At 39.3% G+C, this 72,089-nt stretch overlaps 1 protein-coding gene across 6 annotated transcripts; it reads right to left on the reverse strand.

Annotated features, from left to right (window-relative positions):
• Positions 1-41,818: 41,818 nt before the first annotated feature.
• On the reverse strand, positions 41,819-52,221 carry LOC148033282 (pollen-specific LRR extensin-like protein). Of its 6 annotated transcripts, none has more exons than XM_087681182.1 (6): positions 52,057-52,173; positions 51,739-51,980; positions 51,379-51,493; positions 43,327-43,457; positions 42,730-43,115; positions 41,819-42,630 (listed from the first exon to the last, which is right to left on the reverse strand). In XM_087681182.1, exons 2-6 carry the CDS (start codon positions 51,777-51,779, stop codon positions 42,320-42,322), a joined length of 984 nt encoding a protein of 327 aa, XP_087537308.1. In that variant the 5' UTR covers positions 51,780-51,980; positions 52,057-52,173; the 3' UTR covers positions 41,819-42,319. The 6 variants fall into 6 exon arrangements, with proteins under 6 accessions (XP_087537308.1, XP_087537306.1, XP_087537302.1 ...); XM_087681180.1 differs by having other exon boundaries at positions 41,819-42,633; XM_087681176.1 differs by having other exon boundaries at positions 41,819-43,115; positions 52,057-52,172.
• Between the last annotated feature and the right edge of the window lie 19,868 nt (positions 52,222-72,089).

A 72,089-nucleotide genomic window follows, 5' to 3' on the forward strand; every position in this document is an offset into this window, starting at 1 on the left:
CACAATATATATCAAGGGTGACAATATGCTTTGATGAAAATAAGAGCTATAGCAGAAGGAGCAAGAGAGAGAGAGAGAGAGAGAGAGAGAGAGAGAGAGAGAGAGAGAGAGAGAGAGAGAGAGTGTGTGTGTGTGTGTGTGTGTGTGTGTGTGTGTGTGTGTGAACTCCAATAGTCACAATGTGTGACTGGCCTTCCCTTATTCAATAGTCATTGAAACAATAAAGAATAGGTGGCAATGATGGGTGCCCGCCACACATGTAGTGTACAAGTGTATGATCATGGTATGTGCAGTAAATATAGGGCGGCATAGGCACAGGTGCCTTTATCCCCAACCTCCCACTTAAAGGTGAATTTGCCTCTAGTGAGGAGATAATAAGAAAAAAGTGATAAAGTATAAATGTATATAAAGCAAATCCTTTCACTGAGATACTTTTAGTGAGTAGATCTACAAGATTCTCATCAATTGAGATCTTGACAAGCTCAATAGACTTATCCTCTACCACTTTTGTGATGAAGTGATAGCACATCTCAATGTTATGTGTCTTTGCATGGAAGACTAGATTCTTGTCCAACTGAATAGCACTCATAGAATTTGAATGCAATGTAGGAGTAATAGAAATACCAAGCTTGCCACCTAGATGGCCTAACCATAGGGCCTTCTTACAAGCCTCAATGTTGTTGTAACATACTCTGCCTCACTAGTAGATAAGGCCATGCATTTGTGCACCCTGGACATACAAGAAACAACATATGCAGCAAAGGTGAAGACCACCATAGCATATGATCATATCTACAATGCCTTTCATGTACCTCATGATACCTTTCACGATATCCCAATGCCATCGATCAGGTGTAGCCATGAAGCATGCCACAAATCACACTACAAATGTTATGTAAGGATGAGTGGCTATTATGATATGCATCAAACTACCCATTGTGGACACATAAGGGATCTTGGTCATCTCGGCCTTCTACTCATGTGACTGGGGACAATTTGCTTGAATGACCTTCACATGGGAAGGTAAAGGACAACCAAAAGGCTTAACATCTTACATATGAAATCACTCAAACACCTTGTGTATGTATGCTTGTTGTGATAAGTAAAGGATCCCCTTAGAACGATCATGTGTGATGTGCATCCCAAGAATATGTGAGCCTTACCCCATATTCTTTATCTCAAAGATCTTCTTGAGCTAAGTCTTCAAAGCATCTAGCTTATCACGAACTCTCTAGCAATCAATATATCATCAATATAAAGTACCAAGGTAAGAAGGCTGCCATCACGAGACTTCTTTGCATAAAGACATGAATCCATATCACCTGTGGGTGTAAGACTATGATCGCATAAATGCATGAAACTTATGATACCATTCCCTAGGTTCTTGCTTAAGACCATAAAGGCTCTTTCTCAACTTGTACACTAGGTGTTCCATGTCCTTTTCTTGAAAGCCCTTAGGCTGCTACATATAAATCTCATCATACAAGTCCCTACATAAGAAAGACGTCTTAACATCCATCTAATGGAGACCTAGATCTAAATGAGCAACCAAGGCCAGCACCAAACTTAGGATAGTCATCTTGACTATAGGAGAAAAGACCTCATCAAAGTTAACATTTTGCTCCTACTTAAAACCCTTAGCAACCAATTTGGCCTTATATGCTGGCTTGGGGCATCTATGAGTACTCTTCAACGTGTACACCCACTTACATAGCAACGCATGTTTCCCATTGGGGGCAAAGGAACCAAATCCATGTATGATTTTTTTGCAATGAGTCATACTCTGACTGCATTTTGAGAGAGAGAGAGTGACTATCACATCTGCATATGACCTCCTCATAGCTAGAATCTGTCGCCATAACATCGTCCATAGAGGGCTCAAATTGATTAGGCTAACACCTATCTCTAGTAGACCGTCTCAAAATAGCCTGTGGGACCTATACATCCTATCCAAAATCATGATCATGGGCCATGGGAATATTAGCTATCTATCTAGTTGTATAGTAATAGGAGGTCCCTCCTGAAATATCACCTTGTGTATCTCAACTACATGCTCATGTTGCTTATGCATCTTCTCCTCATAGAAAATAACATCATGGCTATGGATTACCTTCCTAGCCTACAAATCCCATAGGCCATAGCCTATATCCCCATAACCAAGAAAGATGCATTTCTCTGATTTAGGATCCAACTTATTGCATTTGTCCTTAGAAACATGACAAAAAGCTTCATATCCAAAGACACACAAATGAACATATGATGAAGGTTTTCCATACCATACCTCCTATGCAACCTAACAACCAATAGTAGTGCATGGGGATCTGTTTATCAAGTGTATGGTAATAGTAATTACCTTAATCCAAAAATGCTACCATATGCCTGCCTGATTGAGCATTCTATGAACTCTCTCCTAAATCACCATGTTCATGCACTCTCTGCAACACCATTCTAGGGTAGGATGTAAGGGGCAGTCAACTAACACTTAATACCCCACTCATCGCAAAGCTACTAAAATTATTTAGAGACATATTCACCCCCATTATTCGACCTTAGGCATTTTAATCTGTACACATACTGGTTTTCAATAAGAGCAAGTCAATGCTGAAAGGTATCTAATACATCCAATTTCTACTATGTGGAATCTATCGAGATCTTATGTGAATAATCATCAATGAAAGTCACAAAATACTTCACATCACCTAGTCATACTGATAGGATATGGGACCACATACATCAAAATGAACAAGAGCTATAGGCTCACCCATGCATGTAATGCCAAAATTATTATGAGATATACATATCTACATGCCATAAAGATAATGATCACATGAATCAAAACATTTGTAGTTAAGGGACAAAAGATACTGCAAATAAGAAAGTATTTTCATTCCTTTTAAGGACATGTTTCTAAGGTGATGATTCCATAAATATACATATGGTGTGTCAGACAACCAAACCATGGTTAGCAGATCCATATACAAATAAAGGATAGAGGGTGTCAGCCTTGGTACCTCAAGTAAAAACAAGATTTCCATAGTAATCTTCTAGATATATAATAGCATGTGTCATCCAATTATCCAAGAGATAGAAGGCTTTTGGTTAAAGCAAGTACATGATGTACATTATGTAGAGTAAAGGAGTTGCATCTAGAAAACTGCAACTATACATCCCCAATGCCAATAATATCCAATGCCAAGTCATTTTCTAGTCTCATAGGGTGTGTCATGTTGTGATAGGAATGAAAGCAATCCCTATGCAAGATAACATGGAAAGAAGCTCCCGAATCAAGTAGTCAACACTAAGAAAAAGTAGATGAGGCATTAGCCAACTGACTAGTGTCAAGGGAAGAATTTGCAAAGATGTAATCATCATTTGGCTACACTATATATGTATGACCCTACTTCTTATAGTAACGACATGTCAAAGAGAACTTACAACCATAAGACTTATTGTAAGATGGCCTACATGACTAAGACCTCTGTGAGTCTCCCAAGGCGGTCATTACTACTTGTATCATCATGTTTATCCTTAATAGTCTCCCAAGGCGGTCATTACTAAGACCTCTGTGAGTCTCCTAAGGCTGTCATTACTACTTTTATCATCATGTTTATCCTTAATAGTCAATGCATGACAAGTACAAGGTGCATCTACATTCTTTCTATTTATCTCCTATGTGAGTAAGGCGCTCTCAACATTTTGGAGTTTCAAACCATCCTTAGTCATATTAGCACAGGTGGCAGTATGAGAAGTATCCCATGAATCAAGAAATGCCCTATGAAATCAACTAGATGGAAATCAAATGAAACTCATTCAAATGCATGAACATGCTAATCCCTTCCTTCATGTGAAGGTCCGTGAGCTATTTCCACTAATACATCTATGAAGTAGAACTTTGCTTGTCATAAAGATTGTATATCTTTTCCCAGAACTACCAAGCATTATCCTCAAGTCCCACAACATTGAAATAAACCAATTCTTCAAATAATGACAATATAAGAGTGGATTTACATAGCTCATCCAAGTATCTTGATCAATGCATTCAAGCTTTACACTCTTGGTTTTCAATGGTCAACCTACTTCTTTTTACCAATATATGCTATGCCTACATCTTCTAATAGGTAGAATTTGTGCCATCAAGCTTTTCAATGTTGAAAATAGCACTATCATTCAAAGAACTAGCATAATAACAACATATCAAATGAAAAACCAAGAGAATGGGCTACTATAAGTGATTGCAATTCAATCCCCCAAAACTCAACCAAAACAAGGGTAAAAACAAGAGGGAATACCAAAGTATAGAACTCCAAGACAAAGCTGAAATTGTAATTCCAACAATACTGAAATAAAGATAGCAATATATGTCAATCCAATTGTGGATAAATATCCAAGAAATAAAGCTCCCACTACTAGGGATATCCGAGTAGCAACCAGTATACAAAGAATGTAACTAGCAATGACTACGTATAGACCATAAGTACACCAAAGACTATCACGAACTCAAAGTGTCAATAAACCATACATCTCATAAGAATGTACATCACTAACAAACTATTGATGACAAAGGCAAGTACCAGTGTCCAAAGCATATAGAATCAAATTAGCCCAAAGAAGAAGTAACTGCATCCAATAGTATCCATGAGAGCATATGCATGGACCAAGAGTCCCACTGTGTCAGAGAACCAAGCTCTGCCAGGTAAGTACAAATGTCTCCCACTAGAAATGAGTTTGAAATACATAGTGAGAAAGTAAAGCTTAAGTCATATATATCAAAGCATTTGGAAAGCACAAGTACATCACAAATACATCCAGGAGCATAGGTGTCCAATGAAGCTTTAATACCGGTAAGTGAGTAAGCACAGAAGCTCAAAGCAATTAACCAAAGCCCAAGTACATCAAATGTAGCTCAAAACCATGTGTCAAAGCATGTCCTAACCATATCCAAGCTCATGTATCAATGCTAGGTATCACCATAGACATATAGCATACCCAAAATACCATGTAGATATAATAAGCATTTAAAGCATGAAGTTCACTATTGTATACTTGCTATCCAAACTGTTATGACAATAGTAAACCTTTGCAAAACTGAGCTAATCACACTACAAACAATCCAAATAGCATCTAAAAGCATAACCATTCCATCCAAGCATCAAAATAGTATCATTAAGATATTAAATTATGAGATTGCACGTTATAGAGCATGTAAGATACCACATGAGTTCAAAAAAAATGGTATTTTATCTAGTGAAATTTACATGATTATATTTTACTAATGGGATTTTTTATCTACAACTTGGAAAAAAATATACAAGTTTAGTAAAGTAAAAGGGGTTATTATATAGACTTATAGCATGTTAAAAAAAGAGTATTTCTTAATATCCTTTGAACACACATTATACAAATGATTTCTTACAGGTGCATCCCTCGAGCATTAAATATGCATAATGTAGCTCATTGTTTGTTATCCAAACCAGAACTATTCTATTCAAAGTGAAATAAATAACTAAAACTATATAAAATCAACTCTATGAGTGCTCAAATTTGTAGCTCTGGTCACACTCTTCATTTTTAGCTATAGAACACTTGAAAGTGATATCGTATGCAAAAGTTATGGCCAAAATACGAAAGTGTTGTCAAGCTAGGATAACTATCTCTATGACTTCTATACCCTACTTTGTATCCACTCAAAATGGATATAATGGCTACTCTCAGCTCAATAAGCACTCAACAAGTCTCAACTAAGCCTTAAGTATCTCCTCGACAAGTCAGGAACAAGGTAGAACAAGGTGGGAGAAGGGATGAATCAATATATACATCAAAAGGAAGAAAATATGGCTGTCATGAAACCTTGAGCTAAAGCTTTGAATCTAGGTTGAAGCAAAGGATAAAAAAGCTGCTCAAATGGTTGACTCTGATAACAATTGAAAGGTAGAGCTCTAGTGGAAGCATGTAAGCATAAGCAAGAGCAAAGCAAGAGCTATGGCAGATAGAGTAAGACAGTGAGAGAGAGACACTGTATGTGGGAACTCCAACAATCACAATGTGTGATCAGCCGAGGATCAGCCTTTCCTTATTCAATAGTCACGAAAAGAATAAATAATAAGTGACAATGACGGGCATCCACCACCTGTAGTGTATAGGTGTGCAGTCACGGTATGTCTAGTAAATACAAAGCAGCGTAGGTATAGGCACCTTTATCCCGAACAAGAAATACATAGAGTATGATTCAAAGAGAATAAGAAAAGAGAAGATTGAATCAATTTGAGAACAAAGAAAATCTGATTGAAGCTATCACAAATCTCTTTGATTCATACTATGCATGACAAAGCAAGTCTAATACATGCACTCATTGTACAAGTTCAATATCTTGTGTTGGGATGATGCCCAAAACCTCTAAGAAGAGAACTCACCTGAAGGATAATATAATGCTTTACATAGGCTTTATGCAACCATGAAAAGCTTCAAATCTCATATCCAAACCAAGAAATCATATAGCATATAGTAGCTAGCATCACAATCAGGCATGATACCAAGTGATAGTAGTAAGCAAAGAAACCTATGAAGTCCTTGTATGGACCTTAACTCAAGAATTCAATATTATTTTTAATGTTATATGCAATACAAAAAACCCTCCTTTATGTTGCCCCAAAATTACCCTAAAGACTTGGCTCTTCGTATACTTTAAGCATCTACATATTGTACACAAGCATATGCATCTTGAGATCAAAGATTCATGTTAAAAGTTTAGGATAGCACTATTTAGCCTAAATACTCTATTGTAATTTGTTCCTTATAGCCCATGCCCTAATCAATACGATGAAGTTCTAGGAGTGTTCGTCCCTCTTTCTCTCCACCAAAAGTTTCAGTTTGCATGCCCTCTTTCCCTTCATCTCTCCAATTTTGATGTATGCCCTCTTGAATAGTTTGCATTTTTTTCTCATGGCCCTCTTCTCTGCTCTTTCTCCACTTTCCCTTGTCCACATAAGTCCCCTAAGCTACCACTTAATCCCATACATAAGGTCACATGTGTTCAAACTCTTGATCACTCACTTACGGGACTTTCCCTTCTCCTGAGTCTCTCCATTACTTAATACTAATTCATTGAATCAAGACTCTGCAATGTCTTCAACTCTCATGTTATATGTTCTGTCAAGTCCTATGTTCAAACCCGTAAGTGCATGAAGTTATGACTTCTCATATACCTTCATAGTATGGACATAAAATCATATGGCATCACATATTGCTATTGTTGGAATTTTACATCTAATGTTCTTATACTTTGTCATTAGACAAGAGACCAAATGTTTTATTTTCAAAATTTTAATGCATGTGCTTTTATGTTGAGCTACATTATTTATGTAATTGATTACTTTATTGAAAGTGAAGAGGTTTCTTTATTTATTTCTGTGGATCATAGGCTTTAAGGCTTGCACTAGGCTTTTCAAGAATATAAGATGCATCTTTAAAAATCAAAGCTATACACTTTTTCATACTTATTCAAATTTCATTGTATTTCCAAAAATGAAGAGTTAGGGTATTTCCATAAATGAAGAAACACAACAAGAAATGTGAAAGCATAACCCAAATACATGCAAGTCATTTAGAAAAAACTAATCATTTAGTTGTTAATTGTGTCAAATTTTGTAGATGCCACAATGTGTGGACCTTTTTATTTTCATTCTAGAGAAAATTATATATAGCTAATGAAAACAAAGTGAGAATATCACCTTGCACTATGGTAATTTTAGAAAGTCTTCCATGTGCAAATTGTGCATTTAACAAATTATGAAAGTAGACATAGATTGAAATCTTTGCTCATATAAAACAACATTTTCAATTATTCAATATCTATATGATAAATAGATTAATGTTGTGTAAAAGACCGAATTCATCATTACATCTTCACTTTTGAAAATATGTGGTGTCTTTCGTATTTCAATTTTTGGAACCCTAAACCATCTATTTGAAGGTTAAGCACTCATAAGACAAACTATCTTAAGCAAGAACATCATTTAGGTAGCTATTTTTGGAACCCTAAACCATTGATTTGAAGGTCAAGCACTCACAAGATAAATCATCCTAAGTGAGAATATCATTTAGGGAGCTGTCAACCCTAATAAAAGGATGAACAATATAGATTTTTGAAGACATCCTACCCCTCCAAATGGCCATATAACATAGGAAAAGCATTAACAAAATATGATAAGAGATGCCAAGCTAGAAAGGGACATTACAAAGCAACTTCGTTCCAACAACCATTTGAAAGCCTTCACCTAACCCCTCTTTGAAGACACACTCATCACCCCTCCGAGTTATTGTTTGACCCCTTGTCACAACTTTTCTTGTCTTTTATGTGATAATAACATCCTTGACATACATGTGATAATAACTCCCAACATATGTTTAATAGCACATGTTTGGTTATGAAACATGTAAAAGTCAATTACTATTTCATGCATGACTATATTGTGGATCAAGTATGATCATTTACATTATCAAATTTTTATGAGTTGACACATAATTTCTATCAAGTCATCCATAATTTTCAATGTAATAATCATCACATAGACATTGACATGTAAACATGACATCACGCACACACATGTGTGTGCATACATGCATGCACCCATGCATGTATATAGTCCACACACACACATGTGTGGTGGTGTGTGGTGTGTGTGGACTATATACATGTTTGCATGCACTCATGCATGTATATAGTCCACACCACACACACACACACACATGTGTGTATATATACACATACATACATAAATATCATTATTAAAAATTCGCATGTGATGGTTTATACCAGCAAATTTCATATGCATAGATATTCAAAAGTGAAATGTGCCACTTTAGCTAGGTTTTCCATATGTGAAAACAAAGCCCTTCACATGTGATAATATAGACTTCAACATTATATATGTCTCACTTATGCATGGAAAGCTAAGATCAATTATTTTGGACATGGCATTCTTAGAAATTGATGTTTGATGCTTTGCAATCACCAAGTTCATACATATTGACACTTTAAAACAATGTGTGCCACTTTGCCCAGGTTTCTCATGTGGCATTACATGTTTAATTGTGAAAGTGATGGATGTATTTCATAGGTGACATTAATAGAAATTAGCATGTGATAGTTTATAATATCAACATCCATACATCTTGATTACTTGGAAATAACATGTGCCACTTTTCCAAGGTTTGTCATATTACATTACATGTTTAAACTTATATGAAAGCTAGAGATCAATTACTATTTCTAACATGACATCATTAGAAATTGGCATGTGCACCAAAGTCCATATATGTTGATATGTCAAAATAACATGTGCCACTTTACTAGGTTTTACATGTGATACTAATGCCCTTAATATGTGATAATAGAATCCTCAATGTTAGATGTATGAATTACAAAAAAGTTAATTACTATTTTATCCATGAGATAAATAGACATTGGCATGTGATAGTTTATATCACCAAAGTTCATGTATATTCATATTGTAAAGTGGTATATGCCACTTTACTTAGGTTTATGCTATAATAATGTACACATTTTAGTTGTGATGAGAGAGGCCTCAACATTACATGTTAACATTATCGGAAAGATAGAGATTAATCACTCTTTCATATGTGTTGTCTTTCAAAACTTCCATGTAACTTAAAGGAATTCTTGAACTCTCAAGTTACATTGTCTTAACTCAAGCCATAAGGAGGACCAATGTGTAACAAGATAAAGCATAGTAAATAAGGAGTCCTTGGTAATATCACCTCCACTCTCCCCTTTGTTAAAGGTTCAAGCTTCCCATCACACACACACACACACACACACATTTTGATTGCAATTTCAATGAGAAAGAAAGATTCAAAAACTATAGTTCAATGCCATTCCCCTAATCTTGTGACATTTATTTGTAGCTTGAAAGTTTACAACACATCTAGAGAATTATCAAGATTTACATGTTGAAATAACCTGGAGGAAACTTGAAAGATATATTTAGCTTGACAATAGATGTATCAACATGTATATGAAATGGTGGTTGTTTTGTAGAAGCACATCTCTTAGTGTTTGATAGGTTGGAACTTTGAGATAAAGTCTTATGGAATGCCTCGCTCACAATTTATAATTACCATGGATTTGATAAAGAATCGTTCAGTCCTTGCCATGAATGCAAATGGAAGGTCCTCTTGTTGATAACATTGCTTATATTTCTTATATAAAAGATTTTGGTTAATACATGTGCTAAAAAGTGTATCGAGAGTTATATAGTAACATAACTAAAAGGATATAGAGAATGGATCTTCATGGTGCCAACTCAATAGTGGGTATGGTATACCAAATGTAGTTTGTGCACAAAAGCATAGGATGTGCTTAATGGGCTATGAATTTTTGTGGGATGCTACCTCAAAAATACAATCTCATGGATGCACTCACTGCAAGTGTGGCCTTGCTTAGGAAGTTAAGTTTGAAGTAAATTTGGCAAGTGTAGTTAGATGGAATAGCTCTTTATTCTTTCATTCTTGTTTGCAACTTCAATGGTTGTGGTAGTATAGAAGAACTAAATACTAACCAATAAATAATAGCCAAAATGGGATGAAGGAGAGCTTTATGTTGGGGTAAATACATATGTTGTTCTCTTCCAAAAGCAAGAGGGGTGTTTAACTAGCTAACAGTTCACAATCCAGTTTGGTACACTTCACTAATTGCATCATACTCTAAACACATTCATAACAAGGGCCCAATGTTGGGCTATTTTAGATAGATACAATTTGAATGTGTGTCAATAGATGTTGTTACATGGAACATTTGCTTGAAAGCTTTGTTGCACTGTAGGAGCCATCGAGACATGCCATGAAATACATGACAAGTTCAAGAAATTCAGTCTAGAAATTGATATTTTAATTTGGGTAACATGATCATAGATGTATATGAAAATAATGGCTTGATAGAAGAAGCTTGCAATGTTTGATAAGCTCTCTTCCCAAGATATGGTGCCATGGATGACAATAGTTAAGACCTACAATGAAAGTGCCATGAGGGCAAGCTCATTCAACTATCATTTGAACACATGCAAGAATAGGTTGTGAGAAAAAAATTTGTTATGTTTAACTATGTGCTTGTTGTGTGTGGCCAAGCTAGCTTGATCCCTTTAGGTGAGATTATTTTGACAAATAATACTAGCGTTCCATGTGCACTTCGCGCACGCGGAATGCTAGGCCGCTTCGTGGCAGCTTCGCGAAGCTGCCGCGAAGCGGCATGCGAAGTTGTCGTGCTATTGCACGACAACTTCGCTCAATAATCCATTTCTCCTCTTTCTCCGTCCTATTTCCCCTCTTCATTTCCAATATGATCTCTCTCTCTCTCTCTCTCTCTCTCTCTCTCTCTCTCTCTCTCTCTCTCTCTCTCTCTCTCTCTCTCTCCCCAATTCTCTCAAAGCACACTCTCTCTCTATCTCACACACACACACACCAAACTTAAAACTAAAAGTAGTTTAAAACCAATGTAACACAAAATGCCAGACATAGAAACAATCTCTTCCATGCACCATACTTACAAACATTCCTCTCGACATCAATGTAAGCGATCATATGCTTGCACACACAATAATTAGAAACAACAACATAATACTGAAACGGGTCATAATTGAGACAAAGACCAAGTACCACAAAAGACCAAGACCAAGTACCACAAAAAGAATTTCTATAGGAGACCTAGTGAAAACGAAGCCACAAAGGCCAAGTATAAGACACGCAAGTGTTTTTAAAAACCATAGGCAAATGGCCGATGCCAACAAAAAAAGACAATGTCTCGAAGATGCCTAATAGAAACAAAGCTTCCTCTTCTTTGAGTAATCATTAACAAAATCTTCCTCGTTGGGCAAAACATGAGAAGGCGAAGCCGGGAATGATCCCATAGTTTCCATTGGTAATCGTATGGGCAATGCAACGGTCCTACCACCTACATTGGAACAAAAATCACAATATAAGTACGTGGAACAACAACCTTACACTAAAACGGGTCATAATTGAGACAAAGACTAAGCACCACAAAAAGAATTTCTATAAGAGACCTAGTCAAAATGAAGCCACAAAGGCTAAGCATAAGGTACTGTGAGGTGCCCGCGCCCATCGGCTTCCAAGGCACTCTTTTAGCGGTCTATCGAGAAACAAATCTAAGTGTCGCTGCCCGGCACTCCCAGGGAATGTTCTGAGTTTTGTCGCCTAGGGTTTCCCGAATCCGCCTTGCAACGGAACGTTCATGACTGAACCCACTAGGATCGACCTGAAATTCGGGTTCCTAGTTGTCAAGGTCTCCTATTAGCATTCTAGCATCGGGTTTTGGACATCCTACTTTACGCAGAGATACCCAATCTGAAGCAAACCCATGCCACACTTGGTTCAAAGAGAATGGGAAACGAGAGGGATGCGCTGCTCAACCTCTCTGCCCATAGGGCATAATCCCATTCTGGTCCCCTAAAATGGCATGAATCGGGTTCTAACCTATCAACACCTAAAGGTCGAATGACAATAAAAACTTATGAGAAGCCTCCCAGTTCTCTGGGACCACCCTACCGTAGGACGGACCCGTCGGGGGTTTCGCCCACCCGCTTCCCTTAATAGCTTTAGTTTTCTAATTAGGTCCTACAACATTTATGTGTGACACTTAAAATCAGCTTCATTAATTAAGCCTTTTAGGGAACAGGGTTCGTTCGCATAACTTATAGCACAGACACGAAAACAAAGCAAAGCAATCTATTGACAAACAAGTTCAAGCAAGTTCCTTAACTTATCTTCAAGTTAATATTTGTCTCCCGCCCATACAGGAGAAATTATGTATCACTTCTGTCCATCCAAACTATACACATTAACCTAGTAATTAATATAACTCATAAGTCTCGTTCACGTTGTAATTTACGTGAAGGGTGACTACGGTTCTTTTCAATCCGAGAAAAATATCGGATTTATGACTCTCAATTTTTCTAAATAAAAATATTTTAAATTAAATAAAAATTATTAATATTAGTTAGTTTTTACCTTCGTTAGTCTTTAGTTAGTAATCTTACTAACTTATTAATTGACTAACTAACTTTTGAACTAACCAACTAACTTTTATTGTGCAGAGATATTACAGGCACCGACGTGTTTCCAAGTACCATAGGCAAATGGCCGATGCCAACAAAAAAAGACAATGTCTCCAAGATGCCTAATGGAAAGAAAGCTTCCTTTTCTTTGAGGAATCATTAACAAAATCATCCTCCTAGCAAAATATGTGAAGGTGAAGCAGGGAATGATCCCATGGTTTCCATTGGTAATCACATGGGCGATGCAACAACCCTACCTCTCTCTTTACCACCTACATTGGAACAAAAACTACAATATAAGTACATGGAACAACTAACAAAGATCATTCCATCCCAACAATAATAATACCTAGTCGAACATTTGTGAACCACTCCGTAGGTACTGACAAACATTGATGCAATGTCACAAAACAACCCAAATCCTTGAACCCATACTTGAACCAATGCATCGGTATCTTATCAGTATGAGAGCATTGAAATCCCTTCTTATGGTCAACCTCGTACATATGCACCCGAAAACATTGCGTGTATCCACAATGTACAACTTATGATATCATTAGGAGCTACAGTGAGTAATGTGTATTGTAGCTTTTTTTGATAGTCAGAAGCTGGGTAATAGTGCCACTCTAGGGTAGGTATCTGTAAAAGTTAAATGAATAGTGAAATATGAAAAAATTATACTTCCAAGAGAGTATATGCCAACCAAACAGGGCATAGAGAGCAATTCACACATATGCAAAATCAGCATCCTTGCATGGTCATCAATAACTGTGTCTCCACAAAGAAAGCAACAGAGAGCACTTCACATATATGCAAAACCAGTGTCCCTACATGGTCATCAATACCTACATCTCCACAAAGAAAGCAATGCACATTACTGCACCTTTTGAAAAACATCCTTGCATACAATCTTTGTGGTCATATCCCCATCCTCTTCACCCAATAGCACTTTCACACCATGCGAAGATTTTACCCTTGAAAATGCAACATACAGTTAACCATGTGTAAATACTGGTGCCTTTAGATAAAGCCCAACAATGAACAAAGTCTGCCCCTGTGACTTGTTGATTGTCATAGCGAATGCCAACCGGATGGGAAACTGTCTCCGCTTCATAGTAAATGGCAATTATGTAGCATTCAAAACAAAAGGAATCCGGGGAATAAAAACTCATTCGCCCACATTTTCCCCTGTTATTATCTGAGCATCTATCACTTTCCTATTGAAAGCTCTACATATCAATCGTGTACCATTACACATACCCCTTCCTGGATTTAGGTTTCTAAGAAGAATAATAGGTGCATTTATCTTCAGCAGCAATAAATGAGGAGGAAATCCACCTCCAAGGTCCAATGTATTTAAATACTCAACAGAGTACAAAAATGAGTCATCAGTCTCTGCAATTGAATCTACATTATAATACGGCCTGACCTCCCCTGGCATTAGTTGCAATGTATGATCATTCAAAGTAGCCACCTCTGTATTCCGCGAGGCAAGTATAGCCCGCTCACTAAAATACGATGTGTAGTCACCCACATTGGACACGTCACTGTAGACACTATCAATCAGTGTTTCGATAGACTGCCCTTTTAATACCATGCTAGGTGGAACACACAACTTATCACAACTTTTGGTAACACCCACTCCATCCCCTATTCCTTGAATCCAACAAATGAACCCATTGTCCACCACACTACCAGTTATCGACACTCGCATATTGCCAGATAGCCTTAGCACCCTTATGTAACGCCACAAATCAGAGCAACACAATGCAGCATTAACAATATCCTCACGTATTCCCTTTACCACAACCGGCAAGACCTGTCTAAAATCCCCCCAAAAAAAAACAACATTTCCACCAAATGGCTTATCACAACTCATAACATCTCTTAGAGTTCTATCAACTGAAGGCATATCGATGGGTCATAGGAGCCTCATCCCACAAAATAAGGCTCATTTGTCTCAATAACTAAGCAAGGTCACTTTGAACAGGAATATTGCAAGTGGATCGATTATTTAATTCTACTGGGATTCTAAACCGCAAGTGAGCTGTACGACCATCTGGCAAAAGCAAGGCAGTAATGCCACATGATGTTGTTGTTAACGCTATACGATCGCCACTGCGCACCTTCACAAGTAAACATTTGTATAGGAAAGTCTTCCCAGACCCACCAGGACCATCCAAAAAGAATACATCCCCACTACCTGTATCAACAGCATCCATGATTGCACTAAAGGTAATTATTTTTCCTTCATTCAACATTCCCTCCATGGATTCAAAAACCCTATGTTGTTCGGATATGTTGTATGCATATTCATCTTGCAAAAGAGGGTTAGCATGCAGTTGTGAGTTTGGTTGATGAGGTTCACGCAACCCATCAAAATCACGGAGTCTTCGTCCTACATGACGTAAAAGGTCTTGCAGATGCAACAAAGCCATGTTAGATGCCTCATGCTGTAGAACACCAAGAGAGGCGTGCACGTGCTATAGCTGCAATCTATACATGATATCCTCTACCATTGGCATCAAAAATATTTCCCATAGATGGCTAGGCCGAGCTGGCTCACAAAAGACCAAAATTGCAACAAACAAAGTTTGGAGTTGAGCACCAGTTTGCACAGAGGCAGCTTCTTCTAAGCACACAACATATTCATCATCGCTCTCCGGCATGCCCCTTGCAATGCAAGCATCCCTAAAAGTATCATAGATCACACTATCAACATTACGCAAGTCTTCAAAAGAAGTACATCCCTGACACTCTATTAAAAGCATCCACAAATAGTAGAGCTCACCATAGGTAGGCGCCAAAAAATACATCCGACCACATGTATTCCCACGCTTCCTTCTAGTCCACATCTTATGTCATGCATTCCACACCCAATACACTGAAAAGTCCTAATAGAAAATAGTCCTAGCCTCTGGATGAATGCGGTTGCACACAAACCATTCAATAAGAGTAGTTTTCTGGAGGTCTTCATTCCGCACAACATCTGGTATACTATATGTATCCTGAAACACCACATAGTTCTCACAAGGTAAGTGTACCTGCAAATGTTGTATATCAAGCTTTTCATCATGCAATGCATAATCATAGATCCGCCAACATGCCTTAGAGACAGAAACATATCTTGCATCCAAATAACTTTGTATCTCGTCCACCTCGTGAACATCGCCACCATTCCGAACTGAATCAACCCCAATAGAAAATTTTACGGTTACACAGTCATGCCCCTTGTACACATACTTATACAAATACTTAACAACCGCAATTGTTGAGCACACCTCCACATTTATGTGTGCATTGTATTTCTTACTCAAGAATGGATTATATGGAACAATCCATTGATTATCAATAACATTACCATTTATGATCACGGAGTTTCCATCATCTCGTCTTCGATAAATGGGATAGCCAGAACTATCAACCGTTGTCATGCCCACTAATTTTCACGGGTAATCTTTAGTACATCTACCCTTGTCCATACAGGAACTCTTCGGGTTCAATCCTCCACAAGGGCCATGAATGTTGCACTTTGAAATTGTCTCAAATAAGGCTGGAAACTTAACTTTATTGGGCAACTCAGCACAAACCAGTCTATCATAGTGACATGCTTCAGAAGGTTTAAAAGACGGCTCTAAAGTTAGCAAAGTATGAGAATGTGGTAGCCCCCTCTTTTGGAATTCAATCACAGTAACATAGCCTCTAACCTTTCCAAAGAGATCCTTCCGCAACAACGTATACATTAAATTAGCATGCTTTTTATGAAACACGCGAGTAGTCAAATCCAGATGGTCATAAGCACTTTGCCCAGGCAATAAAGCATTAGTTATCTCCAACCACTTTGGATTGCATTTCATTGTTATAAAAAGGTCAGGTTTTCCCTTACATCGCACTATAGCCATGGCATTCTGATATAATTGATACATGTGCCTTGGCCCACCTGTGAATGACGACAGTAAAACTATCCTCTTGCCAACAGAGGCACCAACAATCTACATTGGCCCATCATCGTTTGCCCCCACCATGTCTACCAAGCCTTTGTAGACCTCCGATCGCAACACTGATTGATTCTGGCGGCACCAAGTTAACCTGCACTGCTCTATACTACAATAAGCATCAATAATAAATTGTTGCAATAGTTGACCAACATGCAATATGCACACCTCAGTATCTTCGCGCAGTTGAAGACGGAATGCATAAAATTGCATCTGGGTAACACAATTTTTATTGGACAATTCATATATGTTAACATGAACACTAACATTACTGTAGGGAACCTTTACTTGCCAACCATCATCTCCCATAGGAAAAAGGAGGACATATAGCATTGGCATATATGCTCTATACAAGTTTGAAATAGTAACACATCGACCTCCCCGAGTGTAAACATGAATATCCCGACTATCAAGAGTACCCTCGTCACCTTGCTCTAGCATGATAGTTGCAACCTCAGTTTGTTGCAGGAGCAGAGTATTGTTTACTGGTTCTTTGAACACCAAAAATACTCATTCTTAGTTCTTGCACAGGATTATTTTGCAATTGCAAACCCACTGACCTAAAAGCATGTGCATATATGTTGTGTTGATGCATCATACCTTGAAGCTCCCCTAGTAAATTTGGTAATAAATCATGCATAACCCCCAGCCTATTAAGCAACTCATGCTCGGTATCATAAACATAGACTTGTGCAAATCTTGGCCTTTCTTGACGCTGCACATCAGGAAGCGAAGTACCTATACGGTGATAAACAGACCCATGCACTCTAAAAGTGTAACCTCCTTGGGTGATTGCATTAACTCTACCATTCCCTCTGGCATTAGCCATGTCCTCCCTGGGTGATTGCATTAACTCTACCATTCCCTATGGCATTGGCCATGTCGACACCACTGTTTGGGTAGCCCCTTCCATAGTTGTTTATTGGATGATTCCTTTGGTCATTTCGAGAGATTTCCTTGGCCATAGGTTTTGCTCGCATAAGAGCATCTTCGAGATTCATTGGTCTTATTGACTCAAGGTGAGTGTCCAAAGGTGGATTTAGTCCTTGGCATAACCTTGCAATCTGTTGAGACGTCATTCGGAGTGCATATTTGCACAAACTCACAAACTTAGAATAGTATCCTTCCAAGGTTAGGCTTAATTGTCGTAAGTTGTAGAATTCATTCATCTTGATTGATTCAAAAGATGGGGAAAGATAGCATCCTTTCACAACTTCTTTTATCTTCTCCCAAGTTTGGGAAGCTTCTGTTAATCCTTTATCTCGAAAAAACTATTTCCACCAAATCTTAGCTTCACCAGTAAGACGAAGACAAGCAGTCATGGATTGATTTGCAGCATTAGTTTCAATGGCTAGGAAATAGTCATCCAAAGCCCCAATCCACGCTTCTGCATCTTTCTCCACCTTGGGTCCTTCACCACTAAAGAGACTTCTTCTCTTGGAGTTCCTTGTATGTTTCATCAATTCGCACTATTTTGGCAATTCTGATTATTTTTGTAACTTCTTTGTTACAAAACAAGATGGTTTGGCCTTCATCTCTAGGAATCAATAAGATTTTGGGAGATTGGGATACTCTGAAAGCTCATAATTTATTTTATTTTACTATACACTCCCGGTAAGGGTGATCCTATCGGGAGAAATAAACTTTATATATTGGTGATACACCCATTTACTTCTTATTACAAATTTTCCATCTATATATTTTTCCTTATCGTTTCGAAGAGTATCATACTTATAAAGTCTTATCAATTTGAGGTCTTCGAGCCATTTCAACAACTTGGGATGGATTTTCGCATCTTCATATAGAGTTGAGTCTAAGTAAAAGTAAGGGTCGTCTCGTCCCTAGGTTTGGGCTCCAGTTGTAGCCCCTTCGTAAGCTTAAACAAATCCATAGATGAATCTTCTCTAAGATAGCCGTTACGCTTTCTCTCAATTCCAACATGTTGGATTGGCAAGCAATGGAATACACGATCTCAAAAATCAATCACGTAAAGTGTACTTCATCATTAACCGACCAACGCAACTATCATCATGAGCTCATAACTCATGCTCTTCAAAAATAACAACGAGACCTTTTATTTATGAAAAGTATTTACAAAGATGTATTGATCATACTATGATCTACCAATACATCATCTCATGGATCCTTTCCTCATGAAAAGTATCAAGGTCTATATTCTCATATCTTGGGGGTTCTCATGTACATGGCAAACAACATAATATGGTGGCTCTTAGGGATAACCGAACATCCCATACTAAAATAAGGCCTTCTTGTTGGCACTACAACAACTCTCTTGGGTGGTACTATTTGTAGCACTTTTCGATATACCCACAAGGTTTCAGATACAGGCTCATCCCCAATGTTTAGTAACCGTTCAGCAAAGGCACTGAACAAAAGATATATCTTAACTATCCTTAGTTATTCAATCCATCGAACTCTCCATAGTTTGTAATGAAGAAGGATGTTACACCCATAATATATCTCCATATGTGACCTTTTCCTTGGCCAATAATCTCTCATGTACCATGAGTTAGGATGAGGTTGCAAATCAATTGAAGGAATAAAGATCATTTCCATTATCTCAAATATAGCCTTGCAGTATGAGAAATTATTTGACCCTAATTCTACTTGATACATGATGGAAAAAATATCCTGCAAACATGTAGCTTCCTCATCGCTAAGTTCCTGATGAGCATAATGTGTATGCTAGTGTTAATGCAAGATAGTCAACAATAGTTTTCTTCAGACAAGTGTGGTTATTTTTTTTATTCCTTTTATACGTTGGCTACTTAACCTTACACTAAAAGCTCTTTTGAAACCTAGGATCTAATACCACGTGTGAGATGCCTCCTCCAACAGACTCAGAGGAGTCCTCTTAGTAATCGACTAAAATTCATATCCATGCACATCACCATCATGACTCCCCATGGGAATCCTTGGACTTAGTTGAACATGGGAATCTCAATTCTGCTTCACAAGGGAAGCGTGAACAAGTCACCCCTAACAGCAATCTAACACCCACCTAAGAAAGACCACTTTGTAATCAATCAAAGGCAAGAATGAGGTTAACACCGCACTTGGTTCAAAGAGAGTGAGAGACGAGGGAGAGTGTAACTCGATCCCCCTACCCATAAGGTAAAATCTCAGCTCTGGCCCCCTAAAATGGTGTTAAACCTAGTAACTAATCCTACCAATATTAGGAGGGTCACGATTTAATCAGCTCTATCTAGTGTCACGGAAAGTGACCCGACTTCTTGGGTCCACCCAACCATAGGCATCCAATCGTCAGGATCGAAGCCTCCCACTTTCCTCAATGGGGTTTGCTTAGTTTTCTAATTAGCAAAGCATACTACCACACTGTTTGGACATATAAAATCAGCTTCCTTTTATTACTCCATTAAACTAGGTTCGTTAAACTCAATCTTTAGCACATAACAAAAAATTCAAAAAATCAGATACTTTATTTCATAATAACATCGGGTGGCATCACTCCAAGGCTCATGACTAAGGCGGCTACCAAGGCATAGACCTTGGCATCTTGGCCTTGGCATACTTGGCAATGGGCTATGAAGGCTTCGTTGGCGCCATTCACTGTGTATGAGAAGCTCCCACTAGCTTGTAGGAAAATCTTCCCAGGAGGTCACCCATCCTGGCAGTGTCATCACCCAAGTGCACTTAACTGCTAAGTGACTATCCACTAGGCTAGTTCTTTTTGTTGTTCTATACTACAAACATAGTCTTAAGAAGCTAGTCTTGGGAGGGTCTCCCAAGTCTTCCTTCCATGAACTGGCATATAATACCTCATTAATAATAATTATTATCTTCATAGTTAGAGTTAGTTTTCAAAAATGTACAACATAAATCAATTTTCTTTGGAATGTATACGCACATTAAAATAAAGTAAGTAATGGGGGACATTACACAAATCAATTTTGGAGAAGATTTTTGCTCCCTCCAATCAATCAAGTAACTTGTCTATCCTTGGGATAGGATATTTATTCTTGATGGTTACTTGGTTCAAAGGCCTCTATAATCGATGCAAAGGTGCAATGTACCATCCTTCTTTTTCTTGAACAAGACTCGATCCCCCCAAGGAGAACTGTTGGAGCATACATGCCCTCGGTCCAATAGTTGTTTTAGTTATTCTTTAGCTTCAAGAATGAACATCTTGTAGTGTCTTTTTGCAATTGGTGCAACATCTGGCATCATCTTAATCTCATGGTCAACTTCCCTAGGCAGTGGTAATGCTGTCAATTATTTAGAGAATACATCCGCGTACTCTTTTAGCCATGACGGTTCTTCATTGGATTCCTCTACTTGTTCTGTCTTGTTTAGCTTGATCAGATATACGGGTAATCCTTTCCTTATCCCTTGAGCTATTCGTGTTTCCTTAGCTAGCTGGATCTTTGGTTTACTAGCTTCTTCTCGAGTTGTAACTAACTCACCTTTAGGATTCTAAAAGGAAACTTGACCCTTTCTACAATGGATGTGAGCATCGTTGGGGACTAGCCAATCCATCCCGAGTAGGCACTCATGGACCCCTAGATTCATTGCCCTCAACTTAACAGATGTGGACTCTTTTCCGAGTAGAAATTCCACCTTAACAGTTTGTCTAGTGCAAGTAATTTCTTGCCCATTTGCTAATTTGACAAGCAAGGTAGGTGCTTATTCCTAACATTTTTGCATGTCAAGCTGGTGAAATGAAAGAATGAGTACTGCCACAGTCAATCAGGGTTTTTAATTTCTCACCTTGGTAATCCAATGGAGTTTGGATCACCGAAAATTGGTGATTCATCCCCTTTTTATGGAGAGCGGCATGAACTGATGCCCTCTCAATCTTAGCTTCCATGGACAGGTCTTCTCCTTCATTGATTTCCTTAATGGTGATATTGGAAGTTTTTGCATTTTTGATTGTTGCACGACCATGGCCACGAGTAGCCCTAGCTTTCCTACTAAGTTTTCCCTGACGATGATCTTCGCTAAGTTTGGGACATTCTCTTTTGAAGTGCCTAGGTTCCTTGTAGTAAAAACAATGTAGATTCTTGTCGTTTCTTTGTGTGGGGGAAAAAGTCACTAACTGCATTTTCCTTCAGCTTCTTCCGTTGGCCTTGACCCCATCCTTGTGCCCTTTTAAATTGATCCTTCATCATCCCTTGATTCTGGTCTTTGTGAGACCATGGTCTATTATTTTTGGATTTTGGCTGGACTTCTTGGGCAATGGGTCCTGCTCTTATCAATACATCTTGTAAATTTGAAGGACACATTGATTCCAATCGAGTGTTCATTGGTGGATTCAGCCCATCACAGAACTTAGAGACTTGTTGGAAAATGCTCATTGTCATGGCGTATTTTAACAAGGAGATAAATTTTGAGTAGTATGCCTCCAGAGACAGACCCAACTATTTCAACATAAAGAACTCATTCATCTTCTGAGTTCTGTATGCAGGTGGAATGTACCTTTCTTGCATTGCTTCTTTTAACTTATCCCGAGTTACTATGCTTTCCATGACTGCTTGGTCTTTACACCACTACTTCCACCAGAGCCTAGCTTCACCAGTGAGTTTAAGCTTGGCAATCATAGCCTGGTTTGCAGGTGTTGCTTCTGCTACATTGAAGTAATCCTCCGTGGATTCAATCCATACTTTGACATCGGCTTCAATAATCTTCCCTTTCCCATCAAATTCTAGTGGTTTGATTTGTTTGAGAAGAAACTTCTTCTCTTGTGCCTTTGTCAGGCACAGGGTTCTAATTCCGTGTTTGGGGTTGTATATGGTTCAATTTAAATTTTCACGTTAAGATTGCATTTACACACCTCTTCACAACTTATCTCAATGCGTAGATTATTATTCATCAAGATTGTGCAACAAGTCAGATAATCATAAAATTCTCATTTATCCATAAAGAGCCATGAGCCTCAAGTACAATTATTTAGGGATAGATAGAGATAGGCTGGGATGATCTTTCTTTCAAGAGATATATCAACACTAGGTTCATAATTCCTTATTGGATTCAGCTATGAGGACAGAATAGTAATATGGGTTTGGGGAATGGATTCTCAAGAAGCGATAAGTCATGGGAAGTTCAGAAAATCCTCGTTTTTTATAGCCATGACATTTGTTTCACCCCATTACTTTAATTCTATCTATCGGCAAGACTTTGACCGCCTCCTCATAGATGTAGTGAGTCGATTCTACCTACCGGCATCCGATGTGCAAGATCGAGTTCACACATGCCTTGTGGAAAATGAGAAACTTGATACTCTTCAAGTCCTCCAACCATTTTAGCCTCTTCAAATTGTTTTGAAGATAGGCAAGCCGGTTGGCATCTAAGTAGTAGTAACATGCACTCCAAATCCAACGCCTTTCCCCATACAATGGTGAAGGGTCATAGAGGCAATCCAAGATCCCCATCATGTTGGTTCTTCTGCGATAACTTGAAGAATTCATAGCACTCTCGAACATGATACGAAATATGAGGAACCTACTCCATGCCTCATAGGTCTGGAAGTAACGGCAATCCAAAAGTGAGTAAAAGAAAATTGTTCTATAGTGAAAACATCACTTCACTCTGCCTAATTTATTCTTATCTTGACTATATTATTTGTTAGTTTTCTCTGATACCAACTGTGACATGTCTGGTCCTTGACACATTTTACTAGTCCATTGGGAGTTTGATCTAAAAGATACTGCCTAGCACTCCCACAAAATGTCACAGGGTTTGTCAGATATCGAATCCCGAGTCTACTCCACAATGAAGCGTATCAGCCGACCCTGTTAGGATCAACCTAATTCTTTTGGGTTTCTAATGGTCAAGTCATTCTACAACCTTCTAGCATCGATCTTCATACTTTCCTTTGTGCAAAGCATCTGAACCGAAGCAAACTCATATCGTACTTGATTCAAAGAGAATTGGAAATGAGAGGGATGCATCGCTCGACCTCTCTACCCGTAGGGTAAAGTCCCATTCTGGTCCCCTAAAAAAATATGAGCCAACGCTCTTTCCTACATTATCTAGGATCAATACATCATCGTGATTTGAATGTTGAGAAGCCTCCCAGTTCTCTGGGAACACACTGCTATAGGACGAACCTGTTGGAGGTTTCACACCCACCCACTTCCCTTGATAGCTTTAGTTTTGTACTTACCTAAGGGAACATTAGTGGTAACACATACATGCAACTTCCTTAATTAATCCGTTAGTCACATGTTCCTTTACGTAATTTTATGTGCACTGACACGAACACAATTTAGACAAATTTCTTGAAAATTGAACTTTATATTAAAACTTCAACTGAGATAAAAATCTCGCCCATAGGACGATTCTTGCAATCCATAAGGATGCGTCTTATTTTCCTCCAAGTTTTCACCCTTGCACTAGGAACACGGCCTCGAGAATCTATCTTGAGTCATGTAGACTATTTGAGTAGGACCCAGAGGTAGGGAATTTAAAGCCAGAGTCCCCCCCTGGCATCCAAGCGTCCTCCTACGATCAAACAAATCCACAGAGAGACCTCTCATGGCAGGTTCGGTCCACATTTTTGTCACGAAGTTTTAGGACTCTCTTGGATAGGGTTTTCAACCAGCTGGGGGTAGTTTGGCACGCCCCTCCGAGAATTTAACATGATTCATTATACCAGATTCTTATGAGAGCTTGGATCAAACAATCATTTCACAGACAGTGCTCCTAAAATTACAAGCACAAACAATAATGTGGGCGAGTGCTCAGAACACCTGCTAAGGTGGAGTTCCTTTCTAGATGCTTAGCATTCAACCTTCGAATATTTCTTGCTTTTGTGTCAACTGCAATGGCCCACTGTGGGGGTAGGAATTCCCTTGTTTCGTCCCTCATTCTTATGCAATAAGAATGAGAATTAATGCTATTGGTCTTACATCCAATTAGCAACACCCATTAGTTTCTAGATGGTAAATTTTTCCTAAGTTCTATAGCTAATGGGTTGGGTTTCTAACAAGATCTTAGATAATCCAATCTAAGATCCTCACTGACCATTTGAGGGTGGCTCCACCCTCTTGAGAATCTATTACGAATTTCAACTCCGCCCCAACTTATGTTAAAAGTTTATCCCCTCTAGGATTCCATGATAGAAAGGGCATTCTTTAATATCCTTTGAACGCATGTTATATAGATGATTTCTTATAGGTGGGATCCCCAAGGTTAAAGCAAGCACCTAGATCTTGGTGTGAGAGGATCAATGAGTTTTTTTGTAGCATGGGATTTCATCAAAGCATGTGGCCGATTATTCACTCTATGTTAGACACACAGAGGATGGAATGGTGGTTCTTATTATCTATGTTGATGATCTTATCATAACAAGATCTCTTGAGAGATAAATTACTGAAGTAAAGCATGGTCTACATAAGGAGTTTGACATGAAAGATCTTAGATTATTGAGGTACTTTCTAGGCATTGAAACGATTGATACACCCCCTAGAATTCGGTTGGTGCAAAGGCAGTATTCATTGGAAATGTTAGAGAAGTATGGGATCACAACATGTAAGCCAGTTGATGCACCATTGGATCAAAATATAAAGATGATTGATTATGGATAGTATGTTCACGATTTAACCATGTTTAGGAAGATGGTTGGTAGCTTAATCTACTTAACAATAACAAGACCATACTTGAGCTATTCAATTGGAATGATAAGTCAATTCATGCAAAAACCATGCAAGTCACACTTGAATCCAATGAGGAGAGTATTGAAGTATGTTAAGAGGCAGTTAGCTATGGCTTGTTCTATGAGAAAGGGATTAAGCCTACATTGTTTGGAAACTTAGATGTAAACTGGATAGGAAGTATTATGGATAGGATATCCACCAATTGTTATTCTTTTTCATTTGGTTTAGGTGAGTTGGAGCAGTAAGAAGAAACCCACAATTTGCTTTGTCCAGTACGGAAGCAAAGTATAGAGGAATAGCATTGGTAGCATGTGACTAGACATGGTTGAGATTACTTCTATGTGATACATGGATTGAGATAGATGGTGGAGTTATCATGTATTGTGATAACATCAGTAACATTATACTTGCAAAGAACCCACTCCATCATGCAAGAACAAAGCATATTGAAATGCACTATCATTTCATTAGAGAAAAGAGGAGAGATGGACTTGGTACACATCAAAAACAATGACCAAGTTGCAAATATTTACCAAAAGAATTAGGTAAAGATAAGTCAGAATAATTTAGAAGTTAACTTGGGGTATTGTATCTACTGTGCTCTCATTCTAAGCTTGATGAGGAATGTTGAGAAATAAAACACGGGCAAAGTCATATCCTATGGTTGTATTAAAGTGGAAAATAGGTTGTCTGCAAAGTGTCCTAAAGCAAAAATATCTATCCACTTTGGGAGATACTCTATTGTGTGCATTATTGAGAATATAAGAATGAAGATAAAGGAGAAGAAGAAGAAGAAAATGCATTGAGACTCCATATCTTGTACCATCTCTCTTCCATTACACATTTAAATCAAATCCTTTCATGAATTTCAAAGTATATTTGACATTGAGGATCTCTTGGAGGGGATCTATATTCTTTTTCCTTACACTTTTCTCAATAATAGATCTTTCATAAAGATATTTATAATATCAGAAGTTTAGAAAATGCCCTTAAATTTATAAATCCTCTATAAGCAATGCAACACTATCTCAAGCAAAAAGCTATCCCTATTGGATTCAAACATCCCTTAAGTGGAGCATTGTCAATAAGAAAGGCATGTATAAGATCCATTTGAATGTTCCTATTTAGAAGTATTGAAAGATATGACAAACTTGGTCCTTATTTCAATGCAATGCTATTGTATTTTGTACTCCCAATCTATGTCATTGTCATGTCCTACTCAAGATTGTGTTTATGAGTCCAAGCACTTAATCTTGGAACCTAATTCACTTGAGTAACAATCATTGTCTCTTGTCCGCGTCATCATGGTTCTAGTCTTTACCTTCCAACCTCCATAATCAACCATGCTCAAGATCTGTGTGTCTCAACAAGAAGCATTACACATGGCTTTTGGAATATAAGGTCACCAATCTGTTGGGGGTGGTATATGTCTATTGACTACACCTATTCACCATGTGAGAAATGAGATTTTATTTTGAAGTCTGAACCAACCACGGCTAGTTCTTTCTATGTCAACAATCAATATCAAATTTCTAGGGGCTAAATTGTGCAAAGAACCATATCAGCCTAAGCCTTAGTGACATCACATACTTGCCAACTTTATGGAGCTAACTATCAATATTGCTATGCAATGGAGCATGTTGAAACCATCTTTTCAACATGACTCCATTAACATGAAAAATAAGCAAATGTTTTAGAGGAACCACTGATGTGCATTTACCTCACATATAAAATAGTGCTAGAGCTTATTTTCATATAAGTAATTAGATAGACAAAAAGTGCTTTAAAAATTGAACTCAAGGCTAGCTCTAAAAAACACATGAAAAATAAACTATCTTCAAGATATACGTGCCAAATGAACTGTGCTCAAGAAAGAGAAAATGTATGTTACAAAATGTGCAAATTAAACTCTCTTGAAGATATAGATGCCAAATTAACTTTACTCAAGAAAGAAAAAATTTACGTTACAAAAAGTGCAATGCATTGATAAATAAAGGGGCAATATAACAGTACATACTCATGTAGAGATGGGTCTAGTTTTGCACACATATACAAGGAACAACATTATGGATAAAAAGGCAATGAGTTTTCCACTTCATATGCCTAGTAGAAAAAAGTTAGACATTTTATAAGTTTTAGCATTACTATCAATAGTAGCCTCACAATCCTTAGTTGCATCCTCATGTTCCTTGGAAATGGCCTTATATGCATCTCCTATGTTATGGCTGCCTTATGCTCCTAGGCAATGATCTTGAGGGATGCAACAACATCCTCCCACTTTTGGAAAATAGCCTCTTCATGTTTCCAGATGTTGACCTCAAGGGATGTAGCTAAAGCCTCTTGTTGCTTGTTGACAATGGTCCCCTCATGGTCTTAGGCTACTTTATTGACCTCATTGTTGGTCCCATCTTCCACATTAGTATCTTGGTATCTCCATGATCTAGTGAAGCACTTCAACCTTTATCTCATCATCTAGCTCAGCCACATAACATAGTCCCATAAGAATTAGATTAGATAAAAATGTGGCATTGCAAAATAAAACTCCGAAGTAAATGTGCCACACCTTTTTCATTAATCTTTTTCTTGTTATACAACATTTATTGTGCATTTCTTTTCGAAAAGGGTGGATCCCTTGTACTTAACAAATACTATCCACAACTTTTGGCAGAGCTAGACCTAAGTCACAAAATTAACTTATGTAAAGCAACATAGAAAAAAAATGTACTATGAAAACTAGCATGGAAATCTAAAGTGCCCACCTTCACAATCTACTACATGTTTTGGAGGAGCTCTTTCACTAAACTCCTTAATTGGCTAATTTTTATTGTTGTGGTCAAAACAACTTAAAATCTCTATTTGGGCTTTTCTTTTGAACTCACCTTCATCATATGGATCTCCCACATCATCCGCAATTTCCAAATGTATGTTGCTTTTACCTTCTCCTTTCCCTCCTTACTCTCACAGTTGACATGTGCAAGTGTGAATTTGGCTCCTTAACTTTACAAATAAACATTTTGCAAGCCCATGCATGCCTATACAAGCACGTCTATCACATTGAGAGGTGTGAACACTTCCAAGAATTTTATATTTAGTAAGATCAAATATGCATGTGGCTACACATGTGACACTAAACTAGCTCTTCAACATAAGCTAAAATAAATAAATCTAACATAGTATTAACATAATTCTATCTTTGTGATTATTTCTTAGCACTAACATCTACCAATTCACATGGTGTACCAGGAAATATATAAATTAGGACTCACAATTGTTGGAAACATGCCCTTCCAACTAGCTCACGAGAACCAGTTATTAGCTAGAGGAGAGTAAATTATGTATTCATTTATGATGTAACCTAGCAACTTTTCTTGCAACTTGTAAAGGCCTATAAAAGAGCCTATGAAACCTCACTTTTATAAAAGAGCCACTTTTAAGCTGTGTCCAAGCTATCAAAGCTATGTGAGTTGTATCAAAGCTACATGGCAGTATGAGAGCTAGCTAGTCTTGCTACTTTTAGGCTAAAATCCATTGTATCTTCTTCATTTATTAACATGTTGCTCATTTAGTACATCTCTTCAATTATATGATTTGTCATTTATGACAATGTTCCATTTCTTTCCTCCATAACTCCAACTAATGTTATTGTAGCTTAATGCAATGAGGATCCATGCTTCCAATACTATTGACAACACCTAGAACCAATGCCTAATATTGCTAAAAAAATTTAGCAAAATTGTACACAATTGGCACATTGTTACCAACTTTTTACATTAATTGAGCATTAATTTAATGTAGATCCGATATTTGTTGTTTTATTTTTGGAGGATGTGTCTATGCAGTCTACAAGGAAGTTTTTGTACGAGAGAAAGGTGGTGCAATAGATAAAATCTAATAGATTTCCTTAGTGAATCCCAACCATGACCATCTAAAATTTTCCCATATGGAATTATTATGATCTAGAGAAGATAAGATTTTGTTTTCTCTCCCATGATTCCCCTCTTTCCAATACCAATTTTGATTTTGATTTAGTGAACAAAGGCAAGTCTAGGAGATTTGTGGTGGTTAAGCACATCACCTAAGTAATACTTGCATGCCCCTCATAACCCCCTCGTAACCCGCAATGCAAAGCATAGTTCATTTGGGGGCAGTTTCAATGTCAGTAGATTGGTTGTGTGACATTGATTTCTCTTAGCAATGTGCTAACAATCTTTGAAGCTCTCTAGAGAAGTATGGAGCCAGTTGAAGATGTGATGTTACTTGCACTTTTTATGCTATTTTTTCTATTCACTAATTGGACTTCATTTCTTTGGGTCAAATCTTGCATATAGGTGTATAAGGCATATAGATAGCCAAATGTCCTACCCTAAAATATAATGTTCACATTTCTCTAATAGAGGACTTAAGTGCCCAAGCAATTTAATATGCAAGAAAACTTGTGGAAACCCCGACTATGGATCTTAGTCTTTTGACACGTTTCCATCATCCATCCTGACACTCTTTCAGGTTGTGTTACTACGAGGTTGGAGTTTTGTCATGTATGTTATGGAGACTATTGAGTTCAAATATGCAATGTCTTATTTTATCACTCTTGTTGTGATTGTTGGATATTTCTTGGTAAATATTGTGGTTGCTACAATTAGTGGAGTTTTCCTTCGAGTTAGTCATGAGCATCAAGCTCTTTTGAAGAAGAATACAAACACAAAGAAGTTCAGTTTCTATAATGCAACTATCCTAGAGAGAAGTTGATTTGCAACTATTGACAAATGGGTATTGGGGGGGGTGAGGGTGCAGGCAAAGGAAGAGTGGGAATTTTTGCAAAGCAGGGACCGAGCTGACATACAATTACAGCTTTGAATGGTAATGCGGGTTGTGGATTACCCTATCACTCCAGGGCTTAATACTACGTTTTATTTTTTAAAAATGCATGTGTGCAATGCTACATCAATCAACACAAGAACCATTAGAATGGTTTTATTCAATTTTAGCTAGGGGGGAGGAAGTGGAAATTTTTCTGAAAGAGGCTTATGTCTATCATGACGTGTTGATCTTGCCGATGATCTTTCCCTCAATAGTCATGAGATGGATGACAATGGAGCTTTCAAGTTCAAAGAGATGGGCAAAAAGATAAAGTTTTTGTTAGAAGAAAGAAATGAAATAATGGCTTTGAATATGCAGCTAGAAAAAGAGAAACAAGCTTTGCAAGAAAAGTTTGGCAACTTCTGGAATGCTATGAAAATTCTTGATGTTAATATTGAAAATGATGCAGACAGCATTGCCAACTTCTATACAGAACTTAAACAAATCAAAGCTAGGGGGAAGGAAATGAATTAAAATAAAAATTAAAAATTAGCTAGGGGAGAGGCCATTGGGAAAAAAGGAGGGGTTGTGAAGAAGAAGGGGTGTCATCTTGAAGAAGAAGGGGTGTCATCTTGGCCGAATCGGAATGCTGGGGGGACAAAGAAGTTGCGAAAGGGGCAGCATTGTGTTCTGGAAAACAAGCCGTTCTCTACATAATCATGAAGAAGGAGAAGAAGAAGAAGGGTGCATGCTTTAGTTCCTAGAGGATTGCAATGGAAACCCGATCCCTCTAATGGAGGCACTGTCGGCAGCAATGATCCTCAAACTGATGACATGAAACATAGATACACCAAAATGAGTATTTGCACAAGAGGAGGGCGTATCAATCCTGCGGATAATGAGCTTGCCCACGATTCCTTTGGAGCATACAACTATCTAATGGAAAGCCGAATGATCCACCATAGCTGCTGCAATTGAGAAGGCACATTGACAGGATGATCATGATTATGATCTTGATTGTGCCATGATTATGACAAATCAGACAACAAAAGGGAGGAGGTAGAGGGTGGTGAGAGAAAGAGAAGAGGCGCTCTCATCAATCCAGGAGCCTTTATTGACTAATAAGGAGAGTGCTTCAAATTCGCCTTAGATGAGAATGCTGATGATTGCACTCCACGACTGCTACTTCCCCTAAACCAGAGCCTTGTTTAATGACAAATATGGCCTTTGCCCCCAATGCAAAGACAATCGCATGCTTGGCAATGAATGTGAAGCAAAGTAGGTAGAGAGAGAGAGAGAGAGAGAGAGAGAGAGAGAGAGAGAGAGAGAGAGAGAGAGAGAGAGAGAACATGACAAAGAGGGTGCCATCTTCCTGGGGGGACGTCATCAGTTCGCATTGGAGAGAGGGAGAAATAGGAGGCTTTTCCAAGCCTAATCAAAACCAAAAGATGGACAAAGAAATGTAATTGGGGAAGAGCAAGAGGGGAGAATTGAAGCCAATGCTTTGTACATGATCATCGCCATGCCTTACCACTAAACATGGGATTGGAGCTTCAATATACCTACCTAATCTAAAGTGATAGGGTAGGAGAACAATCTTCTGCCTTCAATCGCTTCACTTCTCTCTTGATTCAATGGAAGCACGATGGAGATATTCAATTACCCTCTCCCCCTTCACAAGTCGTCATCCCCAACTCCATGGAGCCATAGTTTCAAGTTCAAAACTAATCAAGATTAATCTAAAAGAGTTCTAACTGGCCATTCCTAAGGCAACCATACACTTGGAAAATGGATCTCTCGAGAGACGAGAAATGATGAGCTTGCAGCGCACAATGAATGGATAGACTTCTTCTTGGCCAAACTGCAAAGGACACAGTTTCCAAAAGCGTAATTGTGACTCTCGTACTTTGCGTAAGTGTCTTAACTCGTTTAACAAAAATAAGTGATTCACCATAAACATTTATTTGGTTTATAATTTTTTTAAAATTTATTTGAACCTCATTTTCAACTTTGAATGGTTGTTAGTATTTATGTAGGTCTGATTCTATTTTTGTAATCAAAAATAGTCAAAAATGTTTTAAAATGGCATGGATGAATTTTTTTAGAATTTTGGTTGCATAATCATGAATTATAATATTCTTTCCATGAATGATATAATGCTAAAAGTTTACTGAAATTTTTTTATAATATTTGGAGATCATTTAACATGTTAGAAAATTCAAAAATTGTTATTTTTGAGTGAAATTTTCAGTTTTCATTTTAAAAATTTATGTTTTGCATCAATAAAAATTATGATCTTTCCATGGAAAAACTGAAAGTCAAATTTTTTATGCTTTAGTAAAGTTATTGAAAGATAAAAAACAAATTTAATGTTATTCTTGTTAAAGAAAATATCAGTATAAACATGGTATTTTTTATTTGACATAATTAAGAGTATACACAGTGTGTTAATCTATGACATGAAGAAAATTATTAATAAATAATAAAATGAATTTATTATATAAAGGCAGAGAAGAGATAATTTAAAAGGAATTTAAATGGAGATGTGTAGATAGATCCATTGGATCTATACTGCCCTGAAACCAATTCCCTTAGGGATAAACATCCTAGGCTTAGTATTTTAGTGTCCAGTGTAGAGACCTAGCCATGAAGATTTAAGAGATGAAGTGTGAAAATAAGCAAGTTTACCAGAGTTTTAGATATTAGATTAGTTGGACTACTATGAACAAGTGTTGTAACTATTGAGGAAGGCTAGATAAATCATAAGAATTAGTTACCAATATCACCTATTTAGTGCAACAACTCATAGGAGTTGGCTTGACAAACCGATTAAAAGTGGCTTGGTCTTTGGCCAGTCATTTTTTGGTGTGTTTGACGGGAGTCAAGTGCACTCGAACGGGTGATTGATCTCGCTAGGATATTTAAATCCTAGGTATCTATGAGTGAGCATGAGGTCTCTTTTCTTAGGGACCATTTTCCTAATTTGCCCCAAGATTGCAAAAGGAGGGTTTTGGATTGGGCAAGAGACGACGACTTAGTAGAGGGGGGCAAATATTTTGGTCCGCAATTAACTGTAGACAATATGTCCACAATTAGTAGACATATTGCGCGTAAACCATAGTTTTATTAGCAATGCACTTTGGGCTAATAGATGCAGTAGAAATAAACACAAGTAGTATATCGTACCACTTCGATTGTTATTATCGTAATGCTTATCGAACTTTTAGAAGAGTGGTATGGGATGATGTGATGCCTTGGATACGTGTATCCAGAGGTTTAAAAGTTTCTTTCAACACAAAAGACGTTAGAGAGGTCATTGAAATTTTAGGCCTAATCCTTGAGCAAGAAGAAAAGTTGCCTTATGGAGAAATAGACCCAGAGTTACCAACCATTCTAAACCTTCTAAGCGCGCATGTAAGCAAAAATCTAACTTTATAGCTTCAAAAAAGAAAGTGTAAAATTTTAGAGTATGATAGTAATAGCTATTTCATTAATAGTGGATGAATTCAGAGGAGAGACGGAGATAGCAAAATGAAGCTCGAGATCAATGAGCTAGAGAACATGCACCGCGACAGAAGGCTTGGCTATTAGAAAGACTCGAGAGGGTGAATGCATTATTGAATCATAGGATAGATGTTGTTTCTAACTCAAACGTAGAACCTTTTAGGCCTAGTATATCATTTGATAGAACACCGTCAAAGGGAAGTGAAGTAAACTCATATCAATGGGATCAAGTCGTCTCAAGCACTAGTAGTGCCACTTGGAAAAGGAGTAGACAAAATAGTGGAAGTAGGGGGAGTGAAGATAATGCTATAGTAGGGAGTATTGAACCTCCCTTTGATTGGGATTTAGAGGTAAATTTTGGATTGCGCCAGCGCCAACTATTTAAGGAGCCTAAGGAACCCGCGTGGTTGGATACTACCAAAGATTTAGGGTTAGATATATTATTTAGAGAAACAATGGCTCGCAACCTAGTCAGATTACCTAACTTCGCGCAATTTGGGGGGCTGTGGGATGAGGATCCCAATGCGCATTTGCTGAGATTTGAGGTGGCATGTGTCACCAATGAGATAGTAGACGATGACCAAAAGCTTCATATCTTCCCTGCAACATTAAAAGATGAAGTAGCAAGGTGGTACATGAACCTAGATGCCCAACATAAAGTGACTTATGCGGCCTTATCAAGAGTGTTTTTAGAAAAATTTCGACGGCAAGGTTTCCAAGATAGACTAGCCCTTCAATTGGATTATTTGTCCCAAGGAACAATCGAAAGTGTTGAACATTACATTGAATGTATGGAGACAATTATTGGAAAGATGAATCTAGCTCTTGATGAACCTACGCAAAAGCAATTTATTGATGGGCTTAATCTTGAAGTTCATCAGCATATTAGCCTACAACGGCCAGCTACACCGGCCGATGCTAAAACACATGCTAGATGGTGGGAAGAAGTGCAACTTAGCCAACAATGACATAGGGACTTATTTAAAGAACCTCTGATGGAATATCCAAGTACTTCAAGTGGGATATCTAAGAACGTGTCTTATGTGACTGTTCCTTTAAATTCATCGGTAATTGCAAGTTCAAATGTACCAAGTGTACCTTTAAATCCATATACCTCAATTCTAGCCTATATGATGCAAACAAGAATGCCTTCTATGCCGCAATATCAATCCCCTCTTGATGAAGCAAAAGTAGCTAATATTATTACAAAATCCCTAGGAAAGTTTAAGGAGGAAATTATGAGTGCAGTGCAAGCACCTCTGAAAGAAATTTATTCGATAACAACACAGTCTTCTAGTGCACAACAATCCTTGAGCAGCTCAAATCCAAACCCACCTAGATCTAATATCTAGTGTGGTAAGTGTCATGGGTATGGCCATGTGGCTACAGAGTGTCCGACGCCTTCAAGACTAATGCCTAACCATCCATAGTTCTACACTTTTTGCCTTAAGACAGGGCATCTAGATACAAATTGTTGGCATAAGATAGGTCAAGAGCAACAACAAGCTCGTTCGATGCAAACGAATTACAATTACATGGATCGTAATAATACGACTTATGCGATTGGACCACCTAATCAACCTTTTAGGCCGAGAGGATTGCCAACGCAAGGTAGACCCCCCAATACCCTGAAATAATTACAATAGTGATGGAAATAGAGGAAGAAATTCTCCTTTTAGGAGAAATAATGGTACTTTTTGTAATCCAATGGGGCAAAATGGACAACAAAGGCCTAGGGGACCGATAACCTGTTATTGATGCCAACAAGAAGGTCATATAGCTACATATTTTCCAAATGTGCGTAAAAATCAAGACTTTACTTCTCTATGTAGGAGGTGTAGTGGCAAAGGGAATCACGAAGAGAATTGCCCTAGGGAGAAGATAACAAAACTAATGATAAAGTTACAGACCATGAGCTATATTCTTTCATGGATGGGTTTAGCAACTACAACCAAGTGTTGATTCATCCTGAAGATCAATCCAAAACTACCTTTACTACTGAATGGGGTGCATTCGCTTATAAAGTAATGCCTTTTGATTTGTGCAATGCACCCACGACTTTTCAAAGAGTTATGATTTCTACTTATCAACATTTTCTTCGACAATGGATGGAAGTTTTTCTAGATGGTTTTTGTCTATGGAATGGCAAAAGAAATGCATGATCCATCGGTGCAAGTGTTTGAACATAGTGACGAAGTAGGTATCTCCTTGAACCTTGATAAATGTGTTTTTGGAGTCCCAAAAGGAACGTTGTTGGGGCATATCATTTCTAAAGAAGGTACTGCTATGGATCCGGCTAAAATTTCTTAGATTTCTGCACTTCCACCTCCAACAAACCTTAAGCAATTGCATGGATTTTTTGGGCATCTAAATTATTATCGATGATTCATTTTCGATTTTACAAAAGTGGCCTCACCTTTGACAAATTTGCTACGAAAGGATACTCCTTTCAATTGGGATGATATCTACCAGAAAGTATTTGCATTTCTTATGCAAAAGTTAATTGAAGGACTAGTATTGGCACCCCGGATTGGACGAAAGAATTCCATATTCATACCGATGCATCTATGTATGTTGTAGGAGCAGTTTTATGCCAAGCAGATGACAATAAGGTGGATCATCCAATTTATTATGTAGGCTGTAATTTAAGTGATGCAGAAAGAAATTATATTACCACTGAGAAAGAATGCTTATCAATGGTATTTGAGGTGGAAAATTTTTGCCATTATTTATTAGGGAATAAATTTACCATTTATGTGGACCATGAAGCGTTAAAGTATTTGCTTAATAAAGCAGAACTTTCGAGACATGTGATTCATTGGATGTTGTTACTTCAAGAATTTGATTTTCAAATAGTTACTCGTCTTGGTAGAGCTCATGTTCTAGCAGATCATCTTTCACGATTATTAACATCTGGTAAGAAAGAAGGTGTGGAGGATGATTTACCAAATGCATCACCTTTTACTATGGAGATGCAAGTTCCATGGTATGCTGATATTGCAAATTTTCTTAGCACAGCTCGTTATCCACCTAGTGTTGATGAACTATGAAAGTGACAAATTTTAATGCAAGCATGCTCCTGTGGATTATTAGGGGGTTACCTTTATAAATTCTTTCCACACGAGGGTATCTATCAACGATGTGTAAGGGAAGATGAAGTCCCTATGGTTCTTAAGGCATTGCATAATGAGTGTGTGGTAGCCATTTTGTTGATGAATTAACTACAAGGAAAGTTCTATTAGCTGGTTATTGGTGGCCTACTCTATTTAAAGATGCTTATTATTACTGTTGAAAATGTGATGTCTGGGTCATCCTTCCGAGAGTTTTGCTACACCTTTGACACTTATATTGGCATTAGTGCCTTTTGAGAAGTGGGGAATTGATTTTGTGGGCCCAATTGATCCACCTACTAGATATAGATCTAATCATTATATCTTGGTTTGTACTGATTATATTACAAAGTGGGTAGAAGCAAAAGCGCTTAAGACAAATAAATCCATTGAGGTAGCTAAGTTTATATATGAGAATATCATTACCCGTTTTGGTTGCCCACTGGAATTAGTAAGTGATAAAGGGTCCCATTTCTTGAATGGTCTTATTAGCGAGCTAACAGAACTATATCAAATTAAGCATCGTAAATCAACACCTTATTATCCCCGAGCTAATAGTTAGGATGAAGTAACCAATCGCATTATTTGCGGGATTTTAACTAAAACAGTTGCTTCTCATAGGCATGATTGGGATGAACGTCTCTATGAAGCATTATGGGCCTATAGAACCACTTATAAGGTGACAGTGCAAAATACACCCTTCAATTTAGTTTATGGAACTAATGCTATTTTTCCAATTGAGCAAGAGTTTCCTACTCTACGAATCCCCCTCTCGTTACGATTAGGTGAGGCTGAATCGTTGAAGCAAAGGATTTTACAATTGATGAGGTTAGATGAGGAAAGACTGTTAGCTTTACAAAGCTTAGAAGCAATGCAGAAACGTCGTAAAATGTGGCATGATCAGAACATTAAAATACGAGAGTTTAAAGAATACGATTTAGTTTTATTATATGATGGTCTACACTACAAATTTCCTAGGAAGCTCAAAATTTGTTGGTTAGGACCTTTTAAGATTGTTAAAGTTTATAATGATGGTTCTCTTTATGTACAAGATATTAATGCTGAAAATGAGATATTTAGAGATAACGGCCTCCATCTTAAAACATTTTGTGACTTAGTTTAGTTAGGTATAGTTAAGTAAGTGGTTAGAATGACCCTTAACTAATCTATATTTGGATTTTATTTTTTCTTTTTGGGGGGTTTTTATGGGATGCATGTATGGCTTTTCTATGGATGGATGCGCTTTACCCTCTTCTTAATGCTAATAGTTCTGATCCTATTCATGTTAGGCCTCATAGTATTCCGCATTTTCAAATGCATGGTTCTTATATGCACCAAGAGGAGAGGCATGTTGTAGTTCTTCTTTTGTGATATTTTTTGTTTGCAATACCATCCACCTTTTGGTTGTAGACAGTGTCAATAGCATCTTTATGTGCATGCACAGCTTCTGTGTTGGCAGTGTCATACTTATTTTCGATGTTATGGAACCACTGTAATGCAAGATGCTATAGGTTACACTTATCACCGCCACAATTATGATAGTGTATTCTCACTTAAGCGTGGTGTTTCTTAGTCTAGGGTGGATAGAGAGCAACAGGAATTTTCCCAATATCAAGCTGTTGTTTACCGTTTTACTCCATCATATCCCAATGATCAAGTAAATATTAGTTGTCCTTGTTGGGATTATATCTATTGGTATATGGATGCGACCGAGGGCTACTCTTTAGGATGTTTACCAATGGCACCTATGCCCTATTATGACGATGCAGCTGTGGCTTCGCTCCATGATGTGATGGAGGTTTTTAGCAATGCACCTGATAGCCGGTCTATGACAGCTATTCATGAGCATTCTATATCTGATGGTTTAGTTAATAGGCTTGAATTAGATAATGTTGGATTAGGGTTATTGTTTGCAGTAGTAGATCTTTGAGAGTTTGAAGATTTTAGTTTAGCCATTTTGTTTTCTTAAGAGTCTTTTGAGGTTTTTACTTTATTCTACATATTTGAGAAAAAACATACAAAACAAATAATCTTTTTTTTTTTAACTTTTGGTTTGTTGATACCTTTACATTTTAGGTCTTAGCGCACTTTAGTTTAGTTAGTCTCTTCACATGGTTAGGTAGTTAGTTGCACACAGTTGGGATACTCCTTCAATGCTAGGAGCTCATTACAATGAAGTTTGACTAAATGCCGGTTTTCAAAGGAATTTCACACTTTATTGATCTAACATATTAATGGTTTAGTGGTTAGTGGCTGAGTTCTGTACAGGTTTGATGATTATTGAAATTTGTGAACCACTACGTGTTTAACTTTGCATTATTTTGGAGTTGCAATATCCATGTACATAACATGTTGTTTCATATCGAATCTATCTATTTATCTTCGTTTGAAATAAGGGAAAGTTAAAAATATAACTTGATTGAAATCATTTAGAGTTTTCCAAACCTAAATATCTACAGAAGAAACACCACATTTCAAAAACAAACGCTATCTAAGAGCACCTTAGGAGAAAAACAAGGATGCTCGCTTTTACCTATTGGCATATACAAGGATGCTTGCCTTTACCTATTGGTACTAATATATACCAATGATATTGTGCTCATTCTAGATTCACTAGAGCTTGTAGTGCCGCCTAGATGCATTACGTGCCTTCTACACTCATAGAGCTCTCATAATGAATCTTGGAAATATCAAGGTCATGGTGTTTGATAGCTTGGGTGACCCAACCTATAGAATAACTCACATTCAGAGGGGATGCAATGGAGCATATGAGACAGTGTACTTGGGAGCCACTTTCTATGCCCCAAGATTTTGACCGAGGAGGGCAATTGATGCCCAATTCGTACAAGGCTATGTACCTCTAGGGGCCCTTGAGAGTTAATGTGCCTACGCATTTTCAAGAACCTCACACCAAACTATGGTTGTTTGAGACTAGCCACACCTACTCTTCTACATGGGATTGAGGTTTAGGATTCCAACCGATACCATAGACAACTAAGCCCACTCATCATAGTGCCCAAAGAGAGACCACCATGATAGCTAAGATCATGTAGAGGCCATTAACGATGATCATATCACGCATGATGACAAGTAAACCCTCCACCCCAACCCTTATCATTAGACCAGAGCTAGCAATACCACTATTGTTATGGAGGCACTTTTTAAAGCCTAGTGAATTCTACTATGGTAGCTCCTAGACCAAAAATATCACAAACTAGTGTTGGCCTCCTCTAAATAGCTAGCAGCCATAGGTGAGGGGATATCGATACTCATAGATAGCACCTTGGATGAGCTTAAATGGACTGCCTTTCGACTTTAGCCTCAACTATCCTACACTCCCCCCAACCTGATTGAACTAAATTCAATCAATTAGGGCCAATGTTCTAAGAGTTGAGACCAAGACTTGGATCCAACCACCTCTCGCTCTAAGACCAAATATGGAACCTTTACCAAGGCCACTTTTTTCAACCTCTCTAAGGATGGATTTATCGTCTAACCACAATTTGTTGGTACACTCTCTAAGGATGGATTTATTGTCCAACCACAATTTATTAACAAACTCCCACCCTTTGACTATAGCCTAGACTATCCTACACATTCAACCAATTCAACTAAATCAAATCAATTAGAGCCAACATTCTAAGAGTTGAGACAAGGACTTTGATCCAACCACCTCTCCTTCCAAGACCAAAGATGGAAGTTTATCTTAAGACACTTCCTACACCTCTAAGGATGGAGCTGTCGTCCGCCCCCCACGCAAAATAGTATGTTTGGACTACTACGCACTTCAACCAAGGACGAAGAGAGATAAATGGACATATATTCCAACTCAACTCTCTAGCTAAGAGCTCCAAACAAAGCAACATTACACATACCAATATAGTGTACTATGACATGGAAAAAGTACCCCTCTTTCGTGAGGGCTTTGGACCTTTCTGCCATGTCATGGAGGCATGAGGACTAAAGATGTCAAAAGTTTTTTCTCTTGCAACTCCTCCAAAGGCACCACACAATACTACGAGATGATCCAAAAAGACTCCAACAAAGAGCAATGGCACATTTCTCCCATCGCACAAATTCTACAAGCACTACCATCTTAACCAACACAAAGTCTTCACCAAACACCTACTCTGTAGGATCACACTACACAAGGTCGTTGCACTTCGCCAAGCACGACAGCCTCAGCCCCTTGGTCCAAGGGTGAGGAGCTTATACCATAGTCAAATCATAACTATCATTGTGAGGCACACAAACCCTCGACACATTACCAAAGCAACATTGGATCACATCATAACGGAGACTGTATCCCGACCTTTGAGCTACTATATCTACATATCTTATACCTAGAATTCATAGAATTGAAGATCCTCACAATCAAAGATGCAACAATCAAACTCTCATATATATCTAATCAATCTTAAGAGCCTAAGAGAGTGATGATCTCTTAGGGAGATGAACTAACCTCCCTTTCAGTGCCATTGTGAGAAATTTTAGACCTCAATACAATTCAAAAGACATGTACATCCAAGTCTATGTCAAGGACCACATGGAAAACTAGGGGTGCCATTGAGAGCTTCCATCAATTACTAGTGTCCTACTATCTTGCATGCTCTTTAATAATGAGTATTATGTTATTTCAAATTATTCCTCATCCTCACCAAATCAAAGAAATTACCTAAAGATCAACAAGCAACAATAAAATATGTATTTCATTCTATATCTTCAAAAGAAAAAAAGGTTCCAAAGCTAAAATTCCATGCTTCAAGCTAAAGCTTCATCCAACTTACAAGATGTTTAGGGTAACATTTTTGGCCCCCTTGGGGCTGATCACATTCATGTAGAACATCAAATACTACTATGTAAGCAGACAATCCTGCATGAAACAACCAATGGTTTGATATTTACAATTCTAATGAAACACCAACACAGATGTTGGTCTTTCATACATCAAAAGTCGGCCTAGTATGACTAGAGTCCGTTTAGGATGAAGCTTTCACCTCTTTGCTGTCGTTATGTTTACTGAGTACTATAGTAAAAACTTGGAAGTACTTGTGTAGTGCTTGAAATGAAAAAATTTGCTATAGTAAAACCATCCCCTGCTCCTTTAGTTGAAAACAAAATAAGCAGCAGTAATGCAAAGAATAAACTGCCCTGCAAATGTAGCTCATGATGGTTTATGCAAATGTAGCTCATGATGGTTTATGCTTGTTCACAATCTCAAGCTCATCAGTGCTCTCAGAAACCTCCTCTATAAAGATGTTGAGAACGTTGCAATCTGTGGTAGCACCTTCGCTTTGCATTGTATCATCCGAAGGCCTGATGGTACTTGAAGAGCTTACCTCAACAGCAGATGACACAGTATCATTGCATGCTGCTAGGGAGACACTTGCACACTCATCCAAAAGAAGACTTCGTGCACGGCCTGAGCTCCTTCCAACCTGGCTTGAACATGTACCATGAACAGGAGAGCCCAGCATGTCTTGCATACATACAGTTTGCTCTGCTGAAGAATCAGCAGCATCAGGGGAGCTTGGACAACATTGACCCTCAGAATCAACTAGACTCTGATTGGAAGGATCCAAGCAATCATCAACTGTACCTGAATCCAATGCTGTGACTGGTGATTGCGCTCGCATCTGCAACGAACGCAGAAGTGCAGCTCGTCGGAGGTCTGCAGAATAGCAAGGGTCACTTGGTGATGGCGGAAAGCGACTTTCTGTGTCAGGAACTCGTTGCCTTGGCTGTGAACAAACCACAGGTAAAGATGGTGTGGATAATAAGCTAGATGAGCTTGGCAATCCACTGCAACTCGGAAGCACAGGCTGCCCAACATTCTTGTTAGACTTGAGAGGGGAAGCCAGCTTCACTTGCTCAGAAAGAGATGATGATGGAGGTTGCGGTACATCAAAGTAACGACTAACTCTATAGCAAGTGCTTTCATCACTATCATCCGACATGTAGGAATCCAATGTTGACAGCTCCTCCCTGTATCAACAGAATGCCATTCTCAACTCAAAAAGCCCAACTTGCTGGCTTGCATTTTTAGATATAATGTGAAGCACAGTTAAGAATCCAGAACAGACAAGTCATGCTACCATAAGCAAAAGGAGGATTCTGCAACCAGAAACTGGTATGTTCTAGAAGGCCAATTTCAAGAGCAGAATTCAATCAACCCAAAACCTACCAAATTACATACCCGTTGCTTGGATAAGAGGATAAAGATTTTGAAAGGCATGCCGTTTCAGTGAGAGCTGGAGAGTCCACAGTATCAAAGTTTTGAGGTAACGAGTCTCCAACTTTCAAACAATTTAGACTGGATGCCATGACCTGCCAAAAAAGACTGATGAGATATCTTCAGGGGATAGAGTCCCCAACATCAAAATTTCAGTGGATGCCATAATCTACCAAAAAGACTCGTGTAAGTCAAAACACGGAAAGGAGAGTGAAATACATCCAATAAACAGTAAGAACTTGACATAGCTTCCCCATAGTTTTCATTGGACACAGATGCCTTAACATGAGGAGCTACATACAGAGTCATCCTTCCTGGACATCATAAACAACAGTAGCAGGGACAAACTGCTTGTAACCAACCCTCACCACAATGAGTGAGTAAAATTAAGACAGGACTAAAAATAAGATAAAAGATTCAGTCTAGCACTTGCCAAATCAACTTGCTAAAAAAGAGCTACGAGGTAAGCCTTGCTTTATCCTAGTGCATCTCAGTTCATGGAGGTGCATATGCTTCAGTCTATGCTATCTCAAGATGCACTTTGCAAATCTTCTTTTCCTACAAGTTGATAAGGCTTCGAACTCCTGAGAGGCTATTAGTGTTGGTTTAGGGTGCTCATTGGTGCACAACCTAGCATATCAGTACATGGAGTAGAGCTTGAGTTCTCTTGTGCGCATAGTTGAAGGCAACTCCCTCATAAAAACAAAAATGAAAGCGGCTATTTTTGAGAAGAGGGAAGCTGAAACATCACATCACTGATGCTGGACGAGCAGGAGAGGAAGGGGGGAAGGAGAAAACAGTGTAAAGAGCGAAGGCAGGGGATGTTCAAAGGGAGGAAAAGCATAGAGTATAGTGTCTTAAAGAGTGTGGTAAAGGCCTATTATGGTCTAAATGTTGTGCAACTAAAATTTCAGGTAAAATATTTATACATTTCACGATTCCCTGATTACAGAAAGTGAAAATAGTAAAATCTCGATGCCTGTCACTAATGCCCTGGCAGAACCACATCATGACTGGATTCCAGTAGACCAGAAGCAAGCACCGTTCACCGCCCAAGGCTCCCATCATGGACTTGGACCATCCCAACTTCAAGATTTTAAGTTGCCACTCCAATCTGATGCATGTGGCATGCGTCCCTCAAAGGCAAAACTTGTAGTGGAGCATCAAGAAAGAGTCAACGTCTCCCATCCAGTTTCAGTCACTCCATCTTGCTAGATGGGCTCTTTCTCCATACATGATCTTGTAGGATCTAGTCCCCTGTAGATAGTGCAAGACCTGCAAAGCAGCTCTCCAATGAGTTTACAAAGAAGTCTTCATAAAAGCAGGCTAAAGTGCTACAATATAGGATATGCTTGGCCTCATACAAATGAACCAGATCAATAAGCCAACAAAGACACCTATATCTAGTGACATCTAGAAGTGGATCTCCTATAATATAAAGTTTGGAATCTAGGTCCATGGGGCAAGATATGGACTTACACTGATCCATGTTGCCAAACTGTAAAAGAAGCTCAAAGATGTATCTATGCTATGAAACAAAGATGCCCTATGCCATCTGGTAGATCTCAAGACCAAGGAAGAAATGAAGGATGCCCAAATTGGTCATGTCAAAACTCTCGTCGAGGTATTTCTCACATCCCATCCACTTCCTGTGAGTCACACCAATAGTAAAGGTTGGGTCGTGGTCTAATCATTGAAAGCCACTCTAAAGGAGGAACCAATTGACACGCCAGTACGAAGCCCTCGAAGCTTACTTCAAGCCACAGAGTACCTTCTACAAATGATAGACATGGTCCTCCTTTCTAGGCGCATAGAAACCTAGAGGCTAATCTACATATATCTCCTCCTCAAAGAGGCCATTCAAGGAGGCGAACTTCACGTCTATCTAGTAAATATGCCAATGTGATGATGGGATACAATAGCCAACATTGCCTGAATAGTAGACACATGAGCAATCAAAGCAAAAAGGTCTCTAAATAATCCAATCCTACACCCTGTGCAAATCCCTTGGCAACAAGCCTAGCTTTGTGTTTGTGAAAGGCGCTATCAACCAAGTCTTCACGTTTATCACTTTCTAGTTGTCTAGATACTAAACCAACTCCCAAGTCTCATTACACTCAATGAGCTTGACCTCCTATATAGCACGGCATCAAACATCTTGTGCCAAAGCCTCCTCAATGAATCCTACATGAGCTATCTAAACCATTAGGGAGTGACTACAAGCTGATACTATTGTGAAGGAGACCACAAGGCCTCCAAAACCTACAAAGCACTTGTCTAGGTAAGAAACTCCCTCTCAATAGGCAAAGATGATTCCCCCTCATAGGAGGGGAAAAGCTTCCCCTTGGTGACTCATCTTTGTCCACGTGGATATATGCATCACATCCAACAATATGCAAGTGTGAGACCAAAGGCTTCTTGCCAAAGAAAGCCTGGTAGGCTATTGTCATAGACTTGTTATAGATATGAATCGCAATAGAAATCACTACTCCCTAAAGGGTACGAGAAAGTCATCGACGCTCATTGAACGGGTCATCTCTAACATGGTCCCATTCGTGTGCTCCACCATGCCATTCTTAGATGGTGCATTTGGACAGGTGTTCTCGATCCAAATCTCATACTCCCTACAAAACCTGTCAAACATTGTGAAACAAAATTTGCTACCATGGTCGGCTCATACATCTCTACTTAGAAAGAAGCTTGCTTTTCAGCAAATGCCCTCCAATCGTAAAAGTTGGAGTACACCACAAATTTGTATTCCAAAAAGTAGGGCCATACGTACATGAAAAAATCAGCCATCACCAACATTAGATATTCGGCATTCCCGAGGGGGGCCATGCACATAAGACCACGCAAGTAGGTGTGAACCAACTCAAACGATGTGAATGTCCTCCTAGAGACAGCCTTGGGGTGAGGCTACCAATGTTGCTGGCCCCAATTACAACTAGGGCATAAAACAATGACAAGGGAAAAATCTAAAGTTCCCTCGACCATCTTCTTTTACAATGCCTACCGAATAAAATCAAAATTCAAGATCAGATTTTTCCTATATCAACAATTGTTTTTGTGGTCATCTTTGCCTACACTATGTGTGAACCCCCGACACTGCAATCTCTATTGTATTTTGACTATACTATCTCTCTCTCTCTACCTCTCTTCTTTGTTTATCTTCTCATTTGATCCTCTCCAAATGGCACCTCCCTACAACTCAACGAATAATAGACTTCATGATCCTGAATGCCCAACTTGGCTGATGTTATGAAAGCACGGTTTGTGCAAAAGCACCTATCGTATGTGGTTTTAGGAGCTATTGTGCAGCCCCAAACTCTACCTCCTTTTCAAGATGATCAAGACTATAACTATGAGGAAGTTGTATTTTGGTTGTACTCTCTCTCTCCACCTCTCTTTTTTGTTTTTTCTTCTCATCTGATCCTCTCCAAAAAGCACCTCCCTATTGCTCAAAGGATCACAAACTTCATGGTCCTAATTAGCTAGCTTGGACTGCTATTATGAAAGCATGGTTTGTGTAGAAGCACTAGCACTATTGTGCAGCCTCGAACTCCACCTCCTCTTCCATATGATCAAGACCGTGACAACTATAAGGAAGTTGTGCTTACATGGGATGCAAACGATGCATGTGTGTATTTTGCTCTCCTCAAGTGTATATTTAAAGAGGTCCTTTCAGTATTTACCTTCTATAGGATAGCTTCAGAAATGGAAAAAGTTACAAATAATGCTCATGCGGATTCCACTCTCCTCAAGTGTATATTGAAAGAGGTCTTTCTAACAATTACCTTCTGCAAAATAGCTTCAGAAATATGGGAGAAATTACAGATGCCATACAAGGCTCCATCGACCACGCGAGTTGTAGCCCTCTATGGTTAGCTTCAATAGATTGAGTTCACCCTTAGAGATACTATCCCCAAGGCGCATCTAGTGGAGAGACTACTCTATAAGCTCCCTCTAGACTTTAATGGAGTCACCAATGCTTTACGATCCTAAACATCGACAGTGGGGAGCTTCAATTATATATCCTCTATGTTGCTTGAGCATAACGCATCCTTGAGGCTACATGGGAGACTTTCATCTCAACATTGATGACCATGATGCGGCATTTGCAACTTCAAAGAGAAGAACAAGACGAAGGCTTGACACTATCACTAGAGTAAGAAGGGACACCTACATAAGGATTGCATAGAGCTAGCAGCATCATTGGAAAAGGAGGAGAAGAATCAGGATCCGACTCATCGTCCATCCTCCTCCTCTAACTCTTAACTCCGAAGCAAATCCTCTAGACAAGGCCAAGGCAAGCCCAAAGAGATCATCTTCTACCAAGAAGGAAAAAAAAGGGTAAGTTGCCCCTCCTCCTGCTTTCTAGTGCTATTGATGCAATCATCCTCCCGACTCTCCAATGCCAAAAAGGGAGTGGAAGTGTGAGAGGGTGGCAAGGTGGAAAAATTGAACCTCATCTATACAAGTATCCAAGTCATAGTTACCAGGAGTGGGGAATGGAAACAAGAATGGGACCCTTTCGAACGAGGGGAACAACACTTAAGTCTTAGAATCTAGAGATATATATCAAATCAACCATAATTCGTGAAATTATAGGCAGGCAGGAGAGGCGGGAGTCGAAAGGCGGGCCTGGCAATCGGGCAGCTAGGCAATTGGGCCAAGCAATCAAGAGAGGGGCGCGAGGCGAGAGGCGAGTCAGGCAAGTGAGAGAGGCAAGAGGCAAGAGTTGGGCCAGCTAGCGCAAGGCAGGGCAAGACTCACAACAGGTGAGCCACGACAGTAATCATGAGAGGCGAGAATCGGGCCAGCCAGCACGAGGCGGGACAGGACAAGATCAACGTTTTTTTTTTTTTTAAATGTCCCGCTGCTAGAACGATTGTTCCAAACAAAGAATGGCCCGGAACGGGCGAGAACGGGCTGGAATGTTCTGTCAACGTTTGTTGGGCTCAGACCTCCTGGGATGTGTTAATCCGTTCCCAAGTGCCGGAACGAACGTTCCCTGTTTCTATGATCCAAGTACATAGGATCTACAAAGGGCATTCCCTAACACATCAACCAAAGTCTAGCCAATCTTGAAATCCTAGAGTTAGGAGAATGGCATCCAAGTTCATGATAGATTGATTTTCGACAAAGACCAAAATTGGCTCCTAGTCCAACCTCACATACCATAAATGATTCCATGAATCTAAATCCACTCACTCCACTCTTCTCGAATGCTCTTCCCGTTTCAAAAAAAGCAATGCAAGTTTTTGCAAAAGAATAGTGTCCCGAACTCTAGAGGCAAGTAAACTAGTGTAAAAGACATCATACTCCAAAGATTGGAGATGAGTGATAAGAATCATTGCTATATCTTCGGATCCTTCTACCAAGGGATGAAGCTCATCCCATACCTCCTCCATCTTGTTGATGTGGTCCTTCATGGAAGGAGAGTCAACGGATAACATTTGGAGCTTCTTCTCTAAGGTAATTTTATGGACAAAGGTCTTAATCTAGTAAAGACAAAACAACTTTGTCACCACCTCCATTGTGGTCCACATTCTACAAACATGAACAACAGTTAAATCCCACAAGCTCATAAAGAGAAAAGATCAAGCTCAAGAGTTGAGCCGATCCCAAAGAGCCACATGGTCAATAGTAGAACCAATTACAAGGATCCTCCATGAGACAAGGTATTAGTGTACTCACAGAAGACCCACAAATCAAAGGTATCCAATATACACTCCACTTTGCAAAACCAAAGGGAGTAAGGAAGTAATTCGTGCCATAAAGTCAATCCTTCTCAAGCAATGTAGGTAAAATAGGCACATGCAATCAAGTCAATCCTTCTCGAGCAACGTAGGTAAAATAAGCACATGCACTAACAATGCCAAAATGGGCATGCAAGCTCCTTCAGTAGAAGCCCTATTAGACACATATAAAGAAGCACATGTAAACAAGGCTGCTCCGTTCTTCTAGATCTATCAAAGTGATGCTATTTGGACTATCATAGCTCCAATTTTTAATCTCCTTTGACTTGATCTTCACAATTGAGACAAACTTCACAACATTATGACAAATGGGAACATCGGTCTTTAAAACATTGGATGGTTTCCTCGTCAAAATCATCAAACCCATGAAACCAAAAATCCATCTTCTAACAAAGAATCTACAAAACACACAACTAACTGTTGCATTTTGAAGCTACTACACATGGTGTAAATGCTCCAGACAAGTCGAAGAATGTCCGAACAATGCAAAAAATCTGCATTCTTCATAACAAATCTACACAACACAACAAGTAGAGTAAGATCTCCCCTTCATAGAACCTCCTAGCCCTCTCTTTTGGGGATGATACCATATAAGAGTGCCCAACGAAAGACAATCACAAACATGGAGGGAGAAGGGGAGACAAACTAGCATCAAGTCATAAAAGAAGGAAAGAACTTCACCGATTCAAATAGAATGTTGAATACAAGGAGGACTAATCAGTTCCTTACATGCAACCCATAGCGTTTGTGAGGGCAGCTAGTCAAGCTAATGATGGAGAATGCACTGGATGACAAAGGACAGCGCTACCAAATGACAGAGTCTTAACCCTAATCTTACTGAAATTATGCCTGTAGGGCTGAGTTCAGATGTATTGAGGAGAAGAGTGAGCAACAGAGAAAATTTTTGTGTCTTTCAGCAGAAGAAATGCTTGCACAAAAGTTCTGAGATGGCTATTCAAAAGAGCTCATAACACTAGCATATTGTGCTCATAGCACTAGCATCTAGTTCCTGACTGTTGTCCACTTGTAGAGTTGCCACTAACCATGCAACATCAGCTTATATTACACTTGCCACTTGCTTTCCAAGCACATTTTGAGCACTAAATGTCTCTAAACAATGCATGGACTGCCTTCTCCCTGCGGAGTCCCATTCATCAAAATGCTCACTACTGTGAGACATTTTTGTTGATATACACCTGTGACTACAACAATCACGCAAGTATACTCTCATCACTAGACAACCACAAGATCACCTCCAAGGATAGTAATCCCACAACTGAACCATGAAACCGGCCCTTGGTGAGCTCGAGGACAGTAAAAACCTAAAAATCATACATACTTTGTGTAAATAACAAGGCAGACATGACCCTTCTACCATCCTCATGATGCATGTGCAGGAAAAGGCTCCTCAACGGTATATCCACCCTCAACCTACTCCACATGGAGTCTTGTGCCCTCCCTTCCTCTATATACACAAAATAAGATTCTTATCCACTCCTGAAGTCTGCCAGCAACCACCAACTCAACAAAGAATATATTATCAGAGTCCCATTCACCACCCTAGCTGGTACAAATTGCTTCTAATGCAAATGTAAAACAGAGGTTTCTTCACTAGATTCCAAACTGAATCTCAAGGCTTCAATGCACATTATCTGGAAATCCTTTTGCACGTTATTTGCATTGGTACAAGTTCAACTAGCTGTAGGTGGAAGAGGAGGTACCAGAGGGAAAGCTAGGACCAAAAATGTTACTCCCAACAAATGAAAAAGAGGAAGGGCTAGGATTCTCTGTCTCATTTTTTGCTAGTTCTGCAACGAAACTGCAAGATACTTTTTGTGTAAACAATGGTAACAGCACATATGATAGACAAACCTGCGTATCCTTCACATCGCACCACGCTTGTTTGAGTTCAGGAAAACTGGTTGGTGGGATTTGTAAGGCAACAGGGAGTTTAATCTATGCGTATAAACAATATCTACAACATTAGCAAGATGCCAAACAGCTTCATCCAGCCCTAGCCAGTGCCTTGCTAGGCCATGCAAAGGGGCCCAAAACCAATTCATGTGGACCCAGGCAATGGTACAAGACTGGAAACAATCATATACAAAATTGACTACAGAATGAGCAAAAAGAGGTTGTCTGCCCAGAAAACAGTAGTCACAAAAGGAGTACTCACAAGATGCTTACAGTATTTGCCCTTACAGACCTGAGCTAGCTGATGCAATAAGATTCATGAAGCATACTACATCACATATACCTCACTAAGGTATCTTTTTTGCACGTGATAATTGTCCAGATAAACTTCATCCTCTGGACGGGTTCTTTTGCTACCAGATTGCAGTGAGCTTGCATCGCGATTCACTCTGTAATTTCTGCAAACACAGTAGAAGCCAATGTCAGAAAGATGAATACAGCAAGGCCACATGCATAGATGCACGCATCACCTTCTTGATAGTGGAAATCATTTCGCATTACTTTACCGATTACGATTGAAACACAGTCAACCTGAGAACTCCATATTTAGCACCCCGACTGAAGTACTGAAATAAGCGTTTTCCACACATGTAGACAGACATATTTCTTGAATCCCGCATGTCAGCATGCTTGTGTTAAATACCTGGAGACACATTTTAGCGTACGGACATGCAGAGGGAACATCCTCGGCAGGGAATATCCTGGCAGGGAAAATCCTGGCAGGAAAAAAAACCCTGCTTCTGGTCGAACACCAAAGAAACCCTCTCAAACGCCATAGAAATGTAAAAGGGGCATCCCTAACAGAAAGTCCTGCCAGGGCCGGAAACCCTAAAGGAAGCCCTCTGAAACGCCATAAATCTCTCATATGAACAAAGTAACACTTACCTAACGCAACAAAAGGCTCCTTACATAACCGGGAGCAAGAGCAAGAGCGGTGATGTGATGACAGAAAGGAACTCACCTTGAAGACATGGAAGGCGAGTCCTTGCTCATCTACGTGAATACGAGGTCCTGTTGCAAAGGGGCTTCCGGACGCAGATTCGAGGAATGATGAAGAGGAGAGTTGGTGGACTTCCGGTTTGAGCAGAAGGGGGCTTATATATTTTTCCAATTTTCATAAAATTTCAAAAATTCAAAGTGGAAGGTTCCCTTTCTATTTTTAATTGTTAGAGCGGCTTCCCAAGGTAGCTCACATGCGTGAGCTCTGTCTGTTAACATCCCCCCATTGCATGATTGATGATTTTATCAGCTAATAATAGTTCCTGCATGCTTTTTGTCTTGCCAGCGCATCGAGTCAATCTTTCATTTCCATAATGTAGATAATAATAATAATAATAATAATAAAATAATATATATAATATATAATTATAATTATAATAATAATAATAATGTAGGAAGATTTATTCTACATTAATAACATCACTCCTACTCTGTGGCCACTCTTGTTGTTATCACTCATGCATTGCGCGCTGACAACTCGTGCTTGTTGCATCGCCTTTACGGTGCTGTAAATGTTTTACTCTTACTAATAGCACGAGCATACGCTTCATTAAAAAACCTCGTGCAAGCACAAGTCTCAATGGCACATGTAAAGCGAGGGTATGGACTATACTGCAAACCCTAAACTTACTTATTGCAATATACTAACAACACAACACCCTCATTTAGTATTTTTCCACAATAATACAATGCATATTTGCTGTAGAGCATTGAAAACAATGCAATCTAAATTTAGATTGTCTGCACATAAAGGCAACATAGAGCAAACAACCAAAGTATCATTTAGTTTCCGAATAGCTTTCTTTTGCAAACATTGGTATTAATGATAAGAAGCGTTCGTATTTCCACATGCATAGGTGATGAACCCTAAACTAATGTATCATTATTGCACTTTACATCCTCCACAAAATATGCTACGGGCTACAAGAACTCAACACAACATTAGCTAAATAACATTTTTTGGGAATATCAAAGCATCGAAGAATGAAATTAATTACAATGACGGTAAATAAATACCTAGGTGGATATCCATATTCAGCTATTATGGTACAGCCAAGTAGCACAAGTCATGACGCTCCCATCATCGTCACTAAGGAGGAATCCTCCTTGAGTGAAACAAGTACACTACATGCTCGAGAATAGTGGATGCCACATAGTAACAGTACATGTATCACTTGTAAATAATTACAATAGAAAGGCCTTCAAATATGTGAATAAATGGGAGACACTAGAGGCTCTCAATTACGTGTATAAGAGAGCTACACATTTTGGGATCTTGTGCCAAATGTAGAAATTTCTCATGCAATCTCGTTTGGGTTTGGAGATGCACAATAGTAACCAAACACTAGGGTCTTCATTTCCCTACAAAATTAAATGGGAAAAAAAATCAAAGAAAGATCAAATGAATGCAAAAGAAACAACAATGTGTGGAACAACTAAACATGATACACTTTGTAAGAAACAGGATTTGATTACACTCTTTGTAAGACTACTTTGTATACAATATTCAAAGTGAAGCCTACACGACAATCATTGTTATACAAAAAGATCTTAAGCCCACCCTAAGGACTTCGCTTGAGTACTTTTGCTTGCATTCCATGCCCATTGAGTAGGAAAATCTTGGTATAACAATGTCTATGCCTCTGTGTTCCTAATCACACAAAAACCACTTCATAAGTTTGATTTTTCAAGCATTATGATTTGCAATCAAATCTCATACATCATTGCCCTCTTCAAAAACCATAGTGTTCTCTCCTAGCAAATTGGCTTGCAACCACTGAACATCGAGCTTTTCATTATGCAAATGGTAATCAAAAATATGTAAGCAAGCCTTAGATGCAAAGACATTGCAAGCATTAATATATCTATCAATCTCATCAAACCTTTCTACCAATATCTCTATATTGTTTCTTTTTGGTCTCACAAATGCAAGCCTAAATATATTTTACAACTACAAACAGTGGAACGTATCTCAGCATTGATGTGTGCATTGTATTTATTTGAAAGGTATAGATTGTAGGGCACAATCCAACGATTGTTAGTTACACTACTCTTAACATTCATAGTTTTGCCATCATCACATCTTTTATAAACAAGGACTAGTATTATTAACACAAGTTTCATGAATGAACTTCTTTAGATATCCCCTTGTACACTTTCCATCACTCATACATGGGCTACATGAATCAAATGGTTCATATGGTCCATGTATGTTGCATCTAACCATTGTTTCATGCAATGCAAAGAAGAAAAGTTTGGCAACTCATCACAAACTATTCTATCACAATGCTCTAACATTGAAGATTTAAATGGCTCTTCTAGAATTAACAAAATATTATAGTGAGGTAAGCCTCTCTTTTGAAAGTTTATAATGCTAACATATCTAGCAACCCTTCCAAAAAGCTTTTTCTTAATAACTTTGTCCCTCAAATTCACATGCTTTGCATGAAAAATTCGAGCAATAAATTGCCCTCACACAAGAGCTTGTCAAATCTCTAGCCAATTGGGATTGCATGTAAAAGTTCTCACAAGATTAGGCCTATCTTTTGTACATACAATTCCCATAGTGTCTTGATATAGTTGATGCATGAACCTCAAACCATGTGTGAAAGAGGAAAGCTATACGATTCACTTACCAAATTTTGCTCCCATGATATGAATATTGATATTGACATTGTCAACACCAAGCATCATGTCTACCAAATCTTGATACAGCTCTGTACAAAATGTTAGTTGATTCTAATGACACCATGCAAGCCTCCAATGCTCAATACTATAGTATGTATCCACTATAAATTGTTGAAAAAACATATATTCTCTCGACAAACAAACATTTGAATCATTGCATGCCTAAAGGTAATATGCATAGAATTGCATTTCTTTGATACAAACCTTGGTCACCAATTCATCTAGTGGTACATCCTTAGCGATGTTACAATACGGAGTCTTTGTATGCCATCCATCTTCCCCATTTGGAAAAAGCAGACATACAACATTGGCATGTATGCCTAATGTAAATCAAACATTCAAACACATAGGCCCTTGAGAGAACGAGAGTGAGTCAATGAGTTAGTGAGAGCGAGGGTTGTGCTTGCCTTCTCAACTACCATGGATGGATGGATGGAGAGAGAGAGAGAGAGAGAGAGAGAGAGAGAGAGAGAGAGAGAGAGAGAGAGAGCTTGCCCATTCATCAAACAATGAACTTTGAAGATGTAGCAACCCTATGGTCAATGAGACACCGAGAGGGATTGAGAGAGATCCACAAAGAGGTTGTTGCCATTGAATCTTGTCAAAGTCAATATCACACAATTTAATTTGCAAATGCATGGGTATTGAAAGGGAGAGGTAATGTTTACTCTTTGCTTTAATAAGGTTGTTGGGAGAAGTGTGTACCACATGGCACATGTCATTCATGCTCTCTCGTACAGATCGACATGTAGGGCACCAATGCAATTATGTGGCTACATGTCCAGTGAAGGAAAAGCAAGAGAAAGACATATGTACAAGCATTTGAGATGTATGCTTATTATGGAAGATTTAATCACAATGCGAACATGATTTTCTAGGTTCAGAATTGGTCTCCAAAATAGTTTGAATATCCATTATTAAGTTCTAATAACTAAATGAAAAGTTTGGGTAGATCTAGATACATGCAAGGACTTTGTCAAAAGAGAGGAGGAGAAAGATAAACAAAGACATGGAGCTACAACAAAGAGCAGTGTACTCTCATGTTCCCATTATTCATTCATGTATCACACACTTAGTCTACAACCATAATGTAAAAGATAGGTCTAGCACAACTGACTATGGTTGACTAACTAGGGTTAACCTATTCAACTTATTTCAGGCACACACATGTCTAGTCTAATTAAGTTATGATTGACATAGATGAGCTTGAATCTCAACACTCCCCCTTAAGCTCAAGCTAATTGTTGTACTCCAAGTAGCCCCCTAAAGTGGACAACCGCCAAGTGATTCGGTAAAGATGTCTACTACCTGATCTTCTATCTTCACATGAAGTAGATCAATCTATCTAGCAAGTACCATCTCCTTGATGAAATGATAATGAATTTCTATGTGTTTAGATCTAGCATGATAGACAGGGTTGCTAGCCAACATCACACTACTCAATTTGTCACAATGCAATGTGACCTTGTTGCCCAATTGGATAACCAAATCATGTAGCACTTTCATAAGCCAATTTGCTTCACATGTTGCTAATGTTGCACCCCTGCATTCTACCTCTGTGCAAGACAAAGCAATAATCAATTGCTTCTTACTGCTCCAGCTGATCATATTGTTGCCCAAGCTAAAAGCATAACCACTAGTTGACCTTCTCTCATAGGCACAACCGACCCAATCAACATCTATATACCCTATCAAGTCAAGCAATTTCCCATGCTCATAGAATAGTCCATGATCCATAGTTCCCTTCACATACTACATGATTCTCTTGACAATATCTAAATGTGGCTTACGAGGCTTCTACATGAACTGGTTGATCAACCCCATTACATAATGTAGATTAGGACGAGTGATAGTGAGATAGATCAAGTTGCCTACTATTTGTCTATACATAGTGGCATTCTCTATTTCACTTTCAACATCAATTACTAGTTTGATATTCTAATCCAATGGTGTTTCCATAGGCTTACATTCCATCATCTCATATTTTAGTAACATATCATGAGCATATTATTTTTGTAGTAGCCACATACCATGAGGTATAGACACAACCTCAATCCCAAGGAAATATTTTAGCTCTCCAAGATCCTTCACCTTAAATTTAGCATATAACATTGCTTTAATTTCAACAATCCCACGATCATCATCTTTAGTAATGATTAGATCGTCCACATAAATCACCAAGCAAACATAGCCATTCATTGTCTTCTTTGTAAATAAACTATGGCTAGCATGACCCGTTTGAAAAGTAAGCTATTGTAGATACGTACTAATGTAAGCATTCCACACTCTCAATGCCTATTTCAGCCATACATGGCCTTTTTTAGCCTACATACATATTTTAGGTAGTGAGAGTATACATATCCCTCACGCTATTCTATATATACCTCCTCAATCAAGTCATTGTTTAGAAAAGTATTCTTCACATCCATTTGCCAGAGCTTCCATCCCTTAGAAGTTGCTAATGCAATAACTATTCTCATGGTCGCCATCTTTGCAACTAGGCTAAAAGTCTCCTCTTAGTTCGAGCCATATTGTTGTGCATATCCCTTTGCAACCAGTCGGGCTTTATACATTTCCAATGAACCATTCCCCTTGCGCTTCACTTTGTAGACCCATTTATAGCCAATAGATGCTTTGCCCTCAAGTAGATTGACCAACTCCCATGTGTCATTTTCAACCACTGCTGCGTATTCTTCATCCATAGCAACACATCAATTTTATCTCCAACTGCCTCACTAAACTTTGCAGGCTCTCTTTATCCCATCACTTTAGTTATATATGCATAATGTCTAGTTGAATACCCAAATTATGTTAGCCTATCAACTGGTTTCTTGACTCTTTTTGAACTTCTTAGCTGTGGTTCACTATGCAATTTGAAAGGGAAGTGGAACCCAGGAGGAAGAAACTTGGCGGTGAGAGCTATGGCGAATGGAGAGCAAGAGCAAGAGAGAGAGTGAAACTCAAAGTGGGAACTCCAACAACCACAATGTGTGGCCGAGCCTTCCTTTATTCAAACGGTCACTAAAAGAATAAAGAATAAGTAACAGTGACGAGCGCCCGCCACCTGTAGTGTGCAGTGGCGGGTACTGTTAGTGTAGTAATACACGGGTGGCTAGGTGGCGGCACCTTTACCCCCAACAACATCCCACTTAAAGGCGAATTTGCCCCAGTGAGAGAGGAAATAGAAAAGACAGTACAACATGTACACATGTACAAAAGGATGAGGAAAAAGATGTCATCTCATCCAATGCCTATCAATCTCCTAAGGAAGGCAAAGCGCTCGGTAGTGAGGCTTTTTGTGAGCAAGTTTGCAGGATTCTACTCAGTCAGAATCTTGACAAGGTCAACAAACCTGTCCTCAACAACCCCGCGAATGAAGTGATACCTCACCTCAATATGTTTCGTCTTCACATGGAAGACCGGATTCTTGGCCAATTGAATGGCACTCATAGAATCCGAATGCAGTGTAGACATAGCATCTGTCATACCAAGGTCTGCAATCAAATGACCTAACCAGATAGCCTCCTTGCAAGCCTCTGTGGCTACAATATACTCGGCCTCTGTAGTAGAAAGAGCCATACACTTCTACGCCCTGGACATCCAAGAGATAGCCCCTCCAGCATAAGTGAACACATAGCCAGAAGTGGACTTCCTACTATCTGCATGTCCTACATAATCAGAGTCAATGTACCCCACGACTCCTGTATCCTGGTTGCCATAGCAAAGGCACATATCTGCTGTGTCCTTCAGGTACCCCATGATACCCTTTACGACATCCCAATGTTTCTTGCCAAGTGTAGCCATATAACGTGCCATAACTCCAACTGTAAAAGCTATATATGGAGGCTATCATTGCATACATAAGACTGCCCACGGCTGATGCATAGGAAATCTTGGCCATCTTGGCCCTTTGCTCATTTGTCTGCGAACAATCGGCCTGTGAAACCTTCATATGAGAAGGTAATGGATAACCAATAGGCTTAACATCCTACATGCAGAAGCACTCAAGGACTTTATAAATGTACTCCCTCTATGACAGATAGAGTAGTCCCTGAGATCTATCGTGCGTAATGCGCATACTAAGTATATGAGAGGCTTGTCCCAGATCTTTCATCTCAAAGCTCTTCTTGAGCTGAGCCTTAAGAGTATCTAGCTCCTCATGAGTTGTCCCTACTAAAAACATGCCATCCACATAGAGTACCAAAATCAATAAAGAATCATCACGGGCTTTCTTCGTGTACAAGCACGGATCCATAGCACTGCGACTGTAGCCCTGTGACTGCATGAATGCATAAAACTTATGGTGCCATTCCCTAGGTGCCTGCTTCAAGCCATATAGACTCTTCTTTAGCTTGCACACTAGGTGTTCCCTACCAGGGTCTGCAAAGCCCTTAGGCTACTCCATGTAAATCTCATCATACAAGTCCCCATGTAAAAAGGCCTTCTTAACATCCATATGGTACAAGTCTAGGTCAAGCTGTGCAACCAAGGCCAAGACTAAGCATAGGGTGGTCATCTTGACCACATGAGAAAAGACTTCATCAAAGTCAACACCATGCTCCTACTTAAAATCCTTAGCAACCAATCGAGCATTGTATGCCGGCTTGGGGTGTCCAGGGGTACTTTTCAGCTTGTATACCCACTTGCATGACAAAGCCTTCTTACCCTGAGGCAAGGAAACCAAATCCCAAGTCCGATTCTTATGCAATGAGTCAAGCTCAGACTGCATAGCCCTCTCCCAAGAGTGACAATCACCCCTACACATAGCCTCATTATAAGTGAGAGGCTCTCCTGCATCTGTAACTAGCACATAATCTATAGAGGGTGAAAAATGGTCAGGAGGTCGTCTATCTCTAGTAGAACGCCTCAACCGAGGCTCTATTGCCTGAACAACATCCTGTCTAACATCAGCATGTCTAGCATCTGGGCCATGAGCATCAGGTGATGCTGCAAGCTGTCTAGTTGGCCGGGCTAAACGAGAGCAGGTGGCTCCTCCTAAAAGATAACTCTACATACCTCAACCACTTTCTCATATTGCATATGCATTTTGTCCTCATGAAAGATGACATCATGGCTGCGGATCACTTTCTGCACATGCGGATCCCATAGACGATAGCCCATCTCTCTTGCATCTCCATAGCCAATGAAAATGCATTTGATACTTTTAGGATCTAGCTTATTGCATTTGTCCTTGGGCACATGGCAGAATGCCTCATATCCAAAGACACACAAATGATCATAAGAGGGGGGCTTGCTTGCCAATACCTCCTCTACAACCTGAAAGTCAGTGCCACTGCTAGGCAACCTATTAATGAGATGCACTGTAGTAGTAACTGGCTCAGCCCAAAAGTGCTGCGATAAGCCAATCTGGCTAAGCATGCTACGGACCCTTTCCTGAATGGTCATATTCATGCGTTCATCCATACCATTCTCGGGAGGGGTGTAAGGGGCGGTCAACTGACGCTTAATACCCCGCTCATCACAAAACTACTCAAAAGCACATGATACATACTCACCCCCATTATCTGACCTTAGGCATTTTAGCCTTTTCCCAGATTGGTTCTCTGCCAATGCAAGCCAACACTGAAATGTGTCTAAGACATCAGATTTTCTCTTTATGGAATAAGCCCAAACCTTACGTGAGTAATCATCTATGAAAGTAACAAAGTACTTTGCCCCACCAAGTGACTCACAGGGCATGGATCCACATACATCTGAGTGCACAAGAGCCAAAGGCTCACACGTGTGTTTCTTACCAGACTTCTTATGTGTATTTCTAGTCTACCTACCATACAAAACAATGATTACAAGAATCAAAATGCGAAAAGTCAAAAGGCAGAAGATACTGCAAAGCACAGAGCATTTTCATTCCTTTAAGAGACATATGTCCCAAGCGAGCATGCCAAAGGGATACATGGGGAATAGAACCCATAGACAAAACATGATCCAATGTAGGTCCAGATACAAGTAAGGGATAGAGGCTGCCAAACTTGGCACCTCTTGCAAGCACAAGCCTCCCACAAGTAATCTTCCATGCAGAGTCTCCAAAAGACACAAAATACCCTGCATCATCAAGCTGTCCAGCTGACATAAGGCTGTGAGTCAACGAAAGTACATGGCGTACATCATGCAAAACAAAAGAACTGCCAGAAGGAAATTGCAGCCTAATATCTCCAATGCCCACAATGTCAAGAGACCTGTCATCATTACCAAGACACACAGAACCAAACATGGTACGATAGGCATGAAACCAATCTCTACAGGGTGTCACATGAAAGGATGCACCCGAATCCAAGAGCCAGCACTGCGCATACATAGAATGTATCTCAGAAGCCTGTAAGGCATCGCACGAAGAAGCTGTAAGTATGTAATCATTATCTGAATCAGTGGCATGTATGACATTAACCTCTTCTATCTTTACACTGGACTTTGCAAGTACAATACTGTGCTCAGAAGACTTTTTCTGCATTTTTTATTTTCCCTTTTCCTTGCTCTTATCATCGCTCATTTTATGGCACTGCGGCCTAATATGTCCTGCTTTCCCACAATAATGACAAGTAAGATCAGACTTCCATCCATGGGACTTGGACCTGGACTTCTGAGAGTCCCTGCCCTTATGATCATTATCCTGCCATGTCTGCCATCTCTAACGGTCAATGCATGTGAAGAGCTAGAAACATCATTGTTTCTCTTGTTGATTTTCTCAGTCAATAAAGCACTCTCAACATATTGATTTTCAACCCATCAAGCTTGTTCGTGCATATGGTAGTACGGAAGACATCCCATGATTCAGGCAAGGTGCCAAGCAAAAACAACGGGTGAAAGGTATCTTTGAACTCAATATCCTGTGACAATAGACTCTTCATGACAACATGAAACTAACTGAAATGAGATGATAGGGAGGTTCCCTCCTTCATGCAAAGGTCCATTAACTACTTTAGCCAATACATATGTGACGTAGGACTCTGCTGCGCATAGAGCTTCTGAATGTTCTCCCATAAATCCCATGCACTCTGATTCTCATCTTCAACAACATTATGATGGACCTCTTGTAAGTGTGACAAAATAATGGTAGACTTGCATAGCTCATCAACTTCCATCCAAACATCATCATCCATATCCTCAGGTTTGACACCCTTGAAACACAAGAGTTTAATCTACAACTTATGTACCAAAACCTGCCATATTTGGAACTTCCAATACCCATAGTTGGTACCATCCAACTTGGCAATGTTAAAGAGAGCTGTGTCTTTCAGATGACTAGCCATACTGTCCCAAATCAAAGCAAAAAAGCAAAATTGCAGGTTGCTGTAATTAGCAGAAAATGCACTAAAACCACTGCTAAAAGTGGTTGAAAGAGTGGATATCACCAAGAGAAGCACATGTCCACTAAATATGACCAAGATAACATCAAATAGTAAGCATTACCCTCATAGAAGTGCTCAAAATCTGCAAATTTCAGCTTGTTGTAATAAATGATAGCAGTATGTAAAACTGTCCCAAGATGAAGCAATCACTGATACATATATCACTACAACTTCCAAGTAGCAAGATACATCCAACAATGAGTGTCCAGAGGCAAGAAGGTACCAAGAACTGCCAAACCAATTACTTGTCAGGCAAGAGACATCTCATAGGTCTAGAAGTCATGCATGTAATGGGTCTCGGGGTAAGAGAAGAGACCAAGCACAAGCACCACTGATAGAGCAAGAACCTCAATACATAACCATCCAAGATGCATACAAAACTGACAAACTTGTGATAGAGATAGGTGCCTGCCCCAATAGGTGTCAAGATTGTGGGAGAGAATGAAGGAGTCTCACTTGTAGCTTTCTTGCTTGCACAATGGGGGAATACACACACAGGTGGAGGCTGAAAACAATTTTCCTCTTCTTAGTTGTGTAAGCCAAAAAGAACTCTAGTATATAGAAATAGAAGAACCCTATATATGGGTCTCAAACCAAACTCAACTAACTAAAGTAGTATACTAATTGAGCCACAAACTAGAGTAGATAAGGATAGCTGTCATCTAGCTATTATTCATGGGCGGTGTACCAACCGCATATGCAAAACTGATAAGTTGGTGACATAAACGTACAATGGTCACCCTGGCATATCACGAGTGGAGCTTGATATCTCAACACTCCCCCTCGAGCTCAATCCCAATTCCTGCACACCAAGCAGGTCTCTGAACTTGTGCAGCTTCTCTGCACCCAATGCCTTCGTAAATATGTCAACTACCTGATCCTCTGTGCTGACATAAACTAGATCAATAAGACCTAGTAAAACCCTCTCCCGCACATAGTGATAATGCACCTCAATGTGTTTTGTTCTAGCATGATAGACTGGGTTATTTGCCAAGTGTATACTACTCATGTTGTCATAATAAATGACAACTGGCCCATTTGTAGGCTGATGCATATCATAATCATAAAGTAGCTTATGCAACCAAGCTACCTCACATGCAGCCATTGCTGCGTCCCTGTACTCAGCCTCTGTGCTCGACAAGGCAACTGTAGGTTGTTTCTTGCTACTCCAAGTGACTGCAGCACTCCCTAAAGAGAACACATATCCACTAGTAGATCGTCTATCAGAAATACTACCAGCCCAATCAGCATCAGTGTATCCATGCAACTGTATCTGAACCCCAGTCTCATAAAGTAGTCCATACTGTAATGTGGACTTTACATACCTGAGTATGCGTCTAGCCACATCCAAATGCGGTTTCCTTGGAGCCTGCATAAACTGACTTACCAATCCAACAGCATAGCTCAAATCTGGCTTGGTAATAGTCATATAAATCAAACTTCCTACTATGCGTTTGTACATAGTAGGGTCTTCCAGAAGCTCACCTGCATTTGCGCTTAGCTTCACATTCTGCTCCAAAGGAACTGAAATAGGCTTACAGCATGTCATCCCATATTTGGACAACATGTCCAATCCATACTGCCTCTGCAAGAGCCGTATCCCACTTGGTGATCTAATCACCTCAATGTCCAAGAAATAACGCAGCTCTCCCAAATCCTTCATCTCAAACTTCTGCTTCAATAGCATTTTCACATGAAGGATATCTTCATCACTGTCACCTGTCATAATCAAATCATCAACATAAATGACAAGTAGCATAATATCTTTCTCTGTTTTTCTTACATAAAGTGAGAAATCTGCCTTGGAAATCTGAAAGCCAATAGTGACAAGATACTGTCCTATCTTGTCAAACCATGCTCTAGGTGCTTGCTTCAAGCCATACAATGCTTTCTTCAACATGCAAACAAACTTAGGATGAACACCATGCACATAACCTGGTGGCTGCTCCATATATACCTCTTATTGCAAATCACCATGCAAGAAGGCATTCTTTACATCCATCTGATGTAAAGACCATTCCTTTGATGCAGCCATAGCAATGACTGCTCTTACAGTTGCCGTCCTTGCAACCGGACTGAATGTTTCTTCATAATCAATGCCATATGTTTGTGCATACCCCTTGACTACTAATCTTGCCTTGTATCTGTTCACAGAACCATCTCCATTGTGCTTCACATTATAAACCCACTTACAACCAATTGCATTCTTATCTTTAGGCAAAGGTACCAATTCCCATGTAGCATTTGCTTCCAAGGTATCCATTTCTTCATCCATGGCTTTCTCCCAATTTTCTTTTCCCATGGCTTGCTCAAAAGAAGTGGGTTCTGGTTCCTGTATCACTTTGACCATATAGGCATAGTGAATGGCTATAAATCCATCGTATTTCAGCCTATCCACAGGATACCTAGCTCTAGTAGACCTACGCAAAGTAGGTTCACTCCCAGGTGCTCTCAAAACATCCCTGGTCTTCCTTACTCCAGGTGTAACAATAGAAGGAATACCCAACTCATCATCAATGCTCTGTTCTGAGCCACTGGATTCACCGTCCACATAAGAGTGACCTGCATTCACATCAAACATGGGCTGATCTACCTTCTCTTTTCCTTTTCGTGATACCTACATACCACTATCTGCATTGCTTTGAGAAGATTCTCCTGATCTCAATCTGCCTGTCCATGGCGAAGAATGTGAACCACTGCTAGAGGACGCTCCTGGTCCACTAATATCTTGTGACTGCTGCTGTGAATTCTATGCAGCATTACCATTTTGTGCATCTACATTATCAATCACATTTACTGGTTTATACCAGCTACTCATCTCATCAAAAACAACATCTCTGCTCACTGTAAACTTACGAGTAGAAGGGTTATAGCATCTATACCCTTTTTGCTCTGCAGAGAGTAACCAATAAAGATGCACTTCTCAGCTTTTGGATCCAACTTGGATCTCAACTCATCTGGCACATGAACATAGGCAATGCAACCAAAAATCTTCAAATGAGAAATATCTGGTTTCCTACCAGTATACCTCTCCTCTAGAGTCATCCCATATATTGCTGTAGTGGGAGTCCTATTCATTATGTAGACTGTTGTAGCAACTGCTTCAGCCCAGTAAAAATTTGGCAAGTCTTTTTCGTTGAGTATGGCACGAGATACCTCTCCAATATGCCTGTTTTTCCTTTCTACAATTCCATTTTGTTGTGGGGTATGACTGCATGAATATTGCTGCTTTATGCCATGCTCCTGCAAGAACCTTGCAAACTCATTTGAGAGGTACTCTCCCCCTCCATCTGACCTTAGACATTTTATTTGCAAGCCTGTTTCTTTTTCAACCATAGCTTTAAGAGTTTTGAAATGCCCAAAAACTTTACTTTTCTTTTTCATAAAATACACCCAAACTTTTCTGCTATAGTCATCAATAAAAGTGACAAAATAATGACAGCCTCCAAGAGATGCAGCTTTAGTAGTCCACACATCAGAGTGGATTAATTCCAATGGCTTCTTACTCTCTTGAACATATCTAGGAAATGGTTTCCTTGCCTGTTTTCCAAACTGACAGGCTTCACATACCTTATGCATTTCTACAACCTTGAATTTAGGCAATCCTGCAACAATATTTTGGGCTTGCATTGATTTAAGTCACTGTACATTAACATGACCAATGTGTTTATGCTAGATATCAATATCTGCAACTACACTGGTCCCATGTGCAAACATTGCTGCACTCAATTTAGACATGTCTGCATCCAGCATAAACATTCTGCCCTTCTTCTTTCCTTTTGCTATCAAGCGACCTTTATTTTTCATATCCTCAACAAAGCATCCATGAGGATTAAATCTAACTTGCAAGCCCTGCTCAACCATTTGACCAACAAAAACCAGGTTGTTGGTGATATTCGGGACATGAAATACATCTGATAGGTATTTCTTTTTCCCATCCTGCATAGACAAAGGAATTTTTCCAATCTGCACAATAGAATGTACAGTATCATCACCAGTCTCCACAAATCCTAGTTTTTCCATTTTCCTTGCATCCTGCATCCATTCTGCATGACCTGTCATGTGGTTTGACGCACCTGAGTTAACATACCACACTTCGTTGCTTTCTTCTGCACTTGTCACAGAATTGTTCATGTGCTGCACCATAAACAAACGCTCATTTCTGTCTCATCACCCTGTCTACTAGAAGATGCATAATTCCCTTGTTGCAATTTTCCATTCATGATGTCATTCTGCTTTTTATAGCAGTCTTTAGCCATATGACCCATTTTACCACAGTAGTAGCATTCAACATTGCTGTTTGCATTTTGGCCTCTTTGCCATCTGGTGCGCAGATCGGATGTTGTACGCTTGCATAGTGAATGTTGGAAGGTCCCCAAGAACAATAGAACTCTACTTTTTGCACAAATTACAAGATAAAAAGCATGAACGACATGAACAAGAGACCAATTGGGTGCAACCTGCCCCCATGCCTTGTGTGAGCGCTCCACAAAGCATGTATTTTATGTATTATTCATCTTCAAGCTCAAATAATAGCCCAAATTACAAAATAGCAAGCTTTTAGCTTTTGAGTTTGCTTTAGCACAAAATAGGAATAAAGCTAGTGGGCGGTGCCCAAAGAGTCTGGCATGCCCAATACAATGTCCAAGTAGAAATAACATAATCGTGCGCCCATGCGTATACAAAATAATAATAAATATCCAACGCCTCAATAAATAGGCGTGACAAAATATAGACGCCATGCCTAAGGTATGCGCCCATCAAAATGTAATCAATAAATCGAATACTCGCTATCCTCCAATGCTTTCCTCCGCCACTGCTGCTATCTCTACACATCAACTGAAGCATTCACAATCGTTAGTAAAATAATACAATTAAACCGACAAAAGTGAATACCTAGCAGACTTCAACTACATAAATAAATCAACTGGTTAGAAATCAATCGTAACCTTAATTTATTACGAGTGCGCACTCTAAACTCATAAACGTTTATTAATTTAATATGCATTTTGCAGAATCACCTGCTATGGAATCACCCATGTACACACTAAATTAATGAAACGCCCGAAAAGGACAGGCGTTCCCATCAACTTCTCGCACAAAGAATCCACTTTGTGTATGAGCCCCGGTCATCAAAGTTTACAGAATCCACCGTGAAATATGCCTCCTGGCACATGAGTACTACCGTCATCATGCAAAATAATCTTTTCCTTTCCATTCACTAAACATTTCATGGTCATATAAAGAATGTGGAGTTGGCATACCTGGTAAAGTATCCGAAGGAATAGTAGTGTCGTTCTCATCTTCCGTGAAATCATGCATATCTTCAGGTTCTTCATCTTCCATTGCTCCAAAGTAGTTGATATGGACAGGTGGTTTCTTCGAATGGCACTTTGCTGCTAGATGTCCAAGCTGGTGGCATTTATAACATACTATAGGCTTGGCTTTGGTTACATTGTTTGCAATGGCAGGAAGTCTAGGTATATTAGGATTTGGCTGTGGAATAGGCTTTGGATTTTGATTGACATTGGATGGTAAAGCAGGAGGTTTTGCCCAATTTTTACGGAAAGATGATGAAGAGAAACGACCTTGATTAAATCTTCTAAAATTTGAGTTGAATTGCTTAGATCTATAGTTACCATTGGCTTGGAATTGCTGTGGATGTCTGTCTCTACCTCACAGCTTGTCTTCAGTGTCGTGAGCTAATGAAATTGCATCTTCAAGAGTAGCAGGTTTGAACATGTTAACTTCAGCATAGTAATGCCCAAGGAGTCCAGACATATACTTGCGCTTGTGTGTCGCTTCAGGTACGTCTTCAAGCATGCATAACTGGAGTAGTGCATTCCAAAAATGCTCTATGTACTGAGGAATAGGCTCACGATCCCTTTGCTGAAGAAGATCCCATTGCTTTATGGCTTTCTCATGAAATTGTGGAGGAAGGAAATTCTGCATAAACTTCTTCTTGAAATTATCCCAGGTAGTGGGACAATCTATACTCTTGAGTACTACAGTCCACCAAAGAGATGCTCTATCCAGTAAATGATTAGTGACATACTTGATTTTATCTTTTTCTGCATAGGTTTCCTCATGAAAGTAGTCATCAAACTGACTAATGAATGCAAGAACAGTTTTTCCCTCTCGAGTGCCATTGAAAGTACGGAATTTGAAATTTCTTTTACTTATCTTTGATTCCTTGCAGATAGTTTGAGCTTCGAGAGTCGCGTCAATGGTACGTCGGATAAGATCTTCAGATTGAGGTTCTTCTTTGTCGGTAGACGATCTTTGTAAATTTGCCAATTGAACTTGCAATGCTTGCCTAGCCCTTCGTTCTTCATCCAATTGCATCATAATTAAGTCCAACTTTTGCTCCATCGTAGGTTGAGGTAGGTCGCCTTCAGCCATTAAATCATCCATATGTGGTTCCGTCATCCTGCAAAACTCAAAAGACCTCTCAGTCTCAAAATCAAGTTAGCGGGATGAGCATAGCTCAAGTTCGGGAATACAAGGCTTATGTATTTTTAGGTGTGGCTTTCATTATCTTCGAAAAATCTACGTTTTATCCTTCTTCATATGCTGAAAATGCTTCAGCAAACCTGCGTATGCGTAGAGTACCTTCCAATGAACAACTTTGCAGTTCGGAGTTTCTGTGCAGGAACAGTCCTTCTATGAGTTTTGAACAGAAGTCAGTTTTGACTCCAGTTGACTTGTCTGACTTGCAGAGTACCAGACTAATGTGACTTGCAGAGTTTGTAGACTTACAGAACTTGCTTGCTTTATGGAACTTGCAGAACTTGACTTGAAAAACTTACAGAATCTGATTGGTTGTGTATGACTTAGAGATTTAATATGACTTGACTGATTGAAGCTTAAGTGATTAAGCTTAGGAGCTTAATCTGTGAAGCACGACGAAATCGTGGGGGGGGGGGGCGTTTTTGAAGAGCGGTGAAAATTTCGTAGGTCTCCTGATACCACGCGATTACATTTTGTGAAGCTTAAAGCTTCTTTAAGCTTAAGCTAAGCTTCTTAAGCTTTTAAAGCTTGATTAGCTTTTAAACTTTTGGGATTAAGAGAGAGCTTATCTCTGTTCTTGATGACTTGATGTAGGAAAGATGGAAGTGGTCCTCCGCCTCTGCAGACCGGTCCTTCGCAGTTTGATGATGGAAACAGGGGTTCTTGATCGCCAGGAATCTGCCTGTATCGAGTGTTCGCGATGAGATTGACCGTAGAGCCCGATCATTCTAGGAGCTCCGCCTTCGCACAAGATGGGTAGCGATTGGAAGCTCTTGATCTCAGCGCGTTTGCACAATTTACAAGATAAAAAGCATGAACGACATGAACAAGAGACCAATTGGGTGCAAGCTCTCCCCATGCCTTGTGTGAGCGCTCCACAAAGCATGTATAATAAAGCTAGTGGGCGGTGCCCAAAGAGTCTGGCATGCCCAATACAATGTCCAAGTAGAAATAACATAATCGTGCGCTCATGCACATACAAAATAATAATAAATATCCAACGCCTCAATAAATAGGCGTGACAAAATATAGACACCATGCCTAAGGTATGCGCCCATCAAAATATAATCAATAAATCGAATACTCGCTATCCTCCAATGCTTTCCTCCGCCACTGCTGCTATCTCTACACATCAACTGAAGCATTCACAATCGTTAGTAAAATAATACAATTAAACCGACAAAAGTGAATACCTAGCAGTCTTCAGCTACATAAATAAATCAACTGGTTAGAAATCAATCCTAACCTTAATTTATTACGAGTGCGTACTCTAAACTCATAAACGTTTATTAATTTAATATGCATTTTGTGGAATCACCCGCTATGGAATCATCCATGTACACACTAAATTAATGAAACGCCCGAAAAGGACAGGCGTCCCCATCAACTTCTCGCACAAAGAATCCACTTTGTGTATGAGCCCCGGTCATCAAAGTTTACGGAATCCATCGTAAAACCTCACAGAATCCACCATGGCACGGAATCCACCGTGAAATATGCCTCCTGGCATCACCATCCACCACGACCTCTTTGGCTCCCCCTGCCTCTAGAGTTACCACGTCCTCCTCCATAGGACTGGTTTTCTTGAGTTTGCTGCATATTCTGATTTCTACCACGGCCTCCTCTACCTTTGCCCTCTACCTCTTCCAGCATTTGAGTAGAAGACAGCTTCTTTTGAAGTTCCTCCTGAAGAAGATGCACCACCATTTCTCTGCTCCTCAAAAATTAGAAGAGCAATCAACTCCTCAAAATCAGGAAATCTTTCACGGACGGAATGGATGTTCGGAACTGTGCATAATCCTTTCCTAGACCATTCAAGGTCATAGAAACTAAATCATCATCTTCCACTGGCGACCCAATGGAAGCAAGTGCATCTGCAATCTTCTTCACCTTCATGTGGTAGTCATTGATGTTCATATTTTCTCTTTGCACATTGTACAACTCTTGCTTGAGCTGCATTTTCCCGGCTTGCGTATTTATGCTATACATTTTTGACAAAGTATCCCATGCCTCCTTTGGCATACTTCCATCTTGAATATGCACAATCATAGAGTCTGAAATGCTGATAGACAGCCAATACATAACTTTCCTGGCTCTCTCATGCCATGCTTTAAATGCCTGCATTTGCTGTTAATTGGGAACATCAGGAAGAACTGGTTCTTCTTCATTTCCTGCAACGAATTCCCAATATCCTTTTCCCATAAGGAAATTCGTCATTCTAAACTTCCATGCTTGGAAGTTGTTCTTGTCAAGCTTTTCAGTGACAATCTGTGAAAGAGAATCAGACGCCATTACAGAACACTGCAAAAAATTCTGTCACTATAAAGAACACAGCTTCAGCCTCACAAGGGCAAATCTGCAAAACTGACGAAAGTGGTATTTGACCACACAGTCACTTCCTAGTGACGATTTTGCATTAATAGGCAACAAGGATGATTCTGTAACTCCCAATGTCTCTGCGCACATGCATACGATGCAATTTCTACAGTAACTTTTCACCGACCTGTAGAACAGTGGTCGTATAGCATAAAACTGGGTCTTTTCGTGAGTGCGTGCAGAAAACTTCTGCCTCCAAAACAAGCCCTGAAATGGCCTCAAATTAAAAAATAGAGCAACCGAGGGCTAAAGCCCACACCCACAGCATATACTGCCCTCTTGCTACACCGCGAAGGGCGTCTCAATCTGAGACAATGCACTCTTGCACTTTCCGGTTGTGCTACCTGCAGAGACTTGCTCCCAAAACAGAAAAATGAAAGCAACACTGGTCCTCTTACTAGAACACCGCGAACTTGGCTTGCTTTCTTGAGCTCCTTACCATGAATAAGGCTTTGATACCATGTCAAGATTGTGGGAGAGAAGGAAGGAGTCTCACTTGTAGCTTTCTTGCTTGCACAATGGGGGAATACACACACAGGTGGAGGCTGAAAACAGTTTTCCTCTTCTTAGTTGTGTAAGCCAAAAAGAACTCTAGTACATAGAAATAGAAGAACCCTATATATGGGTCTCAAACCAAACTCAACTAACTAAGGTGGCATACTAACTGAGCCACGAACTAGAGTAGATAAGGATAGCTGTCATCTAGCTATTATTCATGGGCGGTGTACCAACCGCATCTGCAATTGACAAGTCGGTGACATAAATGCACAACGGTCACCCTGGCATATCACGAGTGGAGCTCGATATCTCAACAATAGGCATATCAAATCAGCCCACTACAGACTAACTGCAGACATAAAGCTCTCAAGAGAGCAAATGCATGGAACTGTCCCACAAGCTCAAGCTCAAGTGTAAGTAAGACTATATGTACATCCAAATATACCAAGAGGCTCCCACTAGAAGAAAATTCAGATGCAAAGAGAGCAAGAAACGCTCTAATACATGGAGTACATAGCATCAAACATGCCAAATCCCAGTAGGATACATCCAGAGC

The sequence above is a fragment of the Lygodium microphyllum genome, chromosome 7 (genome assembly GCF_053477565.2).
Source record: "Lygodium microphyllum isolate KBCC chromosome 7, Lygodium_microphyllum_v1.1.10, whole genome shotgun sequence".
NCBI lineage: Eukaryota > Viridiplantae > Streptophyta > Polypodiopsida > Schizaeales > Lygodiaceae > Lygodium > Lygodium microphyllum.

What these genes read in the sequence shown, in the direction of transcription:
- LOC148033282 (XM_087681176.1), bottom strand. Translation starts at nt 51,779, where the DNA reads ATGTTCCCTCTGCATGTCCGTACGCTAAAATGTGTCTCCAG. An exon ending in ACGCTAAAATGTGTCTCCAG is followed by an intron (nt 51,494 to 51,738) that starts GTATTTAACACA and finishes CTGTGTTTGCAG; the next exon opens with AAATTACAGAGTGAATCGCG. An exon ending in TCCTCTTATCCAAGCAACGG is followed by an intron (nt 43,116 to 43,326) that starts GTATGTAATTTG and finishes CTGTTGATACAG; the next exon opens with GGAGGAGCTGTCAACATTGG.